We start from the raw sequence: 72,089 nt of genomic DNA on the forward strand, positions 1-72,089 counted from the left end.
ACACACACACACACACACGCACACACACACACGCACACACACACACGCAGAGAGAGAGAGAGAGAGAGAGAGAGAGAGAGAGAGAGAGCATGTGGGAACAGATGAAGGGAGATGGATAGCAGAATGGACTGCAAGGCTAACAAGTGGGGGAAGACGGATGGTGATGGTGAGAGGGAGAAGGGGAGGGAAGGAAGGTGGGGGTGAGAGTGGGTGGGGGGGAGAGGGGTGAAGGGCTGATGGGTGGGGGTTGGAAATGAGGGGGAGGAACAGGGGATATGAGAGCGTGAGGGTAGGGTGGGAGAGTGGGGGGTGAGGGTGGAATGGTGGGGGAAATGAGGGTGGGTGAGTGGTTAATGGGGGACAGATGGGTGAGATGTGAGGGTGTTGGATGAGGGGGTCTGTCCTAAGCTGAATAAAAGGTTTGAGAGTAACACTGAAGTTTTACACACACACACACACACACACACACACACACACACACACACACAATTCTCAAAAATATTTCATGTATTCTTCCCTCCGTTTTTCTTTCACAGTGCAAAAGATTTTCAGAAATATAAAATAAACAAAGTTGTATATAAAAAAAAAAAAAAAGTAAAAGGATGAATGATTTCACGGCGCGCTTCACGCCTCGACTTTATCCCGGTGTTTTAATGAGAGAGAGAGAGAGAGAGAGAGAGAGAGAGAGAGAGAGAGAATTCCTTAATCCCTTGCCTCCGGCGCCTTATTTTAATCAGGGTACCATCAGAGAATTAACTTATAAATAGCGTATACTTATGGAGGGGTTAATGAAGGCTGCATCCAACCCATTATATTCCACACATCTCCTGTCAGCATGATAACATCGTGTGGCGGTAGCAAGGGGTAGCTATACATAATATCACTACACTGGACCTGTTTACACAATTACATACCCTAATTACTGGATATTTATTTTTATTATTACTATCACTATACTGTACGTGTTTACACAATTACAGACCCAAATTACTGGATATTTATTTTTATTATTATTATCACTGTACTGTACGTGTTTACACAATTACACATCGAAATTAATGGGTATTTATTTTTATAATTGCTATTTCGTATCTTATTCTCTCTTTTATCCCTATGTCTCTGTCTGTTCTCTGTCCCATTCATTATTTCTGTTCCTGTCTTTTCCCTCGCTTCTATTTACCTTCTTTACCAATATTACATTTTTATATCAGTTCCTCCTCCTTCATTTTACACCCTCTCTCTCTCTCTCTCCCGCTCTCTCTCTCTCTCTCTCTCTCCTGTTTGTCTTGCCTCCATCTATCATCACTATTGCCTCTCTTCCCTCTCTCTCCTCTCCCCTCCCTCTCCTCCGTCTCGCTCTTTTCTCTCCACTTCTCCCCATCTGTGTTTGACTTTCTCTCTTCCCTCTTGACAAGGCTGTACAGTATTTCATTTATTATTTTTTATTATCGTACTGTGTCTGTCTCTATCTATCTATCTATCTACTTATCTATCTACCCATCCATCCATTTATCTATCTACCTATCTATTATCTATCTCCTTCAGCAAAATATTTAGTGTTAATGAAGTGGATAGTAACCGCACTACCTATTCAGCTGCATGCTATCCTTGACACTTACAAAGATGACAACAGGTGTACAGTACAAAGGTGATGGTGAAAGAGAGGGTGAGGGTGAGAGCGTGGGTGAGGGTGAGGGAGAGGGTGTGGGAGAGGTAGGAGGATGAGGGAGGTAAAATAAGGGCGAGGGAAAGGAAGAGGGTGATGGTGGTGGCGGCGTGTGTGGGAATATTCAAGTGTTCTGAGCCCCACACCATGCCAGTGGGGATCTGTACGTATTTACCTCTGTGTGTGTGTGTGTGTGTGTGTGTGTGTGTGGTAGAGGTTGGGTGTGGTGGTGGTGGTACAAAGGTCAAGGTTAAAACTGTTTACTGATACAATCTGGTCATCATGTATACAATCTTACTGCTGTCCCTGCCTTATATCTCCTATTTTTTTTATTTTATTGCTATCATTTTCCCTCTCCCTATACTTCAGCTCCTCTCACACTTTGTCTCTCTCTCTCTCTCTCTCTCTCTCTCTCTCCTAATCTCCCTGCCTTTGTTCCCGCCTCTCTCCCTGGCAAACAAAGGGATATTTTCTATCAGTGAAGGCCAGACGGGAAGGAAGAGAAGAAAAGATGGCAGAGGAGAAGAAGGAGAGGCAGACACGGAGGAGAAGAGAGGGGCGGAGAGAAGTGCGAGAGGGAGAGGAAAGGGGAAAAGCGGGGAGGGGAGATGGAGAGGGAGAAGGAATGAGAGGAAGAGATGGAGGAACAATGAGCGTCGTGGAGAGGATAGGAGAGAAAGGAGAGGGAAAAGAAAAAGCATGGAGGAAGAAAAGAGATAGAGAGGATCAGGAGAGAGGGGAGAGGGAGGGAAGGTTAGGGGTGAGGTGGGAGGTAGGGAGTGAGAGAATAGAGAATAGGGGAGACTGTGATATAGAATGAAGGTGAGGGGGGAAGAGACAGGTTGGATAAAGAGGAAAAAGAATAAGAGGAGAAGGAGGAGGAAGAAGAGGAGGAATACAGAGGGAAGAAAGTAAGGGAGAAGAAAAAAGTGGAGGAGGCTAAACGAGAAGGGGAAAGGAAAAACATGACACGTAAGGAAAAAGTAAAGGGAAACGGAAAGAAGAAATTTAGCGAAGAGGAGAAGGAAGATGCTGAAAAAATGTAGGAATGAGGAAGAAAGGAATGGAAAAAGGAAGCGGTAAGTAGTTGAGGACAAAGAAGAGACGTAAAGAGGAGGAAGTAATGAAGCGGGACGGAGGGAGGGGGAAGGAGAGGAAGAAAAGGTGAAAAGAGGGAGAGGACAGGAAAATGAAGAAACTTAAGGAGGAAGATTTGTAAGACGAGAGGAGATATGAGGAGGGAGGAATAAGAAAGAATTGAGAGGAGGAGAAGAAGATAAGGAGGAAAGACAAATAACTTAAGAAAGAAGAAAGCTGAAATGAAAGATGGAGGAGAGAAAAAAAACGAAGAAGAAAGTCTAGGAAAAGGAAGAAGACGAGAAGAAGGGAAAGCCAGAAGGAGGAAGGGACAGGGGAAGGGACAGGAAGAATAAAAGCCTGGCTGTCTAATGAAATTCCTTGGTTTGTTTTCCTCCTGATTGCTGACACTCCCCCCCCCCCACCTCTCTCTCTCTCTCTCAATTATATTCTCAATATTTTATCATTCACTAAATACTCTCTCTTAATTTTTTCTCTCTCTCTCTCACCCAGGGTAACAACACTTCCCGCCAAAACTTAAGCCAACTTTAAGTGAATCAGGGACACAGGGAAAATTACTGTCTCCAGCACCCTAACTTTTGCCACCTGCTGAGAGAGAGAGAGACAGACAGACAGACAGACAGAGACAGAGACAGAGACAGAGAGAGAGACAGAGAGAGAGACAGAGAGACAGAGACAGAGAGAGAGAGAGAGAGAGAGAGAGAGTCTAGACAATGAAAAGTTTTGTTCCATTCTGGCTTAGTAAGAAAAGTAAGATGGGGAAAGAAAAATATGTGAAGTTGTGAGATTATGAGAGGCAAGAGTTGTGCCTAGCATGTGGAAGGAAATTACTTGCCCACTCTCTCTCTCTCTCTCAATATGAAGTGCCAGGGTGCGTCAGGTCGTGCGTGCGTGCGTGCCAGACCTCCAATATCCTGCCACCAACACCAATTACAAAAGTTAAAACCCATGAACTGAGTCACTGGTGTGTGTGTGTGTGTGTGTGTGTGTGTGTGTGTGTGTGTGTGTGTGTGTGTGTGTGTGTGAGAGAGAGAGGAGAGAGAGAGAGAACCTCCATTACGACCAATAAATTTTAAAACATCACTCACGATGGAACACACACACACAAAAAAAAAAATGCTCTTTTTACGTATTTATGAACTGGTGATTAAATGTTTTCCAATTTGCTAGAATTAGTTTTACAGTACCAGGTATATCGTCGCTCAGAGAGAGACAGAGAGAGAGAGAGAGAATAAATATGGGAACATGAAAGGAACAGAAAGTAAAACAATGAACAATAATAAAAACGAGTTTTGTCCTGCACTAAAGCCAATCAACTTTATATCAGTTAATAAAAAAATGCTAAACAAGAATATACATTTCAGGCCTAATACTGGCTCCTTAAGACAGTACAAAGGATATATAATCCTTAGACATCACACAGCCAAGAGCCTCAGAGTATCAGCATTAGCATGTATAATGAATTAAGTCTTATTTACATGTATTCCCTGTGTAAGGCTTCACAAACACCAACATTTACATTATTCATTATAGGCTGTTGTTATTTCCATCTATTGTACACACTCACCGTAATTTTGTGAAGTAACGCAACAACAACACCAACAACAACAAGTCCTTTTATTGCACTAGAACCTCAAGGCCTTTGGTAGAGTCTGGCATAATTCTTCGATTTCCAAACTGCCCTCCTACAAATTTAATCCCTCCTTCTCAGCTTTCATCTCATTACATCCTGATCGTTGGATAAGCACTGATGTAGACGGCCACTGTTCTTCTTACATAACTATTATTGTGGTTTTTCTCAGGGTTCTCTCTTGTTACCAACTCTTCCCCCTAGTCAGCAATGGCCTTCTGACCTGTACACTCGCCAGCAATAATATAGGTCCCCTCTATAGTTGTACAGATGTGAAACTCCTACAAACTACTCTGGAATGGTTGTTAGGCTCTACAGGTGTCATAAATGGGTTTCAAAAGTCATCACTCCCAGTCTCGTTATTTATCGTAATGAATTGAACTAGTATTAATGTCGGCAACTGTACATCCAGCCACATCCACTGACATGCTGGTGGCTCCTCCCTACTTATTACAGCTCGCTTCTCACAGCGTCCATCACAACAATCACAGGATGGATAGGATAAATGTGTGTGTGTGTGTGTGTGTGTGTGTGTGTGTGTGTGTGTGTGTGTGTGTGTGTGTGTGTGTGAAAAAGGTATGGAACTTGAGAAAGTTAAAAAGATGGCAAGGGATGGAAAAGGATGATTGAATTTTGCAACATGATACACTGGACGAAGGTTGCACAACGTTTGTAACATGGGTAAAATTATACTAACCCTCGGGTGTATGAAATAATAACAATAATTATAATAATAATAATAATAATAATAATAATACGAAGAAGAAGAAGAAGAAGAAGAATAGTAATAATAATAATAATAATAATAATAATAATAATGTGCATTTAGTAAGTCTGCAGTCTTGTGTCAGAGATCATACAGACAAGGATGCGTACACACAGGCTGGGATTTAATTATGATTTATAATTACCAACACCTAGATGAAAGAGTGTGTGTGTGTGTGTGTGTGTGTGTGTGTGTGTGTGTGTGTGTGTGTGTGTGTGTGTGTGTGTGAGGTCAGGCTGGCTGGGTGGACAGGAGTGAGAGGGAGTTGTGGGCATGGGGCTGGCTGGGTGGAAAGGACTGAGTGGGAGGGACGGAGGTGGGGCTGGCTGGGTGGAAAGGACTGAGTGGGAGGGACGGAGATGGGGCTGGTTGGGTGGAAAGGACTGAGTGGGAGGGACGGAGGTGGGGCTGGTTGGGTGGAAAGAAGTGAGTGGGAGGGACGGAAGTGGGGCTGGTTGGGTGGAAAGGAGTGGGTGGGAGGGACGGGGGTGGGGCTGGCTGGGTGGAAAGGAGTGGGTGGGAGGGACGGGGGGGCTGGCTGGGTGGAAAGGAGTGGGTGGGAGGGACGGAGGTGGGGCTGGCTGGGTGGAAAGGAGTGGGTGGGAGGGACGGAGGTGGGGCTGGCTGGGTGGAAAGGAGTGGGTTGGAGGGACGGGGGTGGGGCTGGCTGGGTGGAAAGGAGTGGGTGTGAGGTTGGGCTGAAAGGAGTGGGTGGGAGGGACGGGGGTGGGGCCGGCTGGGTGTAAAGGAGTGGGTGGGAGGGACGGGGGTGGGGCTGGCTGGGCGGAAAGGAGTGGGTGGGAGGGACGGGGGTGGGGCTGGCTGGGTGGAAAGGAGTGGGCAGGAGAAAAAGAAGAGTTGGTATAACTGAGAAAGAGAGAGGTACGATAGAGCTTTAATTAACTCTCAGCATAAAAAGCTCACCCAATATAATAATAAATAAATAAGAGAAAGATAATTATGAAGTATGTCCTCAGACTGAAGGGGTTATCTCTGGCAGGAAAAAAAAATCAAGACAATTTTCAGCCCCCGGCATGAAAAGATACGAAGAATGAAGTACACTGACGAAAATCATCACCACCATCATCGTAATCATCACCATCATCATCTTCAACATCATCACCACCATGTCTTCATTATCAACATCATCATCACCACCATCATCACCACCATATCCTCATAATCATCATCATCACCCTATTTCCTACTCAAGAGTTTTGGGTGAGGCAGGATCCAGAGTCAAAGAGAGAAAAAACACAGAACGTACAGCGATCAACGGCCTGGCCAAACTTTCACACACACACACACACACACACACACACACACACACACACACACACACATACACACACACACACACACCAATATCCTGTGGTCTTTTTCTCACACACACTACATTTCCGGCCGTGGATGGGGTGAGGGGTGAAGAGGGACAGAGAGGCGGGGAGAAAAAGGAAGGAGGCCATGTGTATTGTAGTGTGTACTGTAGGGTGTACTGTTGCATGTATTGTAGTCAGTATGGTAGAGTGTAGTGTAGTATGCATTGTAGTGTTTTACCGTCATCCTGTGGAAAGTGGAAAGTGTGTGTTGCAGTATGTATTGTAGTGTGAACGTTGTGTTATACCGTCATGCTGTGGTAAATGTAAGGAATGTGCTGCAGTACCAATGTATTGTTGTGCGAGTGTTGTGTTATACCGTCATGCTGTGGTAAATGTAAGGTGTTTGTTGTAGTGTGTAGTGTAACGTGAATGCTGTCATATCAGTGGACTGTGCTACCTTTGAGGTGTATGTTGGTGTATGAGTGGTGCTTTACTATAATGAACAGAGTGTATTAATAGTCTGTATTGCAGTGGGTACTGTTGTGTGTATTTTAGTGTGCACTGGAGTTGCACTGCAGTGTTGATGACGTTACAGAACTATGTGTCTCAATTTACAAACACACACAGAAACAATTACTCTCGTTACTGTAATATACATTTCCAATAAGAACGAAGAGGCGTGACAAGCCTGCGCAGTGTGTTTGTCCTTCCTGGGTAACCACATCATAGGGCAGGGCATTGGTGGTGTGTTGGTGAAGCCTGGCACTGATGCACCTTTTGTTACCAGGTACACTTGTGCTGGCATATCAACACTACTCACAACCACTTCCCGCCCTGACCTGACATGTAATATTACCCTAGTTTTGATGTCTTACTCTCCCGCTTCCTTTTACCCACTTACCCTTTCCCTTGTCCTGTTGTTTTCTTCCTCTTCGTTTCGTCTTTCTTCTGGGGTCATATTCTTCCTCTTTCTCTTAATTTTCCTCTATCTCTCACCGTTTTCCTACTGTCTCTTCATCAGACATTCTTCTTTCACTTCCCTTCGTCTTATTTTCCCTCTTGTCTTAGTCCCACTGTCTTATCTTCCTACTCCCCCCAACCTCTTACTCATGTCTTCCTCTTTCCTTCGTCTTCCATTCTTACTGTTATTCTTATCATTATTCATCATTTTTCTTTTTCTCCTGGTTCTCGTTATTCTGTTTGCATATATTTTGTCGTTATCCTTGACATTCTTTATGTTCATCCTACTAACAACCAATCTCCCTCTCCTCTCCTCTTCGTCTTATAGAAATCTTTAATCCCTTGTTCTTGTACAGGTTCATTTTGTTTCCTCCCACTTCTCCTCCATCCATCTATCTTTCACCCTTTCCTAAGCCTTCCCACTATCCTCCCTCCTCCCCACGTCCGACCCCACTTCGTCACTGCCAACATTAGGTGAGGACGGCGACCAACACCACCACACCCCCTCCACACACCGTCCTTCATGCTGTGTCCTGTCACTGAACCCCCCTCAACACCCCCCTTTCTCTCTCTCTCTCTCTCTCTCTCTCTCTCTCTCTCTCTCACACACACACACACACACACACACACACACAGTGTTAGTGTAGTGGTGTGTATGTCAGGTGTCAACATTAGCTTTGGGTTACACAGTTATTGGTTCATGACACCACCTTGACCCTCTCCATTGTGAGATTAACTTACCTTACCCCCCACCCCACCCCACCTCTCTCTCTCTCTCCCTCTCTCTATTTATTTATCTATATATACAGTATATATCACTCCCTCTCCCTGTTCTGCCCTCACTTTCACCTTTTCTCGCTTCTTTCCTTTTTCTCTCTCAACCACAAATGATACAACCAAACCACAAAATGACCAGGCTGGCCACTGAGAGAGTGTGTGTGTGTGTGTGTGTGTGTGTGTGTGTGTGTGTGTGTGTGTGTGTGTGTGTGTGTGTGTGTGTGTGTGTGTGTGTGTGTGTGTGTGTGTGTGTGTGTGTGTGTGCTGATAGGAGGAAGGGTAAAACTATAGAAATCCCCTGCAATCAGTGCTGCGTATCCAAGGTGATAACAGAGGTGGTGGGGGACAGGCGCCTTCACAACCCCTGGGCTGTACTGACTGGGATCATGGCGGCTGTGTGGCCTGACCTTAATAACAAAATGGGCAACTAGGTGGCTTGGTCGCTATGGTGCTCGTCTTATGTCTGAACAACACTGTACATCGAACTCTACATCGCTTTCAATATTCCATAACACGTTTTCCTTAGTGGTTCGTTGTGCATATTACTGGCCAATATTCTCTTCAGTTTCATTAGTGTATTGTATGTTGATATCTACAACGCCATATATAACAAACCACACAATGTTAAGGTGTAAACAGCATAATTAGTGCCTAAGGAAGTGCTGTTACCAAGCCTCCTACGCGATGCCACTTTATTTCGGCCTCTGTCTCTTGAGCTGGAGTGCGTGATCGCCGTGCAGTTTGTGGAGAGTATGCTTACACCGCCAACCATCAGTTTAGCTAATTCTAATCCAAACAACTGTCTATTACCACTGTCCTCTGTTTAACTGTCCCTGATCTATGCTTTGTATCTGGCCCACCCTCCTACACCATACCACTGTGTACTACCACTACCTTGTGTTTCACCGTACCCTCCTACACCATACCACTGTGTACTACCACTATCTTGTGTTTCACCGTCTGTCCTACCCTCCTACACCATACCACTGTGTACTACCACTACCTTGTGTTTCACCGTCTGTCCTACCCTCCTACACCATACCACTGTGTACTTGTGTTTCACCGTCTGTCCTACCCTCCTACACCATACCACTGTGTACTACCACTATCTTGTGTTTCACCGTCTGTCCTACCCTCCTTCTAACTCCTTAACACATTACGCTTTTCGCTGAGAGAAGGATGAGAGGATGAACAGACGAAGGGAAGTGAAGACAAAACTGGCAAAGAAAATATTACTAACCGCATCCCTACGAGACGTCTCCTTTACACTGAAATCGTCTTAACTCTATCGTCATCGTACTAAAGGGTCGATAACAGGAACAAGGAAGAAAACAACTAAGTAAAAAATTAATGATAAGAAGGTACAAAGGCAGATAAATGAGGGAGAATATAAAGGACTCAGGGAAGGAAATGAGCCAGCGAATATGGCTGTGTGGAGGAGAGAGAGAGAGAGAGAATGAAGGTGGTATGAAAGAGAGAAGAATACTAATCAGATCAATGCACGTGAAAGGGAAAAAATAGTACAGGTATTGATAATACTCCCTCCCTCCCTCCCTCCCTCTCTCTCTCTCTCAAATTATGTGTTGTCAGATTAAAACTTTCACCCGGCACTAATCCACGCCACATCCTGATTGGCTGACTCCTCCACACACAGATTACACCAACTGACATATAATAGATGAGAGAGAGATGGCAGAGGGGATTGGAGAGGGAATGAGGGGGAGAGAGAGGGGAGGGAGGGGAATGAAGGACAGTGGAGAGAGAACTTGAGAAGGTGGGCAGAGGAGAGGAGAGAGGGGAATGCGAGAGGGGGGAGGTAAGGGTAGAGGAGAAGAGATGAGAAGACGGAGGGAGTACACAGAAAGTACAGATAACAGGAAACCTGTTAGTCTAGACTGAGGTTATTGTTGAGGAAAAACTTATTACACTAAAGATTGAACCAACTTGTGCGAGAAAAGAATACAATAAAAAGGTGGATGGGTGAGGGGGAGAGGATAAAGGGTGGATGGGAGAGGGGAAAAAGTGGATGAGAGAGGGGAAACGGTGAATGGAAGGAAGATGGAATGGAAGTGGAGAAGGGAGAGGGTAGGTGGGTGAGTCAGGAAGTCAGTGAAACTCAGTGAGGGTAAGGGTGAGTGACAATGAGAATGACGGTAACAGTGAGTCAGGAAGTTGTGATAGTGACTGAATGTGAGAGTCGGGAAATGAAAGTAAGAGTGAAAGCGAGTCAGGAGTGAAAGTGAGTGAGGATAAGTGACCCAGGAAGTGAGTGAAGGTGAGTGAGAGTGAGTGAGTCAGGAAGAGTGAGTGATAATGAGTAAGGAAGTGAGTGAAAGTGAGTCAGGAAGTGGGTGAAAGTGAGTGAGAGTGAGTCAAGAAGTGGGTGAAATGAATGATGGTGAGTCAAGAGTGAGTGATAGTGAGACCGTGTCAAGATGTGTGCGAAAGTGATTCAGGAGGTGAGTGATAGTAAGTCTGGAAGTGAGTGAAAGTGAGTGAGAGTGAGTCAGGAAGTACTGTTTTATGAAGGGCCACAGTGCCTGCCTCTTGAACCGTCTGGCACCAGGTCTCCATCAAAACTCAAGTGCCACATTCTCTCTCTCTCTCTCTCTCTCTCTTCTGACAAATTTCTCATTCTTCATGCTAGCTGGCTTCACTCATCACATAATTATCTTCTTCTCCCCCTCCTCCTCCTCCCTCTTCCCCCCTCTCTTCCCATCTCCCTTTCCTCTTACCCCTGCCCCAGCCCTTGCCCCTCTTCATCTCCCCTCCTCTTCTCTCTCTCTCCGTTATCTAAACTCCCCACTACAATTATTCACACAGTGACAAGCTTTATCTAGGCCACTGTACACATACATCTACACACACACACACACACACACACACACACACATTGCTCTCTCTCTCTCTCTCCCTCATTTGGTCGTAAGGCCATGTAGGGTCAAGGGGAGTATGAGTCACTACCCCTTAACAACAGTAAGAGAGAGAGAGAGAGAGAGAGAGAGAGAGAGAGAGAGATTTTGCCCGTAGGCAAGAGTAAAGGGAAAGAGAGGAAATCCAACAGTCTTTTACGGTCATCACCCCCTTCCCTCCATCCCTCTCTCCTCTCTCTCTATCTCTATCTATCTGTCTGTCTGTGCATCTCTCTCTCTCTTCCTCATCCTCTTCTTTTCTTTTTGAGACCCCTTTTCCTTATACCTCTCTGTCTCTGTTTCTCTCCCTCTCTCTCCCCCCACCCTCCCGCCCTCTTTTTCACCCTACTTCATTCATTTTCATTTTTTTCTGACGTCCCTCTTCCCTCACTCTTCCTTCTTTCTCTCCTTCTCTTTAGCTCTCTCTCGTCCCTGTCCTCTCCTTCTCTCCCTCTTTCCTTTGTCTCTCTTCCCTCTGCCTCTCTCTCCCTTCCCTCTCCGCTCTCTATCTTTTTCTTCTCCTTTTCTTTCAGTGCCAATCTTTCCTCTCTCTTGTAGTGTCTCTTCTTTCCCTCTCTCTCCCATCTTCCTCTGCCTCGCTTTAATGTCTCTCTCTCCCTCCCTCTCTCTCTCTCTCTCTCTCTCTCTAACCGGGTCTCACTTTAATCTCTCGTTTCCTTCTTCTTCAACCGCTGATTGTTTCTCTCTCCCCTCTCCATTTCCCTCCCTTCCCTTCCCTAGTTACTTATTCCTTCCTCTCGTCTAGTCTCCCTCCCTGCCCTCCGTGTGTCTCCCTATCTGCCTCCCTCCCTGCCCTCCGTGTGTCTCCCTATCTGCCTCCCTCCCTGCCCTCCGTGTGTCTCCCTATCTGCCTCCCTCCCTGCCCTCCGTGTGTCTCCCTATCTGCCTCACTCCCTGCCCTCCGTGTGTCTCCCTATCTGCCTCACTCCCTGCCTCCCTCAGATGGTGAATGTATCGACTAGGAGTGTAACGAGCAGCAGTAACTGCCTGCCCAGAACTGTCCTTGTCTTAATACCAGTCTCTCTCTCTCTCTCTCTCTCTCTCTCTCTCTCTCTCACACACACACACACACACACACACACACACACACACACACACATTTCCCCCCTCTTCTTTCTGCCCATATATTTCCTTTTTTCCCTCCACTGCCATTGCTTCCCTCCATCTCTGCCATCTTCCCTTGTTTTTCCCCTCTCCCCTCCTTCTCTCCCCTCAGTTTTCCATCATAAAGGCAGTTCCAGTAATTAAAAAAAAAAGTATTTTGAGAGAGAGAGAGAGAGAGAGAGAGAGAGAGAGAGAGAGAGAGAGAGAGAGAGAGAGAGAGCAGGAATGTTTGGGAGAATGGTAATCAGGAATGGTCAGAAAATAACCAAGGAAGGAGACGACAGGAAGAAAAGGAGGAAGAGGGACTGATGGAAAACGACGGAAAATGAATGAAAACGAGCAAGATATGGAGGAGGGAGGGAGGGTGGAAGGAAGGAAGGAGGAAAAGGGAGGGAGGTGTGGAGGGTTCGGATAAAGATAGAAGGGAGAAAAAACAGGAAGGACAGAGGAAACGAACAGTGAAGGAGAGGGAGGGAGAATGAAAAATGGGAAAGGAAGGGAGGGGTGGAGGGAGAGAGGAAGGGGATGAAGGTGAGGGGAAGGAGGGATAAGGGAGGTAGGAGGGAAAGGGGTGAAAGAAGAAAGGAAAGAGGAAGGAAGGAAGGAAGGAAGGAATGGAAGAGAAGGGTGGTAAGGGAGAGGAAAGGAGGAGGAATGAAGACTCGAAAGAAGAGCGATGGAGTGGGTGAGGGAGAAGGGAGAGAGGAAGGAAGGAGAGGAAGGGTGAGGGAGATGGGAGGTAAGGAGAGGTGGGGGGAGGGTCAAGAGAGGGGGTAAGAAGGGTAAGGAAGGAAGCAGATAATGGATGGATGTCTTATACGAGTAATGCTTCTTGGCCAGACTCCAGGAAAAAAAAAAAAAAAAACGGACAGAGAGGAAGGAAAATCTATCTATCTATCTATGTCTATTTATCTATCTATCTATCATTTGATTAGCCAATATTCATCCAACCATTTATCTATCTATCTATCTAACTACATTCTGATCAGTTCAATTAATCCATCCATCAACCCCCATCCATCCAACCATTTCTCTATCTGTCTATCGATCTATATCTATCTGTTCATGAGTTCTTTTCTTTGTCCATCCATCAGCCCCTATCCACCCAACCATCCATCTATCTATCAATCTATGTCTATCTCTCCATCATCTTATAACGGGCGAGGATGGAAGGCTAAGATGGAAGGAGAAGAAAAAAATGGTTCTTAATGGGTGAGGGAGAGAAAGAGAGAAGGAAAGATGGACGAGGAGAAAAAGGGACTGATGAAATGGGTGAAAAAAGGAGGAGAAAAAGGAGAGAGGAAGGGAATACAGACGTAATGATAATGGGAGAAGAGGGGATGAGGAGGAATGAGGGAAGGGAGGGGTGAAGGAAGAAGTGAGGGGAAAAGGTTAATAAGAAGATGGGAGAAGAGGAAAGGATGAAGGGAAGAAAGAGAGGTTGGTAAGGAAGGAAGGGCAAAAGAAAATGGAAGGGCAGAAGAAAAGAGGAAACCAAAGCCAATGGAAAGATGACAGTGATGATGAACAGCAAAAAGAAAACAAGAAAACAGCAGAATGAGAACAGGGAGTAAATAAGAGGTAGGGAAAAAGGGAAGAAGAAAAGGGAGAGGGAAAAGTAGAAAAGAAGAGGAAGACAGGAAAAAGTCATCTGAAGAAAAGACGGTGGGGGTGAGAAGGAAACCGTGAGGATGAAGGAAAACGGTGACGGAAAAAGGCGAGAAGGAAGAGAAGAAGAGGAGAGGAAAGTGGGAAAAGGTTAAGGCAATTTTAGAAAAGAAAAAAAAAAGCTGAAATGAACAGGAGTGGATAAGGAGAGGATGCAGAAGGGGAATGAGAAAATGAAGACGAAAGAGAAGGAAAATAAAAACAAAGACGGAAAAGGTACACTATTTGTAGAAAGAAGGAATAGATGAGGAGAGGAAGGAAAAGGGGAGGGAGAAAAGGGAAGGGAAGAGGAGGAAGGAAGGTTACTGGGGAGAGAAAAGGAGGGAGAGTTAATGAAGAGGAAAGAGGGAAATACACAGGCCATCTAGGGTAATATCCTGCCTGAATGACGTCAACCAATTATTTTCTCTCTCTTTCTTTACCAATGAAATTCCACACCAAACCTGAGATGGTTATTTTCTCTCTCTTTCTTTATCACTGAAATTCCACACCAAACCTGAGATGGTTATTTTCTCTCTCTTTCTTTATCCCTGAAATTCCACACCAAACCTGAGATGGTTCAGAGGGTCAGTGATGCAGGTAAATTATCCAAATCTACACATGTGTTGAAGTGGCCACCAAACCCACCAATACATTAACATAATCAACGTACTGAGTCCTCTATTGCCCTTGCAGGAGGCTAAAGGTGTAGGAGATAACCATTTTATATCACACATCCAAGCCAATTGACCAGTCGTTCATCCCTGAGTAGCATTATATGGATCATGAATTTGGCTCACTCTTGTATTTTGCTTTTCTCTTGGAATGGATCTTGAATTTGGCTCTCTCTTGTATTCTGTTTTTCTCTTGGAATGGATCTTGAATTTGGCTCTCTCTTGTATTTTGTTTTTCTCTTGGAAGGAACAGTTTTACGGGCTCATGGCCTTTGGTTCCTTCTTCTTCACATAAAAAAAAAATAACCCTTATCCACCCCATGGATGTAATCCAACCCGGCTGAAGCGCCTTAACCCATCAGACCACCAGGCGTCAAAAGGTCCAAAGCTTGTAAAAATGTAAACAGAACCACGTGGGTTTACAAGAGAAAAAACAGACGATGCCAGAGACATTTAAAAAGAAAAAATCCAATAAATATAAAACATCACTGCAATTCATGAGAGTGGAAACCAGCAACTTCACGTGGGTGTAATATAAACATATATGAACGAAACACAATACTGGAAGAGTAAATAAAGCCATACGGGAGTACAAATACCAAAGCAATAAAGTGTTGTAAATGTAAACAATGGGAGTAAAACAAAGGGTAATACGGCGCTGTAAACACAGAGGCACAAGATAACAGGCGCGCGCGCGCGCGCACACACACACACACACACACACACACACACACACACACACACACACACACACACACACACACACACACGCACACACACACACACGGACCTCCTAGTTCTCTCTCTCTCTCTCTATCTCAGATCAAAGGAAGAAAATGAATATTAATGGGAAACCGGATGAAAAAGGGAAAGAAATATATAGGTAAGAAGACAGTTAATGGAGTTCTGGAAGGTAAGAATCGAGAGAGAGAGAGAGAGAGAGAGAGAGAGAGAGAGAGAGATGCTGCCAAAAGGGAGGAGACGGAAAATGCAGAAGGGTCGAGTGAAATATTATGTAAATGGTCACTTTCCGTTCCTCCTGACCATCTCTCTCTCTCTCTCTCTCTCTCTGGGTCATTATCTCTCACCTTCACTCACCGTCTCAAATTCTCACGCCACATCACTCATTTTTACACTGACACAAAGAACCAGAAGGATGGCACTGTTGTCACAAGATATAATGTGATAAATACGATGACAACTGTAATATTCCAGCAACACAAGGCGATATAAATCAGTTTAGACCAGACCCCGTACACTGAAATGGTTCATCTTCCCTACTGCCGTCACAAACATCCTGCAAATATTCTATATATATCACACGTCAATAAATCACCTGCATGTACCTGCTTTATAAATATACGGTTATCAACAAGAATTAATAGCAAAAGGTAAACAGCGAGGGTTGTTACGTATTCCCACCTGAACACGTGACAATATGAAGCTAAGGATGTACCACCTGGTGATGCAGTGGTGTACACAGTGAGTGTATGCTGGTGCCAAGGGTGAGGTGTGGTGATGCAGTGATGTAAACAGTGAGTGTATGCTGGTGCCAAGGGTGAGGTGTGGTGATGCAGTGATGTAAACAGTGAGTGTATGCTGGTGCCAAGGGTGAGGTGTGGTGATGCAGTGGTGTAAACAGTCAGTGTATGCTGGTGCCAAGGGTGAGGTGTGGTGATGCAGTGGTGTAAACAGTCAGTGTATGCTGGTGCCAAGGGTAAGGTGTGGTGATGCAGTGGTGTACACAGTGAGTGTATGCTGGTGCCAAGGGTGAGGTGTGGTGATCCAGTGGTGTAAACAGTGTATGCTGGCACCAAGGGTGAGGTGTGGTGATGCAGTGGTGTAAACAGTCAGTGTATGCTGGTGCCAAGGGTGAGGTGTGGTGACGCAGTGGTGTAAACAGTGAGTGTATGCTGGTGCCAAGGGTGAGGTGTGGTGATGCAGTGGTGTAAACAGTGAGTGTATGCTGGTGCCAAGGGTGAGGTGTGGTGATGCAGTGGTGTAAACAGTCAGTGTATGCTGGTGCCAAGGGTGAGGTGTGGTGATGCAGTGGTGTAAACAGTCAGTGTATGCTGGTGCCAATGGTGAGGTGTGGTGATGCAGTAGTGTAAACAGTGAGTGTATGCTGGTGCCAAGGGTGAGGTGTGGTGATGCAGTGGTGTAAACAGTGAGTGTATGCTGGTGCCAAGGGTGAGGTGTGGTGATGCAGTGGTGTAAACAGGGAGTGTATGCTGGTGCCAAGGGTGAGGTGTGGTGATGCAGTGGTGTAAACAGTGAGTGTATGCTGGTGCCAAGGGTGAGGTGTGGTGATGCAGTGGTGTAAACAGTGAGTGTATGCTGGTGCCAAGGGTGAGGTGTGGTGATGCAGTGGTGTAAACAGTGAGTGTATGCTGGTGCCAAGGGTGAGGTGTGGTGATGCAGTGGTGTAAACAGTGAGTGTATGCTGGTGCCAAGGGTGAGGTGTGGTGATGCAGTGGTGTAAACAGTGAGTGTATGCTGGTGCCAAGGGTGAGGTGTGGTGATGCAGTGGTGTAAACAGTGAGTGTATGCTGGTGCCAAGGGTGAGGTGTGGTGATGCAGTGGTGTAAACAGTCAGTGTATGCTGGTGCCAAGGGTGAGGTGTGGTGATGCAGTGGTGTAAACAGTCAGTGTATGCTGGTGCCAAGGGTGAGGTGAGACACTGGACAAGAGCCTCACACACAGGCTCGTAATATTGTTGGTGAAGAAGGCTGCCTACCACATCTTCCTTATTACGTGAAGTGTAGGTCACTTGTTGTTTATGTCACGTTACGTATATGTCACGTTATGTGTATGTCACGTTATATTATCTTGTATGTTATTTATGTAATCTATGACGATATTAAAAACAGAATAGTTGGTGTAGTATAGGAAATATATGGCAAAGGAAAAGATGGCTGAAAGCCTGCAAAGGTAACGAAAATACGGACCAAAAAGGTGGAGGACGAGGAGAGAAAGCCATCAGAGAAATGATTCCTGGGACCTGCCGGACTAATGGACCCAGCGGGGGGGGGGGTAGGTAGGGGGGAGGAAGGACATGGTGGAGAGAGAGGGCAGAGTAAAGCAAGTAAATGTAATAGTAAAGGTTGGATAACTAAAAGAGGGAGCGAGAGAAAAACAAACAAGGTTGAAAGAGATGAAGACAACAGAAGAAAAGTCAAGGCGTCTATGAACTGTGCTGAAGAACTGCACATAATGCAGACTTGTGTACCTGATGGACAAAAATAAGAAGGACAGACAAGTATTTATGCAAACTACCAACCCCTTCAACACAATGACGTATTTTGTATTCTGTTCTTGCTGCCACCACACTATTTTACTCACCTTAGAAAATCAACCTGTTAGTGGAAGGGCTAATGACGGCTGTACCTGACCCATCCCGCTCGTTAAGGTATTCCTAAGATAAAGAAAACTCGGCTGGATATACCAAGAATATAATAAGACGTCATCACTGTAAGAAGGTGGACTGGCAGGCAGTTTATCAATATTTTGTCATGGTTGGTGACAAAATCAAATTAAGTAAATATATCTCTACCTACCTACATATACAGTATCTATCTATCTATCTATTAAACAAATCCCCACCATGCCACCCTATCCTCAGCAGGCAGGCTGCTCTCCCTCTAACCCACACCACACCACCCTCGCTTATATAGATATGGCAATATTTAATACAGACCAGTAGCATAAAATTCACTCTGGAAAAATCACATTAAAAAGGATAAAAATTAAATAAATGTCCTCCCAAACCAAGCGTGTCCCGTTCATAAAACCGTTTGCCACTTACGGGATCAGCTGATGCAGTGTAAACAAACCCAGTATGTATAGTAAATAAAAACACGTGGCATGACACAGAGCTAATGAATGAGAGCGCGCGCGCACCCACACCCACCCACACACACTGTAGATAAGAGAGAAAGAGAGAGAGAGAGAGAGAGAGAGAGAGAAAGAGTGTCAAAGCCAGACTGTTTACCTAAATAATAATAAAACAAAATAACTGCAAATGAAAAGTGCGCCATGAACGTATTGTCTATATTTGAGGGAGGTTGTTGAAAAAATTGCTTGTGTGTATGTGTGTGTGTGTGTGTGTGTGTGTGTGTGTGTGTGTAAACTGTCCATAATCTGCCACTCGAAACTGACTCAACTGTAATAAAAAGCAACCACAATTACTACCACTACCAACCATCACTAACACTACTACCACCACTACAACCACAAATACCACTGCCACAACCACCTCTACCACAACAGAGATTATCTATCAATTAAGCTACTACTCAAAGATGGTACTATTATTATCCACACTACCACCACTACCATCTCCATTAGTCACTCCCACAGCTACCACCACCTCCACCACACTACCTACCACATTCAAAATTCAAAACACCAGCTGCCACCCACCACAACTACCACCACCACCAACCAAAACTACTACAACCACCACCATAACTACCACTCCTACCACCACCACCCACCAGAACTACTACAACCACCACCACAACTACCACCACCACCACCACCACCACACTGAGAGGTCTGGGTTCAATCCCCCCTTTGGAAGCATCAGGTCGTATATTCCCTTTCCATTGTGTGTGTGTGTGTGTGTGTGTGTGTGTGTGTGTGTGTGTGTGTGTGTGTGTGTGTGTGTGTGTGTGTGATGAACAAATTTGTGTGATGAACAAATTTCCTCTATACTAAACGCACATACACATAACCAAGCCTATCCATACATACATACATTCATACTTAACATACATACACACATACATACACGTCACCTCTCTCCGTGTGTACGTAAATTCACCTGTGTGTATGTAAATTTACAGGAACCATTTCGATAAATTTTGAAAAAGGTGTGTGAGGGAAGAGGCAGGTTTGGGATGAGGAGACCAGCCATTGTTGAGGTGAGGAGAGGGGGGAGAGGAGAGGAGAGAAGAGGAGCAGCGGAGAAGGGAGGTAAAGAGAGGAAGGTAGAGGAGAGGTGAGAAAAGAAGAGGAATGGAGGAAGGAACAGGGATGAGAAAAGATGAGTAAAAGCCAAGAGGGAAGAGGCAGGGAAGAGAGATGTAATGAAAGGAGAGGAGGGAAGAGAGGGGAGGTGAGAGGAGGAAGGATAAACAGGAGAAATTGTGGAAATCAGAGAAGAGGAGGGGGAAAAGAGAGGACAGACAGAAGGGGAAAAGAGGAGAGGAGAAAGAGTACAAAGTGACACCAAGTAAAGCAGGTATTTGTTCAATTCAGAGAAATCCCAACATTCAGAGGCTTCCTAAACCAACCTATTTCTGTTCCAGCAGGAGATATTTCAGTCTGCCAAGGCTTGTAAAACTAAATGGTGTAGTGTTTTTCTAAGGCTAATTGGTAGGTGTATCAGTGTCAGGGAAAGGGTTACTTGAGATGCTATAGGAAGGCTTTTACTGCTGGTATTTGTCTCCGTTGAAGCCAATATTGTGGTGTTGGCCTTAATAAAATACCCAAACCCACCCACAGCAGCCAAAGGGTTCAATGCGTGTCAAGTGATAATTACATTCAGCCAGCCATCAAAGCCAGGGATTATAATTGTCATAATATAATCCTAGCAATAATTTAAGGCCTGATCTGACACCATGTAATTATCACTGAGTTTATACCATCACACCTCAGGGATAACACCTGCACCGAATAATACCCCACCATAATTAACACCATCACACCTCAGGGATACCACCTGCACCGAATAATACCCCACCATAATTAACACCATCACACCTCAGGGATAACACCTGCACCGAATAATACCCCACCATAATTAACACCATCACACCTCAGGGATACCACCTGCACCGAATAATACCCCACCATAATTAACACCATCACACCTCAGGGGTAACACCTGCACCGAATAATACCCCACCATAATTAACACCATCACACCTCAGGGATAACACCTGCACCGAATAATACACCACCATAATTAACACCGTCACTACGCTAATACCTTGGGGTTATTTACAGGTGTCGCCAGGTGACCTAATTAAGCTTAACCCTTCACTACCATCATGTTTTCCTTAGTGTATTAAGTTTTTGTTGTCTCCAGACGAGTTTAGTCAGCTTAGGAGAGGTTTTGAGAGAGAGAGAGAGAGAGAGAGAGAGAGTCGAGTGGTAATGGCATTGGTAACGTGTGGGTGAATCACTGAGTGGTTTAACTCCTATAAATTACACTAATAAATGCAGTGCTGGTGTTAAGTGGGTACACGGTATTACGTAATGGTAAGGGGATAGCAATGTGAATTAAGTAATATTATATGTTGGTTTATCCTTGCTGCCTCCAGACCATACAAGCGAACGAGCGAGCGAGAGAGAGAGAGAGAGAGAGAGAGAGAGAGAGAGAAACTACATCTAACTTACCTAGTTTGAAAGGTATCTCCTAAGCTGAACAAACTCATCTGCAGGAACAAGAATATAATACCAAAACACGTCGTTGGACTGAAGGGGTTAAGAGGCCCTCAGTGAGACACCCCTTAGGATGTATTCAGTATGGACGGTACTGTATTAGTGTCCAAGTGATGGCATGTGAAGGTATGGTGCCATTTGGTGCACGCAGGAGTACTGGGTGGCCAAGGTGGGGTGAGTGGGGTCGGGTGAGTGGTTGGGGGTGAGAGGGGTGGGGTGAGTGGGGTGGGGTGAGTGGAGTGGGATGAGTGGGGTGGGGTGAGAGGGAGGGGGTGAGTGGGGTGGGGTGAGTGGAGTGGGATGAGTGGGGTGGGGTGAGAGGGAGGGGGTGAGTGGGGTGGGGTGAGTGGAGTGGGATGAGTGGGGTGGGGTGAGAGGGAGGGGGTGAGAGGGAGGGGGTGAGTGGGGTGGGGTGGGGTGAGAGGGAGGGGGGTGAGTGGGGTGGGGTGAGTAGAGTGGGGTGGGGTGAGAGAGGTTGGGTGAGAGAGGTGTGGTGAGTTGGAGGAGGTGAGTAGGGTGGGGTAAGTGGGGTGGGGTGGGGTGAGAGGGGTGGGGTGAGTGGGAGGGGGTGAGAGCGGTGGGTAAAACGTCCCCTGGCCAGATGTAACTCGACTCTCAAGTAGGAACTGTTGACGTTTCCTGTGTGTGTGTGTGTGTGTGTGTGTGTGTGTGTGTGTGTGTGTGTGTGTGTGTGTGTGTGTTCCGTTCCCACACATTTTCACCCTTCCTGTCATTCCATCTCTGTCTCCCTATCTGCCTGTCTGTCTATGTCAGTCTGCCTATCTGCCTGTCTGTCTATGTCAGTCTGCCTATCTGTCTGTCTGTCTGTCTCTGTGTATAGTATGTCAACTCCGCCGTGCTGTACTGAGCTGTTAGATCAATGGTGGGGAGTTATTTAAGGGTTACTCTCTCTGTCTCTGTCTCTCTCTCTCTCTCTCTGATCCCCTAACATTCATCAACCTCATCTATATACAAACAATGCAAATAATAATCCTCAAAACAGGCACCATTCCTGTATGAGACAGTTTATATCAGCATGTATTCAGTAGTGACGGTGGGTGTTAGTGCCATAGCAGTGACAGGGAACGGTGTGTGGCGCCATCTGCAGCGTGTAGGGAACTGCTGAGCCTTAGGGAAGGGACTGTATAGTTAGATAGATAAATATAAATCCTGTAAATAGTGCATCAAGGCGTAACACAGAGGTAGGCGTCCGTGTGATATCTTCCCCTCCACAACTAAGGTCAGTCTTTTACTAACAACTCCTTCACTATGATCACCTGTAAATATATTGTCCCACGGCTGTTACCATTCGCCAGTTGTATTCAGCTTTGGCGGGACACTGTTTGTACTGAGATGAAGCCTTCCCTAACGCCTATATATTAAGCCTTCCCTAACGCCTATATATTAAGCCTTCCATAACGCCTATATATTAAGCCTTCCCTAACGCCTATATATTAAGCCTTCCATAACGCCTATATATTAAGCCTTCCATAACGCCTATATATTAACCCTTCCCTAACGCCTATATATTAACCCTTCCCTAACGCCTATATATTAACCCTTCCCTAACGCCTATATATTAAGCCTTCCATGACGCCTATATATTAAGCCTTCCCTAACGCCTATATATTAAGCCTTCCCTAACGCCTATATATTAAGCCTTCCATAACGCCTATATATTAAGCCTTCCACAACGCCTATATATTAAGCCTTCCATAACGCCAATATATTAAGCCTTCCATAACGCCTATGTTATACCAGCTGTGGCCTCTGAGCTGAAGAGAAGCGTCTCAAGACAGTATGAAAAACTGACTCAGGCAGAAAAGGCTAAATTCAACACAGAAAATAATTTACAAGATCTGTGAAAGTAATTTTGATAAGGGTGATATTCCAGTAGTAACTTGAGGGGCTGATTCGTATTCCAGGGCATAAGAAATTCGTAACACCTCTTCCTCTGTGATTTATGTTGCATATTACTCCACAATATTCTCTTGTATGTTATTTATACGAAAACATTTAAATATCGACCTATTTACACACAAATAACATAAAAGAGGATAGTGAAGTGTAATGTGCAAAATAAATCACAAAGAAAGTTGTGTTAGGAAGTCAATAGAATGCGTGCCTAATGCTCCTCACCCTGTGCCTGTCATTAAGCCAAAGCCCTGCTGACCCTGTGCCTGTCACTAAGGCAAAGCCCTGCTCACCCTGTGCCTGTCACTAAGCCAAAGCCCTGCTCACCCTGTGCCTGTCACTAAGCCAAAGCCCTGCTCACCCTGTGCCTGTCACTAAGCCAAAGCCCTGCTCACCCTGTGCCTGTCACTAAGCCAAAGCCCTGCTCACCCTGTGCCTGTCACTAAGCCAAAGCCCTGCTCACCCTGTGCCTGTCACTAAGCCAAAGCCCTGCTCACCCTGTGCCTGTCACTAAGCCAAAGCCCTGCTCACCCTGTGCCTGTCACTAAGCCAAAGCCCTGCTCACCCTGTGCCTGTCACTAAGCCAAAGCCCTGCTCACCCTGTGCCTGTCACTAAGCCAAAGCCCTGCTCACCCTGTGCCTGTCACTAAGCCAAAGCCCTGCTCACCCTGTGCCTGTCACTAAGCCAAAGCCCTGCTCACCCTGTGCCTGTCACTAAGCCAAAGCCCTGCTCACCCTGTGCCTGTCACTAAGCCAAAGCCCTGCTTACACTGTCACCAGGCCAATGCACCTCACTGCTGCTCTGCTATAACCATCTCACACTGACGCGGTTCACGAAGGCCGGGACTGACAACATAACATTTGTGGACGACAGTACAGTGTGTAGGGAGAGGGTGGGGGGTGGGTGTAGTGTGTAGGGTGAGGGTGGAGGGGGTGTTGGATGGGGGAGGGGATACACATCACACAGCATGCAAAATGTTCGGACCAATACTCCAACTGCAATAAACTTTACCGTAACGATCTCTGAAACTTGAGAACGCTGTCACACACACTTCCACCACCACCACCAAGCTTGTCACACACACACACACACACACACACACACACACACACACACACACACAAAACGTAAAACATAAGCCATCATCATACACTTCTCACCGGATGTTTTTCCTCTCTCTCCCCTTTCTCCTCTCTCTCTCTTCCTCCCTCTTATTTTACTCGGTTGAGAGGAGAAGATATGGTGGGGTGAGAGGTGTGGTGAGGTGAGAGGTGTGGTAGGGTGAGAAGACTTGTGTGGTGGGGCAAGAGGTGTGGTAGAGTGAAAGGACAGGTGTGGTGGGATGAGATTTGTAGTGAGGTGTGGTGTGGTGTGGTGTGGTGTGGTGTAGTGTGGTGTGGTGTGGTGTGGTAAGATTTGGTGTGGTGAGGTGTGGCGTGGCGTGGCGTGGTGTGATGTGGTGTGGTGTGATGTGGTGTGGTGTGGTGTGGTGTGGTGTGGTGAGGTGTGGTGTGGTGTGGCGTGGCGTGGCGTGGCGTGGCGTGGCGTGGCGTGGTGTGGTGTAGTGCATTGAGGTGTGGTGTGGTGTGGTGTGGTGTGGTGTGGTGTAGTGAGGTGAGGTGAGGTGAGGTGAGGTGTGGTGAGGTGAGGTGAGGTGTGGTGTGGTGTGCCAGTCTTTCCACATCAATTATTCCAGTAAAGTTGACAGCGGCGACGCGATCGATTATTAGGACATTTGAGACATGGCGACGGGGAGGGGGGGGGGGAAGAAAGGAAGAGGGAAGGGTGGGAAAGTGGGAGGAAGGGGAGAGGGGGAAGAAAGGAAAGGGAAGGAAGAGGGGAAGAGAGGAGAGGGAATGGTAGAGGGAAGAGTAAGAGGTAGTAGTGGAGAGGGACTCTGGAAGGGGGAGGAATGGGAGGGAGGGTAGAGAGAGAAGGGAGAGAACTGGGAAAGCAGCTGGAAAGGGAGAGAGAAGTGTGGAAGGAAACTGTAAACTATTGAGGAGATGGAATGGAAGGGTGTCACGAATCAATTCGCGACATTTCCTTTTTGTGAGAAGCCACGAACTAATAGTGGAAAACTCACTGTGTATCGCTCAGTTAACCGTTTCTCTCTCCATTTCGGGGTATACTTTTCAAATAATTCGTCACCGTTTTCAAAAAGTGACCGATTTAATGCACGTCACTAAGTGCGCTACTGAGCGATACAATTATTTCTTTATCGTTTGCCTCTGCTTCCCTCAACCGTTAGCCACGCCTTGCGTCCTGCCCATTCAATGTATTTGAATTCAGTCTTGTGTTTGCTGTGACGGAGAAAGGGTCTGTGCTCAGAAGTGGAGAGGTCAGCTAGCACCCCAAGCTCCATTAGTACAGTTAATCCCGGTACTCCCACCTTAGTGGTGATACATAGTATTCATCGACTGGTATTTCTTTTGTGTATTTTGTAGTTTTAAGAGCTTAGTTAAGGTGTTTTTCCTAGGCGTAAGTATTTAGCTTCTGTGTGAGTGAGCGAGTGTCTCATTGATTTGATTTGAAATGTAATGTTAAATTTATTTTTTGTAATTAATAAATTTAACAGTTCTATTTCTTGAGCTTAATGTAGAGTAAATCTTGTTTCATTTCTCCATAATTAAGCTTATTTTCCATACAGCTCCTAGCTTGCATAAACGTTTACTATTCATAACTGGTACTTAGACCAGTCTTGTTGTATTAACTTAAAATCCGTTGTGCCAGGAGTTAATGCATCAGCAAGAACCTGATGTTATTATTATTAGTATTAGTTATTTATTGTCAGGGGTGATGTAACTTTCTCCAGAGGCTAACAGTACAGTAATTCAGCAATTGTGAGTAATTAGTCTCTGCTGTGTACTGTTGAGAAAGTTTATAAATTCTCGTTCTTAGAGAATCGTGCACAAGCCAGCGTAAAGTAATCGTTGCTTGATGTAGCAAGACAATCATTGTCTCTGCGCTTCAATATTATTGAATATAAATATCAATTTAAATAATATTTAACCATTTATATCAAAATTACCGTGATATTAGAAAAACCCCGTGACAATTGGCGACCTCATTCCAGGATATTAACTCCTAGCTCTAAAGCTATTCACGAGATAGTACTCACTCATTCATATTTAGGTATTTATCATTAAAGTTTATAGGCACAAGCTTACTGGTGTTACCCTTAATTTAGCAAGTGAATTTTGCTTTATTAATCAATAGAATACTTAACTCTAGTTTATTCTTGGTAACGCCAGACGATTTTATTCGCTCCTGGGAAGTCGCCGTACCCATTGTGTTTATTATTGAGTCTTCCCAGTCATTTACATTTTTGATTTATTCTTTGCCAGTTAACTAGATAAGACTGGTCACCACTAGCTTGTGTCTGTATTCTTTACTTGTGTTTATTAGTATTCGTCGCTAAGCAGTCAGTACTCAATTTCGGTTACTTAGTAAATTGAGCTAGCATCATGGCTACAGCTGTATATGTACAGGAAGCCAAAGATATTGGTCTCACAGACCCAGAGAAAATACAGAGTTACGTTCTCTCACGGTTCAATTACGAGCAAGAACGTGAGAAAGATGCTCGTGAAGAGCGTAGGATTCAGCGCGAATGCGAGCGAGAACAGCGCGAATACGAGCGAGAACAGCGTGAGGAACGTGAAAGAGAGCGTGCTTATGAACAAGAGCAGCGTGAGAAACAGCGCGAATACGAGCAGAAACAACGCGAGCTCGAGTTAGAAAAAGAGCGAGAACAGCGCGAATACGAGCGTGAACAACGAGACAGAGAACGAGAACACGAACGTGCCGAGCGAGAAGCACGCGAGAGACATGAACTTGAAGTGCTGAAGCTCAAGCGAGATTCCTTGGCTTCAGACACGTCTGGTGCAGTTGGTCAAAGCTCCACGAGCGTTCTCCCTGCACATGTCCTGGCGACCCCACGCATCAAGCTTCCTTCATACAAGGAAAGCGAGCGAATCGAGCCGTACATAGCTCGTTTTGAGGACATGGCAGACTTATATCAACTGGATGAGGCAGCTAAGCGGCTTCCAGTTTCTTAGCCTATTTGAGGGCCCTGCCCTCGATATTCTCCACAGAATTCGTGGAGACAATCTCACATATGAGATGATGAAAGCTGCACTCATTAAGGCGTATGGTCTCACAGTAGACGACGCCAAAGTTCAGTTCATGCGAGCTCGTCTCCAAGACAAGGAGACAGCTGTTCAGTTCCTTGATCTGCCTCACAGCTTACTTAAATGAGTGGATGGAGAAAGATGAAACTCCTTCCACGCGTGAGGGGATAATTGACCTTATGCTGCGTACACAGCTAGAGAGGTCGTGGCCTGCTGAGCTCATAGCACAGCTTAAGATCTGCCAGGTGAAAGATGCCAGCCAAATGGCAGAGAAGGCTGACGCATTCTTTACTGCATACGGGTATCAAGCTCGTAAGCAAAACACCTGGAGCAGAAAAGATACTGCTAAGTCTGGGAAGCCGTCTCAGACTGAATCCCAGCACCAAGGCCGTTCTCAGAGTAATGGCCAAGGTCCAAAACCGCAGTGGAAGGACCAGGGGCAAAACACTCAGAAACCTGAGTGGAAGAGGTACAACAAGTACCCTAACCAGCAGCAGTATCAGCCACGCAACCGACCGTCGGGACAAACTTTTTCACCACCAGCTCAAAAGAGGCAGGAAGCGAATGCAGCCTTCATTCCTCAGCAGCAGCCTGGTGGTCACGTCCCTACCAGTGTGGGTACTTCCCCACAGTTCACTAGTCCCACAGTGACAGTGAACCCCCCTCCACAGATGGCCAATGTTCCATCTTCCCAATATAACCCTCAAGGCACAATGTTTGCCACATCAATTCAGCAGCCTCATGAGTGGCTAGCTGCTTCCTCCACAGGCCCTCCCACAGGTGACAGTACCTTCCTTGTACAGCCAGGGTTTGTGGGAGGCATTCCTGTGAAGGTCCTGAGAGACAATGGTTCCTCAGGTTGCTCTGTCAAGCAGAGTTTAGTTCGGCCTGAGCAGTATACAGGTCGACAGATCCATGCAAAGCTTATTGATGGATCAGTGAGATTGTTCCCTGAGGCATGTATCCAGGTGGCATCTCCATTTTATACTGGTATGACACTTGCAGTTGTCATGCCAGAGCCTCTATTTGACTTAATAGTAGGCAATATTAATGGAGTCAAGGATAGTTGCTCCGATGGCGCTACTCAGACTTCGGCTGCTGCGGTGACACGAGCCATGACTGAGGCTCCAGACTGTGTCACCCCAGTGATCATTGAATCGCCGCAAGATCTGATGTGCAGTCAACTTGTTGTACAAGAACAACATTCTGACCCGACACTTGCTGCCATGCGGAATAAACAAAAGGGTCGAGTGATAAAGTATTCACGGGGAGGTCGAGCCAAGTTCCTTCGTAAACAAGGACGGCTCTACCGTGAGTCACGAACACCCGAGGGCGAGGTTCGACTGCAGTTTGTCGTTCCCGCAAAGTACCGCCTAGCAGTGTTAGAATGGGGTCATTGTTCAGCCTCAGGAGGTCACATGGGCAAAAGGAAGACCCAGGGCCATATCCGAGCTGACTTTTTCTGGCCAGGGATGGGACGGGACATAAATAGTTTTCTCCGTTCCTGCAGTGTGTGCCAAAGTATCGCCACTACTCAGGGACATGCCCTTCCTGTGCCATTTATAACCACACCTGTAATCTCTGAGTCAGTTGAGAGACAGGGTAGTGGTGAAGTGGGTGCAGACCTGACGTCTCGCCCATTGGCCCCACAGGACACATTATGTCCAGGGCCTGTACATACATGTTATGTACCGTACCGTAAGTTAAGGGGGAAGTTGAGAGGCGACTTGAGGCTATGGAAGACCCAAGTTTGCATAAGGATTCTCAGCTTCCCGGTACTAATATATGTACCGTAGGTTAAGGGGAAGTTGAGAGGCGACTTGAGGCTATGGAAGACCCAAGTTTGCATAAGGATTCTCAGCTTCCCGGTACTAATAGAAGTACTGTAGGTTAAGGGGGAAGTTCGAGAGAGAACTCCGCAGTGGCGACTTGAGGCTATGGAAGACCCAAGTTTGCATAAGGATTCTCAGCTTCCCGGTACTAATAGAAGTACTGTAGGTTAAGGGGGAAGTTCGAGAGAGAACTCCGCAGTGGCGACTTGAGGCTATGGAAGACCCAAGTTTGCATAAGGATTCTCAGCTTCCCGGTACTAATAGAAGTACTGTAGGTTAAGGGGGAAGTTCGAGAGTGTACTCAGCAGTGGCGACTTGAGGCTATGGAAGACCCAAGTTTGCACAAGGATTCTCAGCTCCCCGATACTAATATTATGTACCGTAGTTTAAGGGGGAAGTTGAGAGGCGACTTGAGGCTATGGAAGACCCAAGTTTGCACAAGGATTCTCAGCTTCCCGATATTAATATAAGAACTGTAGGTTAAGGCACAGGTTGAGGACCCGTGTGCAGTTCGAGGCTATGGAAGACCCGAGTTTGCACAAGGATTCTCAACTTGCCGACCATAATTGTGTGCTATAATTAATGGCGACCTCGAATGTACGTCGTAGCACTGACTGCTAGGCAGAGAGAGTAATTGTAACTTAATAAGAATTTTGTCTCATTGACACTTTTGATGCTCCACCTCAATTGGTTTTGCAGGTTCAGCAATGGGTGTAGCAGTTTTGCTGTGCGGGCCAGCTGATCATCTGCCGCACGCTGCCGCCTCTTCTCCTCTGCCTTCGTCGTCGCCATATTATTTACTGTGTCATTTTACACGTAGGTACAGTTACACTACAACTGTCACACCTACACCGTGTATTACATACACCACGCTACACAACAATTAGTTGTCAGTGTAAATGTGGCAATTTTTCGCTCAGTTTGACCTGAGTACAGGATTTTCACCGTCGTCACGGAGTTTTTCCCTCAAGCTTGCTTCTATTAACGTAAATACGAGGTTTTTTCGCTCACTGACGACTGCGACTTTCTCCTGTAGCAGGATAGCACACACACCACAGTGTGAATCTTGTGTGACTGAGTTAGGATTTATATGTATGTATATTGAAATCTTTCTTCTGAAGGAAGAAAGATTTAATTTTCATGGGGCGTAATGTCACGAATCAATTCGCGACATTTCCTTTTTGTGAGAAGCCACGAACTAATAGTGGAAAACTCACTGTGTATCGCTCAGTTAACCGTTTCTCTCTCCATTTCGGGGTATACTTTTCAAATAATTCGTCACCGTTTTCAAAAAGTGACCGATTTAATGCACGTCACTAAGTGCGCTACTGAGCGATACAATTATTTCTTTATCGTTTGCCTCTGCTTCCCTCAACCGTTAGCCACGCCTTGCGTCCTGCCCATTCAATGTATTTGAATTCAGTCTTGTGTTTGCTGTGACGGAGAAAGGGTCTGTGCTCAGAAGTGGAGAGGTCAGCTAGCACCCCAAGCTCCATTAGTACAGTTAATCCCGGTACTCCCACCTTAGTGGTGATACATAGTATTCATCGACTGGTATTTCTTTTGTGTATTTTGTAGTTTTAAGAGCTTAGTTAAGGTGTTTTTCCTAGGCGTAAGTATTTAGCTTCTGTGTGAGTGAGCGAGTGCGTCTCATTGATTTGATTTGAAATGTAATGTTAAATTTATTTTTTGTAATTAATAAATTTAACAGTTCTATTTCTTGAGCTTAATGTAGAGTAAATCTTGTTTCATTTCTCCATAATTAAGCTTATTTTCCATACAGCTCCTAGCTTGCATAAACGTTTACTATTCATAACTGGTACTTAGACCAGTCTTGTTGTATTAACTTAAAATCCGTTGTGCCAGGAGTTAATGCATCAGCAAGAACCTGATGTTATTATTATTAGTATTAGTTATTTATTGTCAGGGGTGATGTAACTTTCTCCAGAGGCTAACAGTACAGTAATTCAGCAATTGTGAGTAATTAGTCTCTGCTGTGTACTGTTGAGAAAGTTTATAAATTCTCGTTCTTAGAGAATCGTGCACAAGCCAGCGTAAAGTAATCGTTGCTTGATGTAGCAAGACAATCATTGTCTCTGCGCTTCAATATTATTGAATATAAATATCAATTTAAATAATATTTAACCATTTATATCAAAATTACCGTGATATTAGAAAAACCCCGTGACAAAGGGAAGGGAGGAAAGTTGGAGGGAAGTTAGGTTAGGGGCAGGAAGTATGGGGAGAAAGAAGGGAGGAAGACAGGGAGGAGAAAGGAAGAGGAACAAGGAGGAAAGATGAAGAAAGAGAGGGGGGGAAAAGGGGTGGGTATGAGGGATAAGGAGGAAAAGGGGGGGGGAGGAAGAGATGAGGAAGAAAGAGAGAGGAAAAAATTGAGGACAGCGAGAAGAGGGCGGAGGGGAAGAGGATGGGGTGAGACAAAGACAGGGACAGGGATTGAGAAGGAAAGGGAGGGTGGGAGGAAAGGGAGAGGTGGAGGGTGTGAAGGGAGGAACCAAAAATTAGCATATCTTAGCAAATGTCGTGACTCACCACCACACCAAACAGGCAGGCAGGCAGATAGGTGGGTGGGTGGGTGGATGAGTGGGTGGGTGGATGAGAGAATAGATAGGTAGGTACAAAAAGGGGTAGGCAGGAAGGCAGGCAAGAAGGTAGGTAGGCTGATAGGAAGGCAGATATAAAATGTAAGAGGTGGGAAAGGAGCAAGACAATGAGGGGACTGGGTGAGGCTGGGGGTGGGGGTGGGAGGGAGAGAGATGGAGACAGGAGGAGAGAGAAGAGGTGATGGGGTGATAATGGAAAAAGGAGGAGGAGCAGGAAGAGAGAGAGAGAGAGAGAGAGAGAGAGAGAGAGAGAGAGAGAAATCCGGGTAGAAATGTATGAACCTTGTTTACAATATTTTGCCCAAGTGTGTGTGTGTGTGTGTGTGTGTGTGTGTGTGTGTGTGTGTGTGTGTGTGTGTGTGTGTGTGTGTGTGTGTGTGTGTGTGTGTGTGTGTGTTCTAATGCTCCACCTGGCACTGTTGTTGTTGTTGTTGTATAAATCCCTCTTCTTAGTACTGCTGTAAGGTTTGGTGTTGTTTGGCTGATAATCTTCAGTGTAATGTCAGTGGTGGTGTTTGTGTTGGTCAACCCTCTCGTGGTGGGGACAACTCCAGGATCCTGTGCCACCTAAACCCCTACCATTATATACACCTGACACTGGCTCATACCAGCCACCTAAACCCCTACCATTATATACACCTGACACTGGCTCATACCAGCCACCTAAACCCCTACCATTATATACACCTGACACTGGCTCATACCAGCCACCTAAACCCCTACCATTATATACACCTGACACTGGCTCATACCAGCCACCTAAACCCCTACCATTATATACACCTGACACTGGCTCATACCAGCCACCTAAACCCCTACCATTATATACACCTGACACATACCAGCCACCTAAACCCCTGCCATTATATACACCTGACACTGGCTCATACCAGCCACCTAAACCCCTACCATTATATACACCTGACACTGGCTCATACCAGCCTAAGAGTGTTAATACTGCCTCTTTATTATCACTGTAATGGATAATCTCTCTCTCTCTCTCTCTCTCTCTCTTTTATGTATTAATATATTAATGCACATAAGTGTTAACACTGCCAGTTTATCATCACAGTTAGCTCATTTCTCTATATTTATCGTTTTAGTTTACTTGGAAATACCTCAATGCTTATACGTGTTAACATTAGTAATTTACCATCACTTTTGGCTCATTTCTCAATATTTATCGTTTTATCTTACTCGAAAATATATTAAATCTTATAACCAAACACCGCTTGTATCAGCTTCACCCAAAACCTTACCAGTCCAACAGCTTGTCACATTTACCAATTTTCCATCCAACCATTCTGTACAATTCTGTTTTAAATGCTTAATCTTAAGGAACATTTACACATTTCAGATATTTGTTCATTTCACTGTGTATTTGTGTGCAGGTTCTGGCATATCTGAACAACCAACAATTCCAATGACAATATATTAGACGCTGAAGTGTGTGTGTGTGTGTGTGTGTGTGTGTGTGTGTGTGTGTGTGTGTGTGTGTGTGTGTGTGTGTGTGTGTGTGTGTGTGTGTGTGTGTCTCTCTCTCTCTCTCTCTCTCTCTCTCTCTCTCTCTCTCTCTCTCTCTCTCCACAAATAGCCACACTGTCCATTTATGACACTATCTCCTCTCTCACCTCCCGGGGTGTGAGCGAGGGAGAGGTGGGAGAGGGTGGGGAGAGGAGGCAGGGAGGGAACGGTGGAGAAAAGGAGGAGGAGGAAGAACAGGGAGGAGGAGGAGGAAGAGGAGGGAGTGAGAGGTAAAGAGGGATGTAGCACAAAAGGATAAGGAAGAAACAGAGACAAGGAACTTAAGGAGGAAGAGATAAAGGTGTGTGTGTGTGTGTGTGTGTGTGTGTGTGTGTGTGTGTGTGTGTGTGTGTGTGTGGATGAACGAATTAATGACTGGATGGATAGACTGGATGATGGATGGATGAATTAATGGATAGATGGATAGACTGGAGGATGGATGGATGAATTAATGGATAGATGGATAGACTGGAGGATGGATGGATGAATTAATGGATAGATGGACAGACTGGAGGATGGATGCATGAAGTAATAGATAGATGGATAGATATAAATTTCAGATGCTATAAACCCCAGCAGCATCTTGCTATCCTTTTCAACTGGCCAAAGTGCAAAACAGAATCTAATATTTAGTGTGAGATGCCCGGCAGAATATTTCATTGTGTTTATGGTTTGTTTTGGCATTGGAATTGGCGGGAAAATCAACCATCTGTGGCAGGGAAGGGGAGTGGTGGGGGAGGGAGGGGGTGGGGGCAAGGGAGGCAGGGAAGGGGAGTGGTGGGGGAGGGAGGGGGTGGGGGCAAGGGAGGCAGGGAAGGGGAGTGGTGGGGGAGGGAGGGGGTGGGGGCAAGGGAGGCATGGAAGGGGAGTGGTGGGGGAGGGAGGGGGTGGGGGCAAGGGAGGCAGGGAAGAGGAGTGGTGGGGGAGGGGGGGTGGGGACAAGGGGGAAGGGGATGAAATGTCTACTCTCTCTCCTTACTCTTCGTCCCTTGTCTCTTCCCAACCCCTCTCTCTCTGTCCCTCTCTCCCCCCTCACTCCTCTGTCTGTCTGTCTGTCTGTCTCTGTCTCTCTCTCTCTCTCCCTTTCTCAGCTGAACACAGGCATTATATACACTTATGGCAGGGAAACTGCCTGGCTCCACATGCAATATCTCTTCAATTTAAATTCTGACTTTCTCTTTTTTCTCCCTCTCTTTCTCTCACATTTTCATTAGATTACTCCCTATTATTATTACTTCATAAATTTCAGCCTTTACCTTTCCTCTCTCTCTCAATCTATCCACCTATCTACCTGCATCCTGGTACTGTCTACACTCTCCTCTCACCATCCTCCTCTACACTTTCTGCCGCTGAAATACGCATCGTCCTTCCCATAACAAATTAATACAGACAGGCAGAGTTGTGGTGCTGTGGTGTGGCTGTGGCTAAAATCTATGTGGTAGAAATCCTGGAGTGTGGTGGTGTGGTGTGGTTAAATTGTGTGGAGAATGTGGGCGAAATGTGGCAGATGGTGGTGGTGGTGGTGGTGGTGAGTTTTGTGGTGAACGTGTACAGACAACAAGTATTTGGTGGGTGACTCATAAAATGTGTGTGTGTGTGTGTGTGTGTGTGTGTGTGTGTGTGTGTGTGTGTGTGTGTGTGTGTGTGTGTGTGTGTGTGTGTGTGTGTGTCATAAAGCTATACAAGAATGCTGTGTGGTTAATGTGGTAAATGTGGCTACACTTACACAATTGTGTCGTTATTATTCTGTGGTAAATGTAGCAACAATAATGTGACAATAATACTCTCTTCTTCATATACCTCACCCTCACCTGAAGTTGTTCACACCATGAGGGGGTTAATGGTGATAATATTAACACTCTCAGGCTCTTATAAGTAACTCTCAGATGAACATAAACTTATGACTTTAGCTGAGATACAATACCAGCGTTGCTCCCACCATGAGGGGGTTAAAGATGACAGTATTAACACTCCCAGATTGGCCTGAGATCAATAAAATTATGTGGCGCTAACTGATGTAAAATAATAAGAGTTGTGGCCAGCATGAGAGGGGTGATGTTAGCAGTATTGGTGTGCTGTACTTCCAGATAAATAATAAAATCTATAATACAATACTAGAGTTGTGGCCAGCATGAAAGGGTTAACTGTGTGGCAAATGTGGTGGTGTTGTGGTGGAACAGCCTCCCGGGTGGAGTGCAAAGATTATCCATACAGGAAAAGGTTTGTTGTGCTGGCGGCAAAATATCAACAAATTTTATATTCCAACTGGTGAGAGAGAGAGAGAGAGAGAGAGAGAGAGAGAGAGAGAGAGAGAGAGAGAGAGAGAGAGATGAATGTGTTAGTATTTCCATTTATGTACATTTTACTAAGCGCACTGTTAATAGGTTACCCACTTGTACCTGTCTTTGTTTCTAGATTCTACCTCACTCAATATATTTACAAGGGAATAAAAACGATGATGATGATGATGATGATGTAGGGCAATTCCTTCCACTACTCCATCCTCCTTCCTCATAATCCATTACCCGTTTCAGTCACCTACTATTCTTTCACCTTCCTGTCATTCTCAGGTGGTTCACTCATTAATTCTCCACACCTTTCCTACCCTACACTTCTATCCAACACACCCCACCCCAACCCACACCCACATAGGATTTTACTCTCTCTCTCTCTCTCTCTCTCTCTCTGAACCTAAACTAAAAACTCAAACTCTTAAAATCGCCAAAAATCTGTTCACCACGCCAGTCCATTTGCAGTTTGGTAAAATTCCTGCTCTCGTGTGACGCCATTTGGTCTCCCTGGTACAAACGCTGTAATTACCCTTCACTTTTTTGTTCTTGGCCTCTTGACTGCCTGTTTCACTGCACTACCATCAAGTGTCAAAGGGGGTCGTCTTTTGGTCTGGCCTGGAGTGAGGCCAAGTTTTTGGTCCATCGCGGCTTTTTCGTTCGGGTTTTGGCTGGTTTTGTTGGTTTTAGATTTCTTCATCGACTATCGCTCTCTCTCTCTCTCTCTCTCTCTCATACACACATATGTACGTACGTACATACCATTCGTACAGAGAGAGAGAGAGAGAGACATGGGGGGAGGGTCAAACAATAAAGATAGGGAAATTGGCCACAAATTGATGAGCTTGTTTCATGTTAATAGCAAGAGAGAAAAAGAGGGGAAGGGAGGGGGGAGGGAATGGGAGAGGGAGAAACAGACGGAGGAGAGAGAAGGTGAAAGAGAAATGAGGGACAGAAGGGACGGAGAAGAGGGAGAGAAGAGGAAGAATGAGAGGGGAAGAGGGGAAAAGAAAGAGAGGGAAGGGGCGGGGGAAGAGAAGGCAGGAAGAGGAGGCGAGGAAGGGGGAGAGGAAGGAGGGGAGGGGTGAGAGGTGGGAAAGAGAGAGAGAGAGAGAGAGAGAGAGAGAGGGGGAGAGGTGAGAGGGGGACAAAGGGAGGGGGATAAAGATACAAGTGGTGAGGGATGAAGAACGAAAGCGACAGAAAATGGAAGGGAAAGAAAGGGAAAGAATGGGGAAGAAATATGAAGAGAAAGAGAGAGAGAGAGAGAGAGAGAGAGAGGTGGGGGGGGAGGAAAATCGGTAGGAAAAGGAGGGAATACGAAAGGAAGGAAACGGGGAAGGAAGGAATAAATAAATTGGCGAGGGAATAAGAGGAAGGAAGAGAAGGAGGGAGGGAAGGAAGAAGGAAAAGGAAGGCACATAAGAGGAATTAAGAGGAAAGAAGGAAGAGGTAAAGGAGCAAGTGGGCAGGAAGGAAGAGGTAAGGAGGTGGTGAAGGTGGAGGGAGGGAAGGAGGGAGAAAGATGGATGAATGAGAGGGGTAGTGAGGAAATAAAGGAGAAGGAGGGAAAGGAAGGAGGGGAAAGAGGATGTAAGAGGAAGGAAACAGTGAGGAAGAAGTGATGGGGAAGGAGGAAGGAAAGAAAATGGAGGGAAAGTGAAAGAAACTGAGGATGAAGAGAGGTGGTGAGGGAAGATGGGGAAGATGGGAGGGAAGGAGGGGGGAAGGAAAAGGGAGAGGAGATGTAGTGAGAGATTACAAGGAAGGAAGGAAGTGGTAAAGGAGTAGGAAGGAGGTAAAGAGGACAGGGGGAGGAAAGGGGGAGTAGGGGTAAGGAGGTGGTGAGGGAGGAGAGAGAGGGAGAGATTAATGACTGTATGGAAAGAGTGATGGAAAATTAAGTGGGAGGGAGGAGGAAGAGGAGGGACGGGAGGGGAGTAAGAAGGAAGGGAGGAATGGAATAAGGAGGAGGGGGAGGGGAGGGGAGGGAGTAGGTAGATGGAGAGAAGCAAGTATGAACATCGGAGAAAGGAAGGAAACAGAAGGAAGGGAAAGAGGCAGTGGGAGTAAAGGAAGAGAGAGAAATGAATTTAGATGAAAGGGGAGCGGAAGAGTAAGAGAGGGAATGGGAAGGAAGGGGAGATAAGAGATATAATAAAACGACTGTGGGGGAAGAGGAGGGGAGGGAAGGGGAGAGGAGGGGAGATAAGGAAATGAGAGGAAAGATACGATGGAGAGAACAACTATCAGAGATGAGGGGAGGGGAGGAGGCGACTGAAGGGGAGAGGGTGAAGGAAGGCAGAGAAGGAAGGGAGGGAAAAGAAGGCGTGGGAAAGAAGGGAAAGCGAAGACAAAATGAAAATATACGAGAGAGGATGGGGTGCAAATGAAAGTGGGGAGAAGAGGGGAGGGAGGGGAGAAGAGGGGAGGGAGGGGAGGGGTCATGAATGTAACAGTAAAGATAGCGGAATGGATCACAGATTGAAGGGGTGATGCTGGCAATTAATACAGAGGGGAAGAGAGAATTTGAGGGAGGGGAGGGAGACGGGAGAGGGGGGAGAGAAAAGGATGGGAGTGGGGAAGGAGGGAAGGAGGAAGGAAGAGAGAGAGGGGAAAACCAGAGGGAGAAGGAAGGCCTGAAGGAAAGAGAGGGAGATATGAAGGGAGGGAGGGAGAGGAAGAGAACGAGCAAGGAAGGGACTGACAGGAAGGGAGGATTACCAGCAAGGCAGATGATTGAAAATAGGGAGAGGAAAAGGGAAAGACTAGTGAAGGTAAGGGAAAGGAAAGAAGAGGTAATGGAGGAACGAGAGATTGAGAGAAATGAGACAGGGAGAAAAACGTGTGTGTGTGTGTGTGTGTGTGTGTGTGTGTGTGTGTGTGTGTGTGTGTGTGTGTGTGTGTGTGTGTGTGTGTGTGTGTGTGTGTGTGTGTGTGTGTGTGTGTGTGTGTGTGTGTGTGTGTGTGCGTGCGTGCGTGCGTGCGTGCGTGCGTGCGTGCGTGCGTGCGTGCGCGCGCGAGCGAGCGAGAGAGAGAGAGAGAGCATACTGAAGGAATGGCACAATTAGAGAGAGAACAACTGCCCGATAAGGGAGAAAGAGATTAAAGATAAAGGCGTGAGGGGTGGAGGGGAAAGATAAAGGGAGAGGGAAGGGCTGGAGTAAGGGACAGGGAAAGAAAAAGGGAGGAGAAGAGGAGGGTGATAGGAAGAGGAGGAGGACGAGGAGGGGAAGGAGATGGAAGAAAGGGAAGAAAAGGGAGAGAAGGGGACAAGAGATGGGAGAGAGAGAGAGAGAGAAGGGAAGGGAGAGAATGAGTGGGGAGAAAAGGGAAGGGTAGTAGGTGAGGAATGAAGGGGAAATGGGGAGTGAAGGGGAAAAACGGGAGATTATGGAAGGTATAGGGAGGGGAGGAATTGGAAGGGAAGGGAAGGGAAGAGAAGGGAAGGGAAAGGAAGGGACGGGAAGGGAAGGAAACGGAAAGGAAGGGAAGAAAAGGAAAATGAAGTGGGGGAGAAGTTAAGTTTAGAAGGGGCTGGGAAGGAGAATGAGAGGGCGAGAGGAAATGAAAGATGTGACAAACAGAAAACGGAAAGAAATATTAGAGAAACGAGAAGAGGGAAATGAGACAGGGAATAAAGGAAGACGGATGAGGACTTGGGTGGAGAGAGAGAGAGAGAGAGAGAGAGAGAGGGGGGGGGGGTTGCTTGATGAGCCGTGACAGGCCAAGGTAATCCAAAGACGCACGCTATCTGACTCACGCAACCTTACCACTGCCACACTCACACGCAACCTTACCACTGCCACACTCACACGCAACCTGATGCACGCAACTCACCCAGTGTCATCCACACACATGCAATCGCCCTCACGTAACTTCACACACACACACACACACACACACACACACACACACACACACACACACACACACCAGGAATTACGGACGATAAAACGTAATGAAGAAAAATACGAAGTTCTAAAATCGCAGGTGAAAAGAATGCCGAAGAAATGACACTGTTTCAGTCAAGGTGAGGTAGGGTGGGGTGGGGTGAGGTGGGGTGGGGTGGGGTGGGGTGGGGTGGGGTGAGGTGGGGTGGGGTGGGGTGGGGTGGGGTGGGGTGGGGTGGGGTGGGGGGAGGTGAGGTGAGGTGGGGTGGGGTGGGGTGGGGTGGGGTGGGGAGGGGAGGTGAGGTGAGGTGAGGTGAGGTGGGGTGAGGTGAGGTGAGGTGAGGTGGGGTGGGGTGAGGTGAGGTGGGGTGGGGTGAGGTGAGGTGAGGTGAGGTGAGGTGAGGTGGGGTGAGGTGGGGTGGGGTGAGGTGAGGTGAGGTGAGGTGAGGTGGGGTGAGGTGAGGTGGGGTGAGGTGAGGTGAGGTGAGGTGAGGTGGGGTGGGGTGGGGTGGGGTGGGGTGGGGTGAAGTGAGGTGAGGTGAGGTGAGGTGAGGTGAGGTGAGGTGAGGTGGGGTGGGGTGGGGTGGGGTGAGGTGAGGTGAGGTGAGGTGAGGTGAGGTAAGGTAAGGTAAGGTGAGTTGAGGTGAGGTAAGGTGACGTGAGGTGAGGTGAGGTGAGATGAGGTATGGTGGGGTGAGGTGAGGTGAGCTGAAATGACGAGAAGCAGGGTGAGGCAGGATTGGCTGGGGTGGAATGAGGTGAGGTGGGGTGAGGCAGACGAAGCTGGGGTGGTAAGGGGTGGAGACATGTGATGAAGCGTGGGGTGAGGGTAGGCTACACTTGATGAGTATGAGTGCAACGGAGTGAGTTTGTGTCTAATAGAGTGGGGTTGGATGGGGTGAATGAGGAGAGATTATATGAAGTGACGAAGGCAGGGGTGAGGTGTGGTTAAGTTGGGTGGAACTGGATGGGATGGCATGAGGTGAGATGAGGTGATATGGAACGCGGTGAGGTTACAAGCAGGCTAATGTGTTTCTCGTCTAATCTTTAATCATGGCAGTATTGGTCAAACAACAACGGTGACCTGCTGCCTTCAAATTTTTTTCCAAATGTGCTTTCCATTCAGGAACCTTCTCAGAGGGATTGCATCATATTTTAGTTTATTCCTGCTTACTCCATTCGATTTTATTTCGTTTAGGAGAGCAACATTATAGCCACTTCACTACGTATACGTCATTTGTATTTAGGCCTTGTTAGTACCAAACAAATGTATTCAGCTCAGGAGACTTCAAAGTACAACACTGACACACAGGTTCCATTAACACCTTAAACACAACAGGTGTTTCTCACCTTAGCTATGTTCGTCTGAAGGTAGCAACAATAAAATAAAAATCGTCACTGGACTGAAGACGTTACCAAAGTTTTAAAAAACTGTCAGGAATTACCTACAGCGTGTGCACTATGTTTTGATATTTCTCAAAAGGTATGAGAAATTACTAATCCTCCCTGACACTCACATAAACCTAATAAAATAATAAAGACTAATATTACTGGGTTCGGTTCTATCATATATTCCAGAAGTATAATGAACAAAAAGACAAAAGAAAAGAGATAGACAAGCCAACACACAGGGTACAGAGTGAATCAATCATACGAGCCTCACACTAATCCTACTCACTTCATTCTGACTCACACTACTGATTACTCTCTCAGATTAATTTCAGGTCAATGGAGACAAAAATGTACCTGTATGTATTTGCACCTCAGTCCACACAAATCTACAAATCAAATATACTAAAAAGGAAGGTGTTGCAGTAGTCATGATCTTTACACACGTCAAGGATGGCACTGCACATTGACGACAGACAAACAAAACATCAACAGGACATGACACAGACTGAAGAAGACTGACACGACACTGACAAACATAAGATAAACAAGACCAACGCACACACACACACACACACACACACACACACACACACACACACACACACACACAGGTGCGGTAGTACGGTATGTACTTACTGTATTTCATAAGCAACACTACCAACACGACCACCATGTACCGTACCTGCAAAGAGAAAGTTTGTCAATAAATAAATGGGTTTAGTAAGATGTACATTATTAACACTCTCAGCCCAAGGACGTTATTTTCATTGACTTCTCGATAATACCATAATATTTAATTGTACTTAGGAGACTACGGTAATAGTGAAGGTGGCATTGAAGACTACAGTATATTTACCTGCTATATCTAACCCTGGCATTTATAATATCTAGCCTCACCTGATACTACGGTAATAATGAAGGTGGCATTGAAGACTACAGTATATTTACCTGCTATATCTAACCCTGGCATTTATAATGTCTAGCCTCACCTGATACTACGGTAATAGTGAAGGTGGCATTGAAGGCTACAGTATATTTACCTGCTATATCTAACCCTGGCATTTATAATGTCTAGCCTCACCTGATACTACGGTAATAGTGAAGGTGACACTGAAGGCTACAGTATATTTACCTGCTATATCTAACCATGGCATTTATAATGTCTAGCCTCACCTGATACTTTGCACGCAACAACAATATACTTATAACAAATGTCAAGGTATTTACATGATAGGAGTGTAATGGCTTGGTTGACATGCTAATTAGCCTTATTAGTGTTTATATTGTAATTAGTTGTTTTATGAACGACCATTACTCTCTCTCTCTCTCTCTCTCTCTCTCAGTTCAGTACATGTACAGAGATAAGTGTTGTATGTAAGGTCACGGCTGGGGTAGTGATGTGTGTGTGTGTGTGTGTGTGTGTGTGTGTGTGTGTGTGTGTGTGTGTGTGTGTGTGTGTGTGTGTGTGTGTGTGTGTGTGTGTGTGTGTGTGTGTGTGTGTGTGTGTGTGTGTGTGTGTGTGTGTGTGTGTGTGTGTGTGTGTGTGTGTGTGTGTAACAGGATATCACCTCTATCTCCAGACATGCACACACCTAAACACGCCATGTAAAAAAAGTTATTGATGAGATTATGTACATACACCTGCAGGATAAACACACACACACACACACACACACACACACACACACACACACACACAAGGCACCAGTGAGTATTTCATAAGACATGTTTCTCTCTCCTTTCTTTCATCAGCCATGTTTTTCTCTCTATTTCTTTTTGTCTCTCTCATTCCTTCTTTCTGTCCTTTTTTCCCTTCGTATAATTCCTTGTCTCTCTTTTTCCTTCTTTCACACACACACCCAAAAATCTTTCTTTACTTCTCTTCCTTCTTTCTCCTTCACACCTCGAACTTCCTCAATACATTTTTCTTTCATATTTTTCCTCCGTCGTTAACATTCTTCTCATTCTTCCATCTTTCCTCCATCCATCCTCCTTCTCTCTCTAATCTCATTTTCCCTCCTTCTTCCCTTCCTTCCAGTCTTTCCTCATTGTCTTCTTCCACTTCTCACTGCCATTGTTTTAATCGTTCTCTTCCTTTAATTTCCCCCCTCCCCCATTTTTCTTTCCTACATCTCTTTCTCCCTCTCTCTCCCTTCCCCTATATTTCCCTCTCCTTTATCTTTCCACTTCCTCCTTTTTCTTCCCTACTTCCCTCTTTCCTTCCTTCCCTCCCTCCTTCCTCCCTTCCCCTCACAAAACACAAACCAATTCTCTGCCGTCAGTCCAAACTTAGAAAATATATTGAATCAGAAAAACTTGGACCCACGAAGAGACGAAACACCGATAAACTGTGTGTGTGTGTGTGTGTGTGTGTGTGTGTGTGTGTGAAAAATCAATCTATCTATCTATCTATCGAAAGAGAGGGAGACTGCAGAAAATTTGAGAAAATTCCTGATTCTCTTGTATCCATGTAACATTCAGTCTGTTACTATTATTATGATTAATTATTATTATTATTATTATTATTATCATTATACTTCGTAACTCTCCCTCACGATTTCTCTCCGTATTCCCCTCACTAGTCCTTCCCCTGTCCTCTCCCCTTCCCTCCTCTCCCTATCCTTTCTCTCCCCTCCCACCATCCTGTCACCCCTCCCTTCCCCTCCCACTATTTCTACCCTCCTTCTCACATCACCCCTCCTCTCAGACCCCTGCACCTCATCCTTCCTCCCCCTCCTCCTACTCCCTCCTGTCACCATCTCTCCCCTCCACTCTCCTTCTCCCCTCACCTGCTTCCCCTCAGTTTGCCCCAGACAGCTTGGCTCCCTTAACCATTAATTATACCCCTCACCCTGCCCCTCCCCTCACCCTGCCCCTCCCCTCACCCTGCCCCTCCCCTCACCCTGCCCCTCCCCTCACCCTGACCCTCCACCACATCAAACACCACAAACCACAACACTCCACCACACCCCACCACAACCACAACACTCCACCACACCCCACCACAACCACAACACTCCACCACACCCCACCACAACCACAACACTCCACCACAACCACAACACTCCACCACACCCCACCACAACCACAACACTCCACCACACCCACCACAAACCACAACACTCCACCATAACCACAACACTCCACCACACCCCACCACAACCACAACACTCCACCACAACCACAACACTCCACCACACCCCACTACAACCACACTAACCACATTTACCTCATACTGCCGATAATAGTGGTCTTAAAAAATAGTCTACAAACATGGAGAGAATAGCAGGCCTTGTGGCTGGTGTGGCTGCTGTGGGGTTTAGCAGAGAGAGAGAGAGAGAGAGAGAGAGAGAGAGAGAGAGAGAGAGCAGGCAGTGTGGGTGACAGCTTCCCTCCCCACCCTCTGTTGTGTATATCGTGGGTCAAGCTGCTGTAAACATACCACCCTCTCTCTCTCTCTCTCTCTCTCTCCATTTATAACTTTTGTCATTCTCGGTAACTCTTGTCAGTCCTGTATTTTAGCCTTCTACCTGAATGTGACGATCAGGTTCTACTCTCTCCTCTTTTATAATTCATCATCATCATCATCATCATCATTCACAAACAATAAACGGATGGGCAAGATGTGACGCGCCCAAAAGAAAAAAAAAATACTGCGACTACTCCAAGGTGGCCGCTGCAATGTGTCATCCACCCGGCACTCGCCACTCCTGCCTTGACAATAATCGTCTCCACCACACTGACAAAAGCCACCTACAGTTGTTGCACCGGTTGTTACTTGCTGCCCCTGCAAACAATTACGTTACGGAATATAACAATGAGTCGTGGCGGCGGTGGCAGTAGTGATGACGGTGGTGGTGGTGGTAATTTCGGTCTGCCTGGCCGAGCAGACCCATTAATCGCAGGCAAGAATACGCCTTTTTTTTTTTTTTTTTTTTTGGGTTGTCCCATGCAGCAAGCCGATGTTCTTTTGTGGTGGACAGTGCCTCGCCAAAGCGAGGAGCGGGGAAGACTGTGGAGGATTGTTTCTTGGATGGACGCCTCATATGCGTCTCTTCAACCAGTTAACAGGGGTTCCACAATAGTCTCCACATCACTCCGTTAACTCTTATATGGTTACCACCCAGCGTTGCAAATGGTTTCCTGGGTTACATGAAACCATTAGTTAATCACGTAAGAAAAAAAAAAAAACTGCTTCGTGAGTGCCTGATGGCAGCCACCACCTACCACAACCCAAAATGTGTAAGACCGATATGTACAGTATATCTATATCTACATCCATATCTATATACACACACACACACACACACTTAACCCACTGGATCCCAGGGGTGCTGGGCGACGGTGCTAAGCGTACCGCCCTCTGCCTATCGGCTCATAGTCGCGAAGCTCATAGGTCCCTTCCCGGGGGTTCCCTACTTTATAAAGACTTGAAAAATCCCAGTTTTGTCCAATACTCGGGACACTGGGTTCTAATATATATATATATATATATATATATATATATATATATATATATATATATATATATATATATATATATATATATATATACAGGTACGTTGTCACCATACTATTGAGTTAATTAGTAAGGTCATCAGCGTGGGGGGGTCATTCACAAGAGCCTTCGGTGCGTCAAGGTTAATTACCAACTCCAACTTTTTGCCAAGTGGAAAAAAATCTGTTGAACTGTTTCAGAGGCCAACTATATTTACTTGGTATTACCTGCCGCACAATTGGGTGTGTATATTTTACTCTCTCTCTCTCTCTCTTTCTCTCTCTCTCCTGATATGTGACTAATCAAGTACATTTATTAAGCACTAACATCAAGGAAACTCCAGATTCACATTCAGCCAATGTTCACTTGGTCTGCGTCAGGCAGTCCAACGATGGGGGAATTAAATTCGGAGGTGAAGACTACTCGTATCCTTTACGGGCAACGATTCGAATCCTAATGACGCGACTGGAGTTGTTTCTGCCATATATAATGCTGTCAGGGAAGTAGGTTGGTGTGCCAGCCATAAATGCTGGGGCTAACATCACACCAGCCTGGGGTGCCTATACGCCCCGCCAATTGCATGTATTTGTGTTGCCCCTGCATGACTGGTGTTCGTAACCACACGGGATATATACACAGCCTTCATAACCCCATCACTACTATACTCTCTTCACCTTAACTTGGCCCAGATTTTCGCCCTTTTGAAGCTTTCACATAGCTTAATGGCAGAGGAAGACAATGCTACAGCTCTCCATGCATTCCATATTACTTCTTCGTCATCATATTTTAGTCTTAATCTCTTGATACAACTCACCAGTCAATACGTACAGGTGGCAATTTTGGGCCACGTTAAAATAAAACGAGTATAGATGTGCTGTATTTGTGTTACCTATACATAACTGACGGGGATATACAGAATAAAGCCTTCATAAACACCTTCACTATTATCAGTCCTTCTAAAGTTGTATAATATCGTCTGATGGAAGCCTGATTAAAAGGAAAATTCGTCATCGTAGTGAAGGAAAGATTTATTTTCCATGGTGACGTCCAACACGAAGCAGATATTTATGTATGAATATAATATTGCACACAACATATTAAACTGGCTGGTGTTCACAGCACAAAGATGCAGGTGAGTCTTGTATAAATAGAGCAGAATGTTGCTGCCAGGTAAGCCGCTTACCTGTGCCATTGGAATTTAATACCCCCCCCCCTCTCTCTCTGAATGTGTACGAAGGAAAAAATATCACACACATGGAATATACGTACCCCGCTGCACAGTGACATATAAATCTTCTCTTAAAATGCAACACACTACAAACCTGCACTGCTTAATACTGTACCATACACACACACACACACACACACACACACACACACACACACACACACACACTAATAATCCTCTCATCATACTCTTTCCAAAAAAACGAACAAAATATATCAAGACAGGAACTAATTACAAATGAAAGAAATACACCAATAAATTGATACAACAAATCCTGTTCTCTGTTGCCTCCTGCGTGGTCTTAGGTTACCAATTACAGAGGAAAGAGGCTGTGTGTGTGTGTGTGTGTGTGTGTGTGTGTGTGTGTGTGTGTGTGTGTGTGTGTGTGTGTGTGTGTGTGTGTGTGTGTGTGTGTGTGTGTATTATAAACAGGTCACGTACACATACATACACACGACACCTTTACAGTACTGACACATATTACTGCATTACACGCACAAACAAATATTCTCTCTCTCTCTCTCTCTCTCTCTCTCTCTCTCAGTCAGCCTGTACACAGCCAGGCCGCCTCTGGCCAGATTACCTCCTCAACTCTCCTTATAAAATCCTTCCCCAAGTGACAATAACATAAACTTGAGGGTGTTTTAAGGCTGGGCTATAAACTGGGCGGGAACTGGGGGGGCTGAGGGCAGAGTGGGCGTGGGAGGTGCTTAGTGGGTGGGGTGGGATGAGATGTAGGGGATATATTATTATCATGGGGTGTAATAATGGTGCTGGCGCTGAGAGAGAGAGAGAGAGAGAGAGAGAGAGAGAGAGAGAGAGGAACGGAAACAAGAAAGAGGGAGAACAGGAGGAAGAAAAGGAAACCAGATGTGGAAGAAGAAGTGAAAGAGGTAAATGAGAAAAGGAATAAGAAAAGTAATAGATCAAGAACGAAAAAAGGGAGAGGAGGAAGAGGAACTAGAGTAAGAGCAGGAGGAAGAAGGAAGGAAACAAAAAAAGTTAAGAAAAATAATGCGGAGGAAAGTCAGAGAGGAGTAAAGAAAATTATATAGCATACGTGTGCTATTTTGAGTGTTTTGATTTACGTAAAAAGTTAAATAATTTGTAAAGTGTTCTGTTCTCTGAATGGACGTCAGTTTGATTACAGGCTAGGAAAGAAACAGCTTGATGATTTGAATCTCGTTATAACATGGTTAATTTCGTGAAATTTATTTACCTGATCCTTCACAATACTCACAACCGTTATTACAATACCTACACTAATACCGTCTTACTAGTCTAGATTGAGGCAGACCTGGAATGTAACTATATATATATATATATATATATATATATATATATATATATATATATATATATATAAAACAGACGATGGGTACTCGTGTTTGTGTCAAAGGAGTGATAAATAAATAAAGGTGTGTAACAAAGTAGAAATACTGTGCCTCAGACAACATGCTATCTGATCTACAGCTTGTGTTGGAAACACACACACACACACACACACACACTTGTCTGCCTCTATGCATGGTGGATGGGGACTTATTACTGATCCACCTGATGCTGTTGTTGTTGTCCCAGGCTCAGCTGTACATGACCCCGGTGGACTGCAGGGTAAAGTCATCCTCCTCCTGCAGTCCACAACCCTCCTTTCTGGGGATAGGAAGGGAGCTGAGGGACGTTTATATAACCAGGCAGTGGAGCCACCCGGATATATTGGTGGCACCTCGTGAAGGCGTACCACTCCAGCATCACTGATCTACTGAACAGTGATAAATAAAGACAGTGAGTAATGACATTTGGCCCGTGATATTATCCTTAGAGCATAACACTCCAGCATCACTGATTTACTGAACGGTGATAAATAAAGACAGTGAGTAGTGACATTATCCTTAGAGCATAACACTCCAGCATCACTGATCTACTGAACAGTGTTAAATACAGTGAGTAATGACTTTTGGCCAGTGGTATTATCCGTAGAGCATAACACTCCAGCATCACTGATCTACTGAACGGTGATAAATAAAGAGAGTGAGTAATGACTTTTGGCACTTGATATAACACTCCAGCATCACTGATCTACTGAACAGTGATAAATAAATACAGTGACTAATGACTTTTGGCCAGTGATATTATCCTTGGAGCATAACACGCTTTTCAGTACATTACCAACGTGTCTCGTATCTAAACGATATATATATACCAGCAAGTGATGTGATAATACTGACAGTAAACTACACACTCGGGGACAACAATTTATTTTTCCAGCCTCTCATGACCGTGTGTCAAAACCCAGTTATATTTAGGCTAACGGTAACCAATATTAAGGGTTTTGGAGGCCAGACGTGTACAGGAATTATTGACCGACACTGTACACAATAACACCCAGACTAATATCAAGGGTGTTTGTGGTGTTGGAGGCCAGACGTGTAAAGGAATTATTGACCGACACTGTACACGTAACACCTGCTCTTCCTCCTTCCATTAGCAAAAGAAAACTTATCAAACTTGTCGATAACACAGCCAGGGAGAGCTGCGGTGTTCACCAGCTGGCACTCTCTCTCTCTCTCCCACACACACACAAGACCAGAGAGAGAGAGAGAGAAAGAGAGAGAGTGTTCACCCTTGATCACTGTTTCCCACTGCACGCCTTCATACTATCGTAATAAAAACAGATAATATCAGTCTATGGGTTGACTCACACTAGGCAGCGATGAAGGGTTTGTGAATACGACCCCGGGTGGACTGGCTGTGGTGGTGGGGGCAGGGGGGAGGGGTTGGGGTGAAGGATGAGGGTTGAGTGATGGGTGGGGGTGAAGGGAGAGGGGTTGGGGGAAGGACGGGGGGGGGGAAAGGATGGAATAGGGATGAGGGCTGGGTGGGGGGTGAGGTTGGGGGTACGGGTGAGGGGTGAGGGATGAGGGGTGGAACACATAAACAAGGGTGACCCACGTGTGTTCTGTCCACTAACACACACGACACCCGATACCCAGACTGCCGTGTGTGTGTGTGTGTGTGTGTGTGTGTGTGTGTGTGTGTGTGTGTGTGTAATTCACCGGGTCGGTCAGGATCACTTGATGGTCGTGATTGTCAGCTTTTACCCTCCCGGAAGGGAGCTGGGAGCCATATAGTCCGATCTAAGGGCAAGGCTGTGACCTTCACACACGCACACACCCGTCCCCTTGCTCAAGGGGGACAGTAACCACCCACTTCGTCAGTGAAACTTTTCGCAACCTGAGCGAGGCGCGAACTCCCGTCCACCGGTTGGCAAGCGAGAACGTTACCACTGCACCAGCGAGTGTGTGTGTGTGTGTGTGTGTGTGTGTGTGTGTGTGTGTGTGTGTGTGTGTGTGTGTGTGTGTGTGTGTGTGTGTGTGTGTGTCATAAACATTACCCCCACGCCCCTGCTATCAAGAAAAATATTTATAATGATCGGAAGTGCCAGTGTATGGTGGGAAAAAATACAATCACCGTCTCACACGAGAGAGAGAGAGAGAGAGAGAGAGAGAGAGAGAGAGAGAGAGAGAGAGAGAGAGAGAGAGAGAGAGAGAGAGAGCAAGAGAGAGAGAGAGAGAGAGAGAGAGAGAGAGAGACAGACAGACAGACAGACAGACAGACAAAGAGTCATTTTCGATTTAGATAAAAAATATCAGAGAAATATATATACCAACAAACAATGTATAAAAGTAACACAAAATACAGACTTGGAACAAAAGAATAATACCAACAAACTCTGAATAACACACACACACACACACACACACACACACACACACACACACACACACACCAAAACAAGTTTCTCTATCCCAACCGAAGGGGAAAAAATCTTATGTATCGACTGACAATATAATAACACGACGGTGAAAAAAAAAAAATATGTGTGTGTAAGGAAAGTGTGGAATGTAATCAGAGAAATGGAAGGGAATGGGTTATGATGACTGAGGCAGGGGATCAATACACATACATACATACAAATATACATGCATGCATACATACATACACATACCTAACACTATGTATACAGTAGATGCATTCATACACACACACACGATTACACATACACTGACATACATATATTGGCCTACACAAGAAATATGCAAACTTAACACACACACCTCACACACAAATACACACATACAATTTCACGCACATGTACTGTATACACACATAAAATTGTCCCTGCGTTACTGTGTGTGTGTGTGCGTGTGTGTGTGTGTGTGTGTGTGTGTGTGTGTGTGTGTGTGTGTGTGTGTGTGTGTGTGTGTGTGTGTGTGTGTGTGTAATCAAGACCTCACGCATTATTGTATTTGCAAGATATCGAGCCACCACATTCCCCCTTGCACAACCCCCTACTCTTCCCCCTCCCCACCTTCCCCCACCACCGGTCCAACTTCCCCCAACATTACCCTTCACTTTACTGCCCATTCGTCCTTCCTCTCCTCTCTTTATCACCCTCTCCCCTTCCCACTCTCCCTCCTGCCCTTTGCACCCTGCCCCTGCCCTTCCCTTCCCACTCTCCCTCCTGCCCTTTGCACCCTGCCCCTGCCCTCCCCTTCCCACTCTCCCTCCTGCCCTTTGCACCCTGCCCCTGCCCTCCCCTTCCCACTCTCCCTCCTGCCCTTTGCACCCTGCCCCTGCCCTCCCCTTCCCACTCTCCCTCCTGCCCTTTGCACCCTGCCCCTGCCCTCCCCTTCCCACTCTCCCTCCTGCCCTTTGCACCCTGCCCCTGCCCTCCCCTTGCCACTCTTCCTCCTGCCCTTTGCACCCTGCCCCTGCCCTCCCCTTCCCACTCTCCCTCCTGCCCTTTGCACCCTGCCCCTGCCCTCCCCTTCCCACTCTCCCTCCTGCCCTTTGCACCCTGCCCCTGCCCTCCCCTTCCCACTCTCCCTCCTGCCCTTTGCACCCTGCCCCTGCCCTCCCCTTCCCACTCTCCCTCCTGCCCTTGCACCCTGCCCCTGCCCTCCCCTTCCCACTCTCCCTCCTGCCCTTTGCACCCTGCCCCTGCCCTCCCCTTGCCACTCTTCCTCCTGCCCTTTGCACCCTGCCCCTGCCCTCCACTTCCCACTCTCCCTCCTGCCCTTTGCACCCTGCCCCTGCCCTCCCCTTCCCACTCTCCCTCCTGCCCTTTGCACCCTGCCCCTGCCCTCCCCTTCCCACTCTCCCTCCTGCCCTTTGCACCCTGCCCCTGCCCTCCCCTTCCCACTCTCCCTCCTGCCCTTTGCACCCTGCCCCTGCCCTCCCCTTCCCACTCTCCCTCCTGCCCTTTGCACCCTGCCCCTGCCCTCCCCATCCGTCTATCCCTGGCCACATGGTGTCAGGGTATGGTCAACATTGTACACCTTGCACCATCACGTGGATATCAGTGCAGGGGCACTGTCACCACCTCCACGGGGTTGTAGCTTTACCACCACCACAGCTATACACCCACCTACTGACACCACCTACACGGGGTTGTAGCTTTACCACCACCACAGCTATACACCCACCTACTGACACCACCTACACGGGGTTGTAGCTGTACCACCACCACAGCTATACACCCACCTACTGTCACCACCTACACGGGGTTGTAGCTTTACCACCACCACAGCTATACACCCACCTACTGACACCACCTACACGGGGTTGTAGCTGTACCACCACCACAGCTATACACCTACCTACTGACACCACCTACACGGGGTTTTAGCCTTACCACCACCACAGCTATACACCCACCTACTGACACCCACTACTGACCACGTTACGGCAGCACGCCTTGGGTTTAGATACGTTACATTACGGTTAGGTGAGGTTACGTTAAACTGGATTTGATCTGAACTATTTAGACTAGGTTAGGTTATTTGGGGTTAGGTCTGGTTGTAAATGATTCGATAACAACAGAATACGTTTGGTTAGATTAGGATACGTTGGTTTATATCAGCTTAAATTAGACATCTAATCAGATTAAGTTAGGTTAGGATAAGAAGTTAGATTAAATCAAATCAAAATGAATTTACTTAGATTATGCAGGTTAAGAATAAAGTAACATGGTAGTGAACACCAGGTATACATACAGTACCTTCAGGTACTGGCACACATAACTGACTCAGTTACCGTATGACAGGTTACGGCAACACCACACCGTCAATCAACAAAATATATTTCTGCTTCATTTCATCCTAATATATTACTACACACAACACTGCGACTGATTTTCATATTGGTTTGTCTTCGTATTTTTTTTAAAACTAATAACGACAGCGCTGTCTTCTAAAACTATTGTACTCAGGGAAATAGCTTAAAACACCTATAGGAGAGAAAGTTTGTCCAAAATTACGACAATACAACTTCCACTCACGTCAGAGGTACCAGTTAATTATTATGTTTTAGTTTCATTTCAAATCTCCACTGAAACACGGATTTTTAAAGGATACTTCTGAACCATTAAAAAATAATTCTGAGTAAATGAAAGATATAAGGAAGGCCAATGAATGCAAAATAATGAAAACAAAACTATTAACTTACCCAATAGTAATGTGCACTAAAGTAGCCGCAAGGGTCAGAATGTTGTCACGTCCAGCGGCATATATATACCACAGCAGCAGTATATACTCTCCTATACAGACAGTTGTTAGTTAATACTCTCCTATACAGACAGTTGTTAGTTAATACTCTCCTATACACACAGTTGTTAGTTAATACTCTCCTATACAGACAGTTGTTAGTTAATACTCTCCTATACACACAGTTGTTAGTTAATACTCTCCTATACACACAGTTGTTAGTTAATACTCTCCTATACACACAGTTGTCCGCCTACAACTGGTACTGTACATTTGTAACAAACTGCCACATCAGCTTTACACAGTAGGTGGCAATGGAACTTTTACAGGCAATGGTTCGGTGTGATTTACTGTGCCATGAACCTCAGCACTGAGAGATGTCTGTAAGTTTAATGAGTCAAATATAATCATGTGGTGATAGGGCAAAAAAATATAAATCAATATCGCAATACAAGGTAAATAAGACTTTTTTTTATTCTTTCAGTGAGAAATTCTTCCTAGGTGTCTGTGTGCAGCAGCAAAAATAATAAAGAAAAAAAAGCAACATAAAACGGGGACTAAGTGTAATAAGGCGTAATTCATCAATCTCTGTGTACACTTCACTGTGCTCATAAATCTCGCTATACTAACATTACCAACCCTCTTGTCTACTATATCATAGTTATTCTCCCTCTCTCATCTGCCATTTATCATGTTTTCATTGTTTTGTTATTCCTAACCCTCTTTCTCCACCTCCTGCCACCACTTCCGCCTTTCATTTCTATTTCCACACTACTCGCTTCTCTCTCTCTCTCTCTCTCTCCTGGTGATACCAAATGTTAAACAGTCCAGCAAAAAAGAAAAAAAAAACAGGTATTCTCTCTCTCTCTCTCTCTCTCTCTCCACTACTTTTGATACTAGATGTAAATTACCCGGTAGTCCAGCAGGAATTTTTCTAACAAACTGTGGATGTAATGCCATGTGAAAAGACTCAAAATTTAGGGATCACTGTATCATGTATTTTCCATATACAGCAAGTGTTGATTGTATCACACACACACACACACACACACACACACACACACACACACACACACACACACACAGCCAATATGTGTATACGTTAAATACTTAATGATGTGGGGAGGGGTGATGTAGCGAGTGTGCTGTGGTGTGGGCGAGAAGGAGGGCAGTGAGGTAGTAAGTGTGTTGTGGTATGGGGGGAAGGAGGGCGGTAGGGGGGGTCACTGTTGTGGTGTGGGGGAAGGGGGGAGAGGTGCAATGAGTGTGTTGTGGTGCGGGGGAAGTGGGGAGAGGTGCAATGAGTGTGTTGTGGTGCGGGGGAAGGGGGGAGAGGTGCAATGAGTGTGTTGTGGTGAGGGGTAAGGGGGGAGAGGTGCAATGATTGTGTTGTGGTGTGGGGGGAGGGGGGAGAGGTGCAATGAGTGTGTTGTGGTGTGGGGGGAGGGGGGAGAGGCGCAATGAGTGTGTTGTGGTGCGGGGGACGGGGGGGGAGGTGCAATGAGTGTGTTGTGGTGTGGGGGAAGGGGGGAGAGGCGCAATGAGTGTGTTGTGGTGTGGGGGAAGGGGGGAGAGGTGCAATGAGTGTGTTGTGGTGTGGGGGAAGGGGGGAGAGGTGCAATGAGTGTGTTGTGGTGTGGGGGAAGGTGGGGAGGTGCAATGAGTGTGTTGTGGTGTGGGGGAAGGGGGGAGAGGTGCAATGAGTGTGTTGTGGTGTGGGGGAAGGGGGGAGAGGTACAATGAGTGTGTTGTGGTGTGGGGGGAGGAAGGGGACGGCTGGGCGGTGTGGTGTGGATTAAATTTTACATCATACCTGTAATGACCGATAAGGATGTAACTATACAATGATGTGTGAATGTGTAATGTGGTGTGGTGTGGGATGTGAGGGGGAAGGCAGTGTGCTGTAATAGGAGGAGGAAAGGCGTGGGACGGAAGTGCAGTGTAGTCTGGATTAAGTTATACATCACACCAAAATTGCCTTAGTGCAGTTCGGCAACGAAAGTGTTACCTACAAGTCAACCTGGCCAAGTATTCATAAAAGATCTTAACACCTTTAGTACGATGACCAATTTTCAGCTCTGTCTTCCTATTATCAGAGGCGGTGGCCCAGTCGGTAGAGAGGTGGCCTGCAGTCCTACCGGACCCAGGTTCGAATCCCCGCTGGGGCAGGGAACAGTTTAAGGATTTGAATTTCATTAAATCAGACTTTACTGATCTACCAGACGACCCGCCGACATGTAAAAATAACCCCGCTAATACCACTACACCAGTCCTGTATGAGACAGCCCTAGCATGTATTCATTATGGACGGTGGGTGTTAGCGCCGAAGTGGTGACATGTAGAGGTGTATGGTATGTAGGAGGACTGTTGAACCTCGATAGCAGGCTGTCAAGCCTATGCCCAGAGTCGGACACAAAAAAAAAAAAAAATGCTGTGAAGGGATTAATGAAGGGTATGACAAACCCCTCTATTTGAAAAAAGAAGGAAAATATCTCCTAAAGTGGGCCAAATCGCGTTACCGTACTGAATGCAATAATCAATTAATGCAATACACAAGTCTTGACAGCAGTTAATTATTCTCAGGCATCACTGTGTTTGGCTGAGTACTTTCACTGCAATATCCACTGCAATTTGGTGATGCAGTACAAATATTTGTGCACAAGTAGAGATAAATCCTGAAGTATCAGCCTTGTGCACACCTTAGTACTTTCACTGCACACCTTAGTACTTTCAGTGCAATATCCACTGCAATTTGGTGATGCAGTACAAATATTTGTGCTCAAGTAGAGATAAATCCGGAAGTATCAGCCTTGTGCACACCTTAGTACTTTCACTGCAATATCCACCGCAATTTGGTGATGCAGTACAAATATTTGTGCACAAGTAGGGATAAATCCTGAAGTACCAGCCTTGTGCACACTTTAGTCTGGGCTCAGTTTATAAATACGGCCAATGGCGTGTTGGGCAAGAGAGTTATGACGCTGCAAATGTACACTGGTTGTGTTGGATCAAATCTGGTGACAATTTCTGCTGACGATGCCGTCCTGCTGCCAAAAATGACTGCCTTGCAAAAACTGGATGGCTGGAGTTTGAATGTGACTGTACGAGAGAGTAAAGTTATGGGGAAATTATGGCGCATTTGAGATAATTATATTGGAAGAAGGAGGAGGAGAGGAAGACCGAGGATGAGATGGAGAGATGGATCATTGTATTGTTAAAAAGACTGCCTGAGAGAGCAAAGTTATGATGCGTTTGAGAAATACACAAACCAACTGCATTTGTGTGGCTGAGAGGAGGAGGAGGAAGAAGAAGAGGAGGAGGAGGAGGAGGGGAGAGAGAGAGAGAGAGAGTATTAAAGACTGGAAGAGTAGGTTCTTTTCTCTCTCTCTCTCTCTCTCTCTCTCTCTCCAGAGGTCCAGCGGTCGTGTAGTGTTAAATGGAACGAAACGGGACGCGACCAAATGGAAAGGATGATACGGAGCGGAATGAAATGGTACAGAGCTGAAGGAACGAAACGGAACGGAACTGAATGATACGGAGCGGAACGGAATGATGCGGAGCGGAACGAAATTATATGGAACGAAGCAGAACGATACGGAACTTGATGGAACGATGATTAATGGTACGGAGCGGAACGTAACCAAGCAGTACCCTACCCATTCCGTAGGAAGAAGAGCGAAAGAACACGGAACAATATGGAAAGGCTGTGTACTGGACGAAACTGTAAGGGAAAATCTGAAGAGTGACGGTGAACGAAAGTGAGGGAAACTGAGGCCTGGAACGAACCTGAACAATATGATGTGAAATGCAAGGGAAACATTATAAGACACTGTATGACCTGTAGCAAGTATTGTGGCTGCCATACCAAGCTTTGGGACAACTCTGACTTTGATATCTTCTTCATCATCATCATCATCTTCGTCATCTTCTAATCGTGAATCATCATCACCATCTTCATCATCTTATCCTGAATCACCATCACCATCTTCATCGACAACATCACCATCTCATCACCATCTTCTTTCTCCTCCTCCCCTTCTTCTTCGTCTTGTTTTTCTTCTTTTCTTTTTCCTTTCCCATTTTCTTCATCATTTCTTTGCATAAAACACATTACCAGTCACGTGTATGCTGCCTCCATCGTGTTAATATGGACACTGTTTGCACAGTAAGATACAAGCGGATATTAACGTGCAATGTGCAGAATAAATCACTAAGGAAGCGGTGATAGGATATCCCCAAAGCCACTTATATTACGGCCTTGGGTGCACCTGAGGTTTACTGATAGACACCTGAGTGGATTAAACTGACACGACGCTCAGGACATGCAAACTGACATGGGATGTTGTGACACGGAAAACGGCACCATCCAGTACTTCAATACGAGACACAGAGAGACAGACAGACAGATAGGCAGATATATATATATGTGTGTGTGTGTGTGTGTGTGTGTGTGTGTGTGTGTGTGGACAGAGAGAGAGAGAGAGAGATCCCATACAAACCCCTAACCATTATAATAAAATCCCTGCAGGTAAATGGTACCTATTATCAGAAAAACCTTTTTTCCGATAAACCTTGCTATTACCTTCGTCGCGTCAAAATTTCGGCGCCTGGGCGTATTTCCATATAAATGTTCTTATTTCCCACCAACCTGCTACTTAACGCCTTCAACCATGCAAATGTTAAGGTCGATATTTTCCATCCCAAAACACTGGCCATTTTCATATATATTCGTGTTATTCACTTGTAATAACTACGTCTGGCTTGAGGGTTGAATATCGGTAATGTTTATATGTGTAGTAGTATTAGTCACTGATAATAACTAAGTCTGGGTTGAGGGTAGGCTATTATAAATGTTCATAGTTGTATTATTTACTAATAATAACTAAGTCTGGGTTGAGGGTAGGCTATTATAAATGTTCATAGTTGTATTATTTACTGATAATAACTAAGTCTGGGTTGAGGGTAGGCTATTATAAATGTTCAGTTGTATTATTTACTGATAATAACTAAGTCTGGGTTGAGGGTAGGCTATTATAAATGTTCCTATGTATACTACTATTACTGAAGGACAATAACTAAATCTGTGTTCAAGGTACACTATTATGAATGAGAGGGTGGTAGTATAAGGAGTTCTGGAGACTCGCAACACCTCTTCCTTGGTGATTAACTCTGCACATTACCCATCGATATTCCCTATGTTAATGCTGTCAGTTATGATGACATTCACCGATAAAAACAACACATAAAATAATGTTAAAGTGTAAAATGAAAGATCAATAAGGAAGATGAGCTACGTCGGCTGCCACACACTGAACTACTGCCAACACATACTAGTACACACACTGAACTACTGCCAACACATACTAGTACACACACTGAACTACTACCAACACATACTAGTGCACACACTGCACTACTGCCAAACACATACTAGTACACACACTGAACTACTGCCAACACATACTAGTACACACACTGAACTACTGCCAACACATACTAGTATACACACTGCACTACTGCCAACACATACTAGTACACACACTGAACTACTGCCAACACATACTAGTACACACACTCAACTACTGCCAACACATACTAGTACACACACTCAACTACTACCAACACATACTAGTACACACACTCAACTACTGCCAACACATACTAGTACACACACTCAACTACTGCCAACACATACTAGTATACACACTGCACTACTGCCAACACATACTAGTACACACACTGAACTACTGCCAACACATACTAGTACACACACTGAACTACTGCCAACACATACTAGTACACACACTGAACTACTGCCAACACATACTAGTACACACACTGAACTACTGCCAACACATACTAGTACTGACCAACAGGTTTATTATATATGACATGCAGACTCGCAACACCTCCACTCCTGTGTGTGTGTGTGTGTGAGAGAGAGAGAGAGAGAGAGAGAGTGTGACCATTTCAGGAGCTATTAACAGATTATGGACTCACCAATTATGTTACTTTTCCCACCCACAGCTCAGGCTCATCCCTGGACCCAGTCATCTCTGACCTTCCAGAGGAAGCGATCACCTGTGGCCCCTTGGGAATGGTGGGATCATCAGACCACTCAGCGATCCTCACCACTATCAGGACCTCAGTTGAGCGGGACGTGCCTGCGCCTCGAATCAACTGGCTGTGGGCTCGAGGAGACTGGGGCAGCCTCATAGGGGAGCTGGACTCAATGGAGTGGACGTTATTACTCCATAGTGACGTCGATTCACAAGTAGACGTCTTCAACAACGTCCTACCATCCCTACAGAGGAAATTCATACCCAGCCAAGAATACAAAACCAAACCTCAGGATCAGCCATGGTTTGGCTTTCAGTGTCGGACTGCTGCTGATGCCAAGAGCAGGGCCTGGACGAGGTACAAGTCTCACCCCTCACAGAAGAACAAAAATGCCCACAAAGAAGCCTGCAAGAACATGAGACGGGTCCAAAAACAAGCCATACAACGCTGGAGAGAAGCTGTAAAAACTAAACTCAGTGGTCGGAATGTAAGCAGCAAAGAGTGGTGGAGTGGGGTTCAACAGCATCAGGGCCTGGTTGCTGACAACACCATCCCACCGCTCACCAGGCCTGATGGAAGCATAGCCACCCGTGCCACCAACAAGGCCCAACTATTAGCTGCTCACCTCTCCTCCAAAATGTCTGTACCGGATCCCACACTGCCTCCCCCTAAGATTCCTCCTCTCACCAATGCCTCACTGGAGAATTTTTCCATCACCACTGAGGAGGTCAAGAAACAGCTGCTCCTGCTGGATCCCAAAAAGGCACTCGGGCCTGACAACATCAGTCCTCATGTCCTCAAGAGATGTGCTGCACAGCTGGCCCCACCCCTCACCATCATCTTCAACAACTGCCTCTCCTCATGTAAGTGGCCAATGCAGTGGAAAGAAGCTAGGGTGGTGGCAGTACACAAGAAAAATAGCAAAAGTGACCCAAAGAACTACAGACCAATATCCCTTCTCTCCATCGTTGGAAAGGTAATGGAGTCACTCATGGCCAGCAAGATCACCAGCTTCCTGGATTCGCACCATCTCCTCAACACCAAGCAGTTTGGCTTCAGGAAGGGGAAGTCGGCTGTGGACCTCCTCCTCCTTCAGTCCGCTGCTTGGAATCACTCTCTTGACAGAGGATTGGACACCTTTGTTGTGGCTCTAGACATAGCCTGAGCCTTTGACAGGGTGTGGCACCAGGACATCATCGCCAAACTGGGGAGCCTGGGTGTGCGCGGTGCCCTCCTGAACCTCATCCAGGATTACCTCAGTTGTAGGACCCTCAGAACGGTTGTAAACGGCCACACATCCAACCAATTCCCCATAATGGCTACTGTTCCCCAAGGCAGTATACTCGGGCCTCTCTTCTGGAACGTATACTTCAATGACATCCTCCAACTCATCCCAGAGGCTAAAGCATATGCGGATGACTGCACTCTGTCATTCTCCTGTGACAGAAGTGAGTGGCAGGACACAGTCTACCGCATCAACCAAGCACTAAAGAACACTGTGTCTTGGAGCAAGCGATGGCAAGTCACCCTGGCCCCTGACAAGACACAGCTCATGCTTATTTCCCGCAGGCAGGACCTAGCTGACTTGCCCCCACCGGATGTACAGCTAGAGGGAAGAAAGCTTCCCCTACGGGAGTCTATCAACATCCTCGGAGTAGAATATGATGCAGGCCTCTCGTTCACCAGCCATGCCAGGAAAGTGGCCAAGAATGCAGCCTGGAGACTGAACTGTGTCCGCCGAATATCTCACCTGCTGGACACCAAGGGAGTGGAGGTGCTTTACAAGGCACAAGTACGATCGGTCATGGAGTATTCTCCGCTTGCCTGGTCTTCATGCCCTCCCTCTTACCTGACCACCCTAGACCGTGTCCAGGCCAGAGCTCAACGACTGGTGTGACTTAAAGCAGCCCCACACCAGCCTGCCCCCTTCCAACCCCTCCAGGAGCGCAGGGATGTGGTAGGTCTGTGTGTGATGCACAAGGCTCACATCCTAAATACCCGCCACCTAGTGACCCTGCAACTCCCTTCGCCCCCACCGGCCACACACTCTACCAGAGCAGCCCCATTCAGACAGCAACAAGTAGACATCTCCTACTCCAGGACGGAACACCACCTCCGCTCCTTCCTACCCTGCTATGGCCGCCTGTGGAACAAGCTGGTGCGCAACACCGACATCGGCCACAGCGACTCCCTACAAGCCTTCAAGCGAGAGGTCAACAGATGGGTGGCGTCGGCAAAAGACTACAATAATTATTAGCTACAGGTAGCACTAGTGTCGACAACAATAATTATAATCAATATGTATGTCAATATGTAAATTTTCTACTACCAATTAGCTGTAGATAGTACTAGATTCAAACCTAGTTGCTTTAGCTTAGATTTCGTAAGTAACTCTTAAGACCTTGACAACACCAAATGTAACTCTGCAATAAACCATGTTAAAAAAAAAGAAAAAAAAAAGAGAGAGAGAGAGAGAGAGAGAGAGAGAGACAGGTGCACAAGGTGTGGTGTGGGGAAAGCGTGGAGCCAGAGCAGTGAGAAAGGTGAGAAAGACTGAGGTGTGAATGAGTAATACGAGAGGGAGGTGCGGTAAAGTGAGGTGTGGAGGGTGAGGTGTGAGTGAGGTGTTTAGCGTGTGGTGATGTGTTAAGTGAGGTGTGGTTGAGTGAGGAGTGAGGTGGTGAGGTATGAGGGAGGTGTGCTAAGTTCGGGTAAACGGTGTGAAAGAGGTGTGAGTGTGGTGTGAAAGAGGTGTGCAGAGTGAGATGTGTAAGGGGTGAGTGGGCATTGTTAGCTGTGGTACAATAACATCATCACAGGTATTGTTGAAGCTAAGTGACGGCAGGGAGGAGGGGAGGCAGCCAGGGAGGAAGGGAGAAAGAGAGGGAAACAGGAAGTGAGGTAGAACAGGACGAAATGAGCGGATGGAGCAAGGGAAACAGATAGGGAGATGAGAATGAATAGCGGAAGTAAGACATTGAGGGAAATATGAAGCAAAGGAGCTAGGGAAGACAGGGAGAGAAATGTGTTTGCAGGGACAGTTTAAGGATAAAGGGAGATAGAAAGGGCATAGAGTGATTGAGCAATAGGTAGGCGGGAGGACAGACAGGGGAGCAGGGAGGGACGTAAGACAGGAAAGGGAAAGGGACAATGAATGAAGAGATGGGAATAAATTGGAGAAAGTTGAGGTGGAGGGATGGATGGGAGGAAATGGACAAGATCAAGGCCCCTAATAACATAGTGTACCGAACGCCACATGCTGAAAACGGAGAAAAAAGCAGTTAAAGTTGCGTAACTTTCAAAATGCCATAACTTTGGAACTAGTGAATATTTTTTTATTTATCTATTTTTACTTTTTTTTTTTTTTTGGCTTGAAGTTCGTACTTTCATGTAATGCTAATCTTGGTAGAAGAGAAATTAGTAGCATTCTGAAAGGTACAACAATAGCTGCGTTTTTCTCCAGTGTGTTTATTGAGACAAAACGTACTCTCAGTAAGCATTTTTAACAATCAAACCAAACAAAGATATCAATGGGAAATGTTTACAAAAGCAAAACTGATGCATGTAATACTATTTTCAGAAATTAAAAGCCATTATAAAAAGGAAATCTTTCATTTTAGCCATTTGGGAATTATGGTAAGCTCATTTTCTGATATGAGAAGGACCAGCAGCTTTTTGCTCACCACTAGAGTCACTCATGTTCTCGAGACAATGAGAAAAAACACTAAAACAGCTCTGAAAATAGCCAGTTAATCCAAGCAGTGTTCTAGGCCGGCTGGTAAACAAAAAACTGCTGTCACTTCGCAACAGATTCCCAAATCACAGTTGCAAATGTCTTGCTGAGCTCTCTGCCTTTTCCCATTTTCCTTACATTATGGCTAACTTACCCTTAATATCATGCAATTTTATGCTAAAATATTCCATTATGTTAGGATAATGGTACAATAATTAATAATGCTATGAAAAAAATGCATGGCTGTGAGCATAAAGAAATGCTAGTATCTGGTAACACCAGACAACACTGGGAGGCACTTGGTACATGCTGTGACCAGCATGAAGGCTTGTCGACACACTGAGGTGAAGCGGACAGTGAGAACATGTTACAGAAGGGGAATTTGGACCCTAATGCCAGTTGCTTTCTGTACCTCGTGGTTGCTCTCCACATCAAAGAGGGTTTGGGCTACATAGTGGTATACTTAACTCGGTTTCACTTGCAGTTCCGCTCGGTACACTACGTTATTAGGGGCCTCATATTTAACCTGCCTTAAATATAGAGGATGGGGTTATAGCCAGCCTTCATTAACCCCTTCAGTACGACAGGGATTTCCTTAGGTAAACAAATGGTCTACGAGGAGCATCAGTGAAATATATAACACGTGTAGATTAACAAGCGATGCATGTAAACATGATGAAAAGTGTTGGACAAGGAAATAAACAAGAAGACACGATAGACAGGGGGTCGAAAAGTTAAGAAAATGTAGCAAGACGAAGGGAGAAACGGAATGTAAGGAAATATTCTGAGAAGAAGAAAGGCAAAAAGATACACGAATTACTGGAACATGAAGGGTGAATATAACTTCATTAATCCACTCAATACGGAAGATATTTCCTGTACTGAATATATTGCTTGTATCCAGTAAGGATAAATATGACGTCATAGAACTGACAGACTTAAATACAAAGTAAATCAGGATATTAACAATAACAACAACAACAACAATAATAATAATAATAATAATAATAATAATAATAACAGTAATAAGTCCTCGGGTTGAAGGGGTTAAGAGGGCTTATCATAAAAATGAATAAAGTTGAACGACGAAAATAGAAGGGGAATGATGATGACAGGAAGGGTGGCAGAGGCGGTGGATGGAGGAATGATTAAAATATACAAGGAAGAAGACAGGTGAGAATCAGGTGTGAATGAGACAGTGAAAGGGCTCAGCGAGAGAGAGAGAGAGAGAGAGAGAGAGAGAGAGAGAGAGAGAGAGAGGTGAGTAATGGGTATGAGTTTGTGGATACAGGCTAACCTTGAAAGGACGCGAACTGTCAGTGGTAAGTGGTTCCTTGTAAACACACACACACACACACACGTACGTCAGCTTATGAACAATACATAAACAGGAAGAAGAAATAGAGGAGGAAAAAGAAAAAAGAGGAAGAAAAAGAAGACGAAGAGAAAAGGGAGGAGGAGGAAAAGAAAAGAAGGGTAGAAGAAAAAGGAAGAAGGTTAACTAAAAACGGTAGGAGGGAGAAAAATGGAAAATAGGATAAGAGGAAATAAAAAAATAAAGAGGGAAGTGGAAGTAAAAAAGAGGGAAGAGAAGGTTAAAAAAGAGGGAAGAGGAAGTAAAAAAAAAGAGGAAGTAAAAAAAGAGGGATAAGAAAGTAAAAATAAAGAGAGGAGGAAGTAAAAAAAAGGAAGGAAGAGGAAGTAAAACGGGAGGGAAGAGGAAGTAAATTGGGAGGGAGGAGGAAGTAAATTGGGAGGGAGGAGGAAGTAAATTGGGAGGGAGGAGGAAGTAAAAAAAAAAAGGAGGGAAGAAGAAGTAAAACGGGAGGGAAGATGAAGTAAAACGGGAGGGAAGAGGAAGTAAAATGGGAGGGAAGAGGAAGTAAAACGGGAGGGAAGAGGAAGTAAAATGGGAGGGAAGAGGAAGTAAAATGGGAGGGAAGAGGAAGTAAAATGGGAGGGAAGAGGAAGTAAAATGGGAGGGAAGAGGAAGTAAAAGGGGAGGGAAGAGGAAGTCAAAATACGGGGAAAGTGGAAAGACAAGGGGTGAATATACACAATATTAAGAGAAGGAAACACATGAATATAACCATGACGACAACGCCAACGATGATGATGATGATGATGAGAGGGAGGAGGAGAAAGATGAGGAAAATAGAAGTGAGGAAAGAAGAGCAAGAGGAGGAGAATGGCTGGCTGGTGGGGGAGGAGTGTCAGCATCCACCTATAGTGAAGTGTCTGGTGTCAGGTGCAGGGTTAATTGAAGGGGGGCGGGGACCCCCTTGTATGAGAGAGAGAGAGAGAGAGAGAGACCAAGGGCAGTTTACCATTACACTTCACAGAGTGGGGAGGTTTGCTCTCTCTCTCTCTCTCTCTCTCTCTCTCTCTCTCTCTCCATCAACGCATCAATCAACTAATCTATCAATCAATCTTACTCTCTGCACTAAGCTAACAATATATTAATTTCCTTTACGCCACCACCACACAGTGTCATTCAGGTCAGTGGATACATGTGGTAGTGGATGTGTACACACTTCATTCATCTAAGAAGCATAATTACCTCAGTGTTCATATATCTTCATTACTCTTAGCCACACTGTCAACACCCTCTCACCTCTACTCTCATTCTCTCTCAGTTATTCATGTCATTCACTTGCACAAACAACAGAATATATAGAGGCGTCACTGATTTGCTTACCCATACTCACCCCCTTACTCTTGACTGCAGCACACACTCAATTCCTCTCTCATTCTCTGCCAGTTACTCATTTCACACTTAGCCAGACTCATTCTCTCCACGTTAATCATGTCACTCACGTCCATACATACTCATCACCTCAGCCACTCCTCCTGACTGTCATACTCACTCTCACTCAGTGACACTCACCCTCTCCCACACCTGTCCACACCCTCATTACCTTTTTGTGTTCGTTAGGGAGGGTTTTGTGGTAAGAAGTGTAGCGTTCCTCATTACACTATCAACACTACCACCATTACCTCTACACCACCTCCACTACACCACCACCATCACCTTCACAGCTAACACCATCACTATCACCACTACCACTAACATCACCTTCATCACTAACAACACCATCACAACTAGATCTCCATGACTGCTATCACCACCACTACTACCACAACTAGCATGAATGGCACCGGACTATAATTCACCATCACCACCACTACAACCACCATAATTACCACAAAACACCACCACACTCAGATAACTACCACCAACATCATCACTGCCACCACTACCATCATTGCTGCTACCACCATCACTACCACAAAACCACCGCCACACTCAGATCACTACCACCACCACACCTACATCACTGTCACCACCACCATAACGAGAAAAGGAAGGGAGGAATACACACTGTAGAGAAGTGAGAAGGAAAAGCGTGAGATGGAAGGGAGAAAGGGAAACGGACGAGGGAAAGGAAGGGGTTGAGAGAGAGCAGAGGGCTGGGAGAGAAGGGGAAAATGGAGAGACAAAGAGACAGAAGGGGCAAAAAGAGGAGGGAGGGAAGGAATAAGAAAAGAGGGAGGGGAAGACGGAAAACTGATGATGGAATGGGGAGATGGTTGAAAAGAAGTGGAGAAAGGGAGGTGAAGAAAATGGTGAAAGGGAGAAAGAAGGGATTAGGAAGAGGAAGAAGGGAGGGGATACAAAAAGGAAATAACCAGCCTGGTGTCAAGGAAGCAACGAGTACAAGTGTCATGCTGTCATAATAACCACAACACTACAAGTATTTCCACTCCCCCCCCCCCTCTCTCATGGAACCACTTACCGTACCACTCTCAGTTCAGAAGTGGCCTCGAGTTCTCTTAAAAGTTAACCTGTATCCACAGACTTAAAATCTCATTACTCACCTCTCTCTCTCTCTCTCTCTCTCTCTCTCTCTCTCTCATCTGGTTATGTCTATTTTTTTTAAGTTTTTGTTCCCATCTCTCTCTTCTCTCTCCCCTCTTCCTTCCTTCTGAGGCACTTTCCTCCCTCTCACTCTCCCTCCCTCCTCATCCATCTGTGCCACGCCTCCGCACCTCCCTCACCCATCTTCCCTCACTCCCTTCTTTCTCTCCCTCTACCCCAACTCAGTATTGTATTTTTCTTTCTCCTCTCTCTCTCTCTCATGACACAAAGCAGGTTAGGTAACATGAGCTAACACACAAACCGACAAAAAAAAAGGGGGGGGGGGAAGAGAAAAGAAAAACTCGCCCATCCTCTCCCATTACCAAATTCACAAAAGATCTCAACTACTTCTTATGACAAACAAATCCCAATAACACTAAAATATTGGCAGAGATAATTTCGCTTGGTCGTATTTTCACGCTGATATTCCCTTTATTTATTTATTTAAGCTGTGTTTAGTAGCTGCAATAATTAAGATAAACGCAATAACAAAGGCAACTTGGACTCAACAAACTTGATGAATACGGCCAAACCTGGTGTTCAGTCTTTGCCTCCCAATTGTACACTTTCTCACCAAAACTATTTATATTACTGCCTTTTGTACATCACCCCCTCCCCCACCCCTACACCTTCCCTTACCCTACACCCCCACACCTTCCCTTACCCTACACCCCCACCACCACACCTTCCCTTACCCTCCACCCCCACACCTTCCCTTACCCTACACCCCCACACCTTCCCTTACCCTACACCCCCACCCCCACACCTTCCCATACCCTACACCCCCACCCCCACACCTTCCCTTACACTCCACCCCCACCCCCACACCTTCCCTTACCCTACACCCCCACCCCCACACCTTCCCATACCCTACACCCCCACCCCCACACCTTCCCTTACCCTACACCCCCACCCCCACACCTTCCCTTACCCTACACCCCCACCCCCACACCTTCCCTTACCCTACACCCCAACCCCACACCTTCCCTTACGCTACACTCCCACCCCCACACCTTCCCTTACCCTACACCCCCACCCCCACACCTTCCCCCTACCCTACACCCCCACCCCCACATCTTCGGTTACCCTACACCCCCATTCCCACGCCTTCCCTTACCCTCCACCCCCACCCCCACGTCTTCTCTTACCCTACACCCCCACCCCCGCACCTTCCCTTGCCCTCCACCCCCACCCCCACACCTTCCCTTACCCTCCACCCCCACACCTTCCCTTACCCTCCACCCCCACATCTCCCCTTACCCTACACCCCCACCCCCACACCTTCCCCAACCCTACACCCCCACACCTTCCCTTACCCTACACCCCCACCCCCACACCTTCCCTTACCCTACATCCCCACCCCCATACCTTCCCCCTACCCTACACCCCCACCCCCACACCGTCCCTTACCCTACACCCCCACCCCCACACCTTCCCTTACCCTACACCCCGACCCCACACCTTCCCTTACCCTACACCCCCAACCCCACACCTTTCCTTACCCTCCACCCCCACCCCCACACCCTCCCTTACCCTCCACCCCAACACCTTCCCTTACCCTACACCCCCACCCCCACACCTTCCCTTACCCTACACCCCCACCCCCACACCTTCCCTTACCCTACACCCCCACCCCCACACCTTCCCTTACCCTGCACCCCCACCCTCACACCTTCCCTTACCCTACACCTTCCACCCCTAACAACCCCTCCCCTCCCCTCCACCCTCACACCTTCCCTTACCCTCCACCCCCACCCCAAGCCTCACCCCAAACAGCCTCCTTCCTGCCCACAACCTCAGCCATCCCCTCCCTCTTCTCGGGTCTGTCAGATCTACCCAAACCTAACTAACCTTTGTCTTTTTTAACACTCCTACTCGCATATTATTTTACCCTCATCCCTCTTATCATTTCTTACACCGTCTTCTCTCTCCAGGTCGTTCTTGTGTTTCCCCTCTCCTCCTCCAGACCATTATCATCATCAATATTTTCATTACCTCTCTTTCCACTATCCTCCCTCTTCCTGTTTTCCTTCGTTTCCCCCTCCTCTTCCCTCTCTACTCCTCCCCTCACTTCCCCTCCCTTCCTTTCCCTCCCTTCCTCTCCCTCCCTCCCTTAAAGCATAACAATTTTCGTGTCATGTGTCAAGAACAACATTTGGCTGGTCTGTGATGATGATGTGGTTGTGGAGGAAGCAAGGGGAGGAAAGATTGGGAGAGGGAGGGGAAGGGAAGAGAAAATTGGAGGAAACAAAGGGAGGAAAGATTGGGAAGGGTAGCGGAAAGGGAGAGATACTTGGGGAAACATGGGAAACTGAGATTGGGAGGGAAACGAAACGAGGGGGGGGGGACAGGAGAGCACAGGAGGAGGGAAGGGGAAAGGGAGAAGAAGGCGGAGGGAAGGGATTGAAAGGTTTGGGAAGAAGGGAAGAATAAAGAAGTACGGTAAGTAAAGGAGAGAGGTAGAGTTTGTTTGTAGTTACACCATCATAGTAACAACGGAGACTCATATTACACGGGTCGCATAATAATTCACCGCTTGTATTTGTCACTTTCCATTAAAGTTGAGAGACACTTGGTATGTCTCTCTCCCTAAAGATACAAAAGTCTGCCAATATTTCACCTCATCTACTTGACACTCTCCTCTGCTGGATAACAGTCCTAAACTGTGAAAGGCTTGGTATGTTTCTTTGCCCATAGATGCAGAAGTTCGCCTAATAATTCGCCTCATCTGCCTGATACTTCCCTCTTCTGGTTAATATTACTAAACGCGCACAGGCTTGATATATTTTCCTGTACACAGATACAAAAATTTACCTAATAATTCACCTCTTCTACTTGATACTCCTCCACTACCTAATATTCCTAAAATGAGGGAGGCTTGGCATGTTTCTCTGGCCATAGATAATTCTTTGTGACATGAAGCCTGAGGGGGTAAAGTGAGGCCCATGCTGTAAGTGTTAAGTGAGGGAGTAAAGTGAGGCCCATGCTGTAACTGTTAAGTGAGGGGGTAAAGTAAGGCCTATGTTATAAGTGTTAAGTGAGGGGGTAAAGTGAGGCCCATGCTGTAAGTGTTAAGTGAGGGGGGTAAAGTGAGGCCAATGGTGTGTTAAGTGAGGGGGTAAAGTGAGGCCCATGCTGTAAGTGTCAAGAAGTGCAGTGGTACAGTAGCACACACACACACACACACACACACACACACACACACACACACACACACACACACACACACACTTTTTGTTCAGCGGTGAGGGATACAGAATGCCACTATCCCACATCATCGTCTCAAGTTACTCTGTCCTTTCTTTATTGTTCTCTCTCTCTCTCTGTTTGTCCTTCTCTCAATCTACACCATACTCCTCCCTCCTTCTCTCTCTAGTTGATTAAGTCTGTCTTATTTCCTCCTTCCCATCTCACCCTCACCATCCTCTCCCCTCTTCCTTCCATCACACTCCCCCTTCCTCTTCTCTCCCCTCTCCTCCCCAGTAATCTCCCCTCGCATCTCATGTCTTGTCTCCCCTTATTCTTCCTTCCCTAATTTCGTTGACTTCTGATTTCTTCTTCCTCCCCTCTCTCTCTCCTTTTTCTTGTAGGCCTACTTCCATCTTCCTTGTTCTTACACCTGTGTGTGTGTGTGTGTGTGTGTGTGTGTGTGTGTGTGTGTGTGTGTGTGTGTGTGTGTGTGTTTATTTTGCTGTATTCTTTTCTTAAATTCACAGAAGTTTCTTTCCTCACCCCCTTTACTCTCACGTTCTCTCCATTCCTTCCCTCCTTCCCTTCCCCTCCTCTTCCGTCCTTCCCTTCCTCTCGCTTCTTTCTCTCCAACATTACCCCTATTCTCTCTTCCTTCCATCTCTCCCTTTCCCTCACTTCCTTTCCTTTTTTCTCTCCTTTTTACTTCTTTCCATTCCTCCCTTTCGCCCTTTCCCTCCCTCTTCACTTACTTTCCCCTTCTCTGCTGTCTTTCCACCCTCCTTCCCCCTCCCTTCCTTCTTTTCCCTTCCCTTTCTTTCCTTCCTTCCACTCTGCAGCGTATGAGAGGGGACACAAGGAATGCATTGTTCAGTGTGGGATCTTTTCTTCCCTCTTACTGTCTTCTCGTCTTGTCACTTCACTTTGTTCTCCCCTCGCTCCCTTCCCTCCTACATTCAATTCTCTCTCTCTCTCTCTCTCTCTCTCTCTCTCTCTCTCTCTCTCTCTCTCTCCATATCTGTCTACCCATCCCTGCCCACACCAGCACCCACAACACCCCCACCCTTAGCCACAGTTACGCCAAACAACACACACATGTCTAATACATATCTTGGTTATCTAAATATCGAAGCTGCCAGAGATCGAGCAGCATGAAGAACCGCCATTAGGTGACAAAGGCCGATGCATGCAAGCACGCTGAAGCTTTCAAAAACGAAACGAAACGAAACAATTTAGCTCTAATAACACACAACCTGTTCCCAGCATCACAACACCACCAACCTTCACCACACCAGCTTCAGCACAACACCACACCACCAACATAACAGTTTTATCACAACACCACCTACACACTAGTTTTATCACAACACCACACCACCAACACACCAGTTTCATCACAACACCACACCACCAACACACCAGTTTTATTACAACACCACACCACCAACACACCAGTTTTATCACCACACCACACCACTAACACACAACAGTTTCATCACAACACCACACCACCAACACACCAGTTTCATCACAACACCACACCACCAACACAACAGTTTTATCACAACACCACACCACCAACACAACAGTTTCATCACAACACCACACCACCAACACAACAGTTTCATCACAACACCACACCACCAACACACCAGTTTCATCACAACACCACACCACCAACACAACAGTTTTATCACAACACCACACCACCATCACAACAGTTTCATCACAACACACCAGTTTCATCACAACACCACACCACCATCACAACAGTTTCATCACAACACCACACCACCATCACAACAGTTTCATCACAACACCACATCACCAACACACCAGTTTCATCACAACACCACACCACCAACACAACAGTTTTATCACAACACCACATCACCAACACACCAGTTTTATCACAACACCACACCACCAACACACCAGTTTTATTACAACACCACACCACTAACACACCAGTTTTATCACAACACCACACCACCAACACAACAGTTTTATCACAACACCACATCACCAACACAACAGTTTTATCACAACACCACACCACCAACACACCAGTTTTATCACAACACCACACCACCAACACACCAGTTTTATCACAACACCACCAACACACCAGTTTTATTACAACACCACCAACACACCAGTTTTATCACAACACCACCAACACACCAGTTTTATTACAACACCACCAACACACCAGTTTTATTACAACACCACCAACACACCAGTTTTATCACAACACCACCAACACACCAGTTTTATCACAACACCACACCA

The sequence above is a fragment of the Coenobita brevimanus genome, chromosome 50, assembly GCF_032717465.1.
Source record: "Coenobita brevimanus isolate Jiangsu-jjx chromosome 50, ASM3271746v2, whole genome shotgun sequence".
Classification (NCBI taxonomy): domain Eukaryota; kingdom Metazoa; phylum Arthropoda; class Malacostraca; order Decapoda; family Coenobitidae; genus Coenobita; species Coenobita brevimanus.